Source organism: Typopeltis vanoorti, chromosome 15, assembly GCF_054136105.1.
Source record: "Typopeltis vanoorti isolate ZY-2024b chromosome 15, IOZ_Tvanoo_1.0, whole genome shotgun sequence".
NCBI classification, from domain to species: Eukaryota; Metazoa; Arthropoda; class Arachnida; order Uropygi; family Thelyphonidae; genus Typopeltis; species Typopeltis vanoorti.
Window position 1 is genome coordinate 66,887,664 of NC_143563.1, and position 60,948 is coordinate 66,948,611.

Here is a 60,948-nt window from a genome sequence, read left to right on the forward strand (position 1 = left end):
TTCTCCACTCCATCTCCTGTGAGAAAAATTCATGGATACAACTAACCAATAGATTCTCATAATTGTCATTTTACAACCTCTCTATAGCTTAATTAATCTTCTCTATGTACCCTCGAATATTCTGATCTTCATTGAAAAGTCATGACCTCATTGACTTATTTAGTCATGCTAGTTACAAGTCCATTCCTGGCCTGACTTAGACACTTGTATAAAGGTGTCAATTTCTATTCTCCTGCAACACTGCTTTTAATTAATCGTATAATCTACGGTTTGCCTTTTCTAATTGTTGTACCAATGTGATTCCAGTACTTAAATTTCCCATAAACCAAAATACTCAAATCTTTGTATTTATTAACTTTATATAAAGTTTATCCATTCAACTTATATCCACGTTCACATTAAATTTTAAACCATACTTGCCCATCCACTCTTGTAGTACTTATTCTAAGATCACCATGTAAAGAACGAAGATCATCCTAACAACGGATTACTCTTCCTGATTGTATATCATCACCAGAAGAAAAAAAAGAGAAACTTTCATTTCTTAATATTTAAACCTAAATTATTTGTGAACATATTAAACGGTTCTAAAACCGAACTCTTTGTACTCTACTCCTAACATCCTGGTTTTTTTTTCTCGTCTGTTTCTCAACCAATTTCATGCCCATCTCACTACGTAATAATCAGTTCCTTCTCTCCTCAGTTGATTGGTAGCAATGCTACATTACTAGGGAATAATAATAGAACAAGGCTCTTTCCCGTTGCCTTCCTTGCCCAACAGTAAACATTTATATCTGTAGATATTGTATGTGTTCATGGGCTGGTTTCCAAGATGAAAACCCTGAGTTTCAAGGAGACCTGCTAACGCACCTTTAATTGAAAAGCGCTGATAAAGGTTTCGAGTTTTGCATGGGATTCCCCAGGTCTTTCCAACCAAATGGTTCCGTCGAAGCTAATTGAGCCAAGGAGGACAGTATTCACATATGCACTTGCCAAATACTTACTCAAGTCTTTTGCAGTTACAGATAGATCATTCATGATTGTTCAAGATTAGGGAGCTGGCTACACTTTAATTCTTTTTCTATTACCCTTATACCTCTTTTCACACGCTTTTCGGAATAATTTTAGCATTCCCAGCTAATTGTAATTGAAATTTAGCTTTAATATGCTTAATTAGAAATTTAGTTAACATGATGGTTGTTTACACCTATCCAGTTTAATAATTGCTTTATGAGTTGGATATTCTTTCCGTAGTTTTTTCTTACCGGGTATTTCGTTTCAATTGTTTATAATGGATTAAGTAAGCACATATTTTTAAATTTTATCCCATGACCAGTCAAATTAATATAATTAGATTATTTATTCATCTTATGTCCTTCCGTACCTGTATTATCATTATTATTATTCCGATCTTTCTTATAGCTTAGTGCAAATGTCTCACTGATGCTAATTACCAAAGAGAGACTTATAGCTTCTGTTTTATCGTCGCTACAGGAATGTTTTGTAAGTCCCAATCAAGTGGAAGTTGCTTGTCATATTCTCTTTCTCTCTCCAACATTGTCTACATTGTTGGTAAAAATTAAATTAACTGTCTGTGACTAAGAGTGGAGACCGGTTGCCTACTGATTTCTAAAAGCTGGAGATTAAAGGGTTCCACCCTTTGGCGAATATAAGACATCATAAGGAGTCATTTATTTATTTATGTATTTTCTTTCCACATTTGGGGTCTCATAATCCTGCCGATGTAATGTAATGTAATAAAATGGAGATGTTGTTATCTCTTAGCCACTTGTTTACAGTGACATTTCAATTCCTAATAGCCACCACCTCAATTTGTAGATGCTACGAAACAGTCTGATAATTAATCTTTCCATATGATAGTTGCTTATGAAAAACATTGACATATAAGGTTAGAATGAAGCCGTGACTGAGGAATAATCAGTACCGTTCACAGGGTGTAACATAGAGGCAGCCTGCCTCACGATGCGGTTTAATAAGGGCGCTCGTTCAGCCATATTGCGGTAGGTTCCATCGCTACGCTAACAATTCCTGTTAGCGTAGCAAGTGCGGAAAGACATTTTTCCAAGCATAAACTGATTACAAATTATTTGCGAACAGCAATGACCCAAGAAAGATTGGTTGTTCTAGCAACTATATCGAGAGAGGTGGACATAGCTTATAATTTAAATTTAGAAGAGCTTATAAACAGTTTTATTGTGCGATATCCCCGTAGAGCAAACATTTAATTAATATTATTATGTAATCGTTTTGCATTAATGTTTCTCTTGTAATAAAAACAGAATTGCAATTGGAGATTTTCTTATATTTTTGTGTTATAATCCATCGGGGGCGATATTTAATTTAGTTTAATTTAATTTAGTTTATCTCATGGCACAATCTAATCTGGCGACGGTCCTGCGTACGACATTAATCTGTTAATATGCATCGGTGCCTTTTATAGCCCTATATTATGTTTAGTTCATTTTTAACATAACTATTTTATTTTAACTATGAATAACTTGAATCAATATAAGTAAATCCAAACCAGCCATCAAGGAACCGCTGTGAATTGAAAAAAAAAAAAAAAAATACTAGAGAACAAACTTAACTCCAATGATAACTATCAATGATATTCTAATTAATTTAATTTTTTGTATATCTTCTACGGCGGTACAATTTTTTATATCAATCACACATGCGAAATGTCGCAAAACTCTATAACGCATAGTGTCCTGTATGAAGTAATTAGAGAAAATGAAAGAATCTGTTGATGAGTTTCTTGAAGAGCTCAAGTTGCATTCATCGAGGAAAACGGCTTGAGAGAAGGTTGTTTCGAAGAACCAAGAAAGAAAAGAAAATGATCCAAAAGTAGTGTGACGAGTTTGAATGAACTGTGTGTAGATGTTGACTAACAGATGTTGACATGCTGCTCATATTGGTATATGGTTAGACGAAATGAAGGAATGACAATGGTCAGTTCAATGAAAATATGATGAAAGAAACATATCAAAATACAATGAAAAAAAAAACAGGAGTTTCTGATTCTGAGAAAGCATCTTTTTAATGGAGTTTTTCAGGAAAGGAAGCATTGTCCTTTCTAAATAGCATAACATTCTTCATAACGAATAAAATTTTGATGGTAACTCTTCTGTCACGATGAATTAGACTGAGCTTCCTTATGCATTTGTCGGATCTGCAAAAAGAAATGGTTGAATTAAGGGTGACTATAGAGCATAATACTCCTTATAAAAAACAATATCTCGATATTATAAAATGGCACACTTGAAGCCGATATCAGTACATCATGCTGCTGATTTACGTATTATGGAGTTCTTTCAGCAGGATCAATATGATTACAATTTATAATAATCATTATAGCATTGAAACCTATAATTTAAAAGATAATACAAGGCATGCAACTGTATGAATATGCAAATAAAATCCACTGAAGCCTTTGATTCCCATAGAGCAGTGTTTCCCAACCTTTTTGATGTCGCAGACCCCCTGTAGCGAATGTTAATTCACTGCGGCCCCATAAAATCCAAAATGAAAATTTTTTTATATTTTACATATCATAAAGTTGAAGTAATCAATTACAACTTTACTACACTAAATGTGTTATTTATGACAATGCAATACTGTTATAAATGGATATATTTGGAATAATATGAACATATCAATTAGGCTAGGTTGAACAACAGGCGTGAGCAACATGATAAGATAAAGTTTAATGAAAATAAACTATCCCGCGGACCCCCGTGTGTCCGCGGACCACAGTTTGGGAAACACTGCCATAGAGAATAAGCTAAGTCCTTTTATCCCTCTTTAACTCTTGGAGCCTGAGGGGCAGAAACACCCCGCCGTTACCAATCAGAGATAGCTGGCCCAAGATGATCACTAACATTAAACTATATCCGGTGAAGAGACGGCAGACATGTGTCGCCAGCATTATATATACTACTAATAATAATAATGCAGATTATGCATATAGGAATTTGAAATTGTATTCACTACATTGTTTTAAAATTTTAATTTTGTTATGTGCGATAGTAGTGTACTGAAAGACATCTAAAAAGTTCAAATGAAACAATCATCTCCATCTGTATACAGGTAATAATTTTCGATTCTGGATGACGGAATTTTATTAAAATTTCGTATTTTGAATCATTACAGAGGTTTGTCGATTTATCAAAAAAAGTGGATTAAACGTTTGAAAATTGTTTCAAAGTAATATTTAATATGACTCGATGGAATTTAATAAAAATCTAGTATTTAATCTGTCCGCACAGGCAATTTTAGTTTGAATCTGACAATTTTATTGACAAAATTTGGTACATTTAGAACCGACAGTAATGATTCAAAACTGCTAGGATTTAATGAAATTTGGTATTTAGAATTGCTATTAAAATTTGTCGACTCGTTTGGACCATTTGAAATAGCATAATTATGCAAAACAAAATTATATGGTATATACACCAAACACAGGTCGGCATTTCATAAATCTACTATAACTCGTCGATATCAATAAAAAACTGAAATTTTAAGAGGTTTTCACACCAAATTGTTATGAGTCTTGCCAAAATGCAAAACGGAAGTGTCACTTCATTTTGATATTCATGCCTGCAGGATACTTTTTTCAGCTGAACGCTTCTCCACTTTGTTTCAAGTTCAAATTTTAACATTATTCATATATTCACAAGGCCTGTGTAGCTCAGTGGAAGTGGCGCTTGCGTCCTTTGAACTTAGCCGCTCGAAGTTAGACCTAGGTTCTAGTCTAGTCGCTGACTGAAGGAACTTTTTCTAAGCCTATTTTCGATTGGTTCCCGAGTTAGTCGATCACGGGCAAGCGGGTTTTTCCTCCCGGAAACTCGGGTTTCTCGTCCAGTAAACACAAGAAAATCAACCGTAGTACCCACATTATTTCAGACAGTGACATATCTTGTTAGGGTTAGGTATCAAGAGATGGCAGCACTTATTTGCCAGCCTCTTCATCGGTGGCTGCTATAATTAGTGATAGACATGGGCCAGCTATCTCTGATTGGCTACTGAACTGCCCACTCAATCTCCAAAAAGCTAGATAGGGTATAAAGGCCTCGCCTAGTTCCTATTAGGGAATAAAAGGCGTTAGCTGATAGCTGATTCATATATTCACGCTAGCGGCTCTTGTTCCTGCTTATCGTCTCTGAAGTAAATGCACTTCATTCCAGAAAGAGGAAGCGGTTATACGAGGAACCGGAAGTGCTCACTCTTTCCCAGAAGCAGGGTCAGCAATGTGGTATAAGGAAATAGAACAAGTCGATAAGAAAAACAATCATAAAAAAAATAACCAAAAAATCTTAGCAGGAGAGAATCCAAAGTCGAATGTACCAAAAATCTGATCAAATTTGATTCTTAATCAAAGTCATTAATAAAAGAACAATTCCATGAGCTCCTAAAGAGGATTCGTGTCACTTAAGAAATATTAAATCAACTCATAATTAAATCATTGGAAGCACTCGTCCACTTTCGAAACTTTTCAAGTTTCAAAAAATAAAAGTTGCAAAGCAACAAAAATTGTGTTGAATTTCTTTGCTAAGGCAGTTAGTTCGTTTATGCTCTCATAAATTTATGTATTACGAAATCCGCTGCTATAATTCTGGAAATTATTTATCAAATATGTTTAAGATTTTATGTTAAAAACAAATAAACAAATAAAAACTGAAATTATTATTATTATTATTTGACACCTCCAGGGAGTCCAAAGACTCATCGACTGAGAGTGTGCCAACAGCATGGAACGATTGGTCCCCTTCCAACTATTTTTCAGGATTTCCTTTAAAATAAGTTAAAGAAGAATGTCTCCGACTAACTAAACTTATTTCAGCTTCGCTTTAAAAAATCCTATTGGTCAGAATGTAGCTGATAAACAAAGGTCAGAAAGGTATTGTTTTACTTGGATCATATGTAATTCCTATCTTGATGTCTTTGGACTTTAACACACCACCAAACATCTCATAAACGCGTTTTTACTTCTGGACATTATTAGCCGATTTAATAGATCGTATTGCGTTAACTGAGCAGGGCCTTTGTACTGTTATAGCCGAATCTTGAGTTATACTTCAATCGAACAAACTTCAGACATCACAGGGAGGTGAGAAGTCATTCCAACGTGAAATGAAGTGGCGCATTTGTGCTAAAAATTACTGAAAGGAAGAATTTGAGCCTCCTCAAGTAGTTCGATATAAATATAAATAACATAGTTTATTAGATGGTTTATGTACAAAAATATTCATTGTCATTATACAATAGCGCCTCCGTAGCGCAATTGGAAGAACAACTGTACATTGCGCTCTTCGATTGGAATAGGCCTAAGTTCGATTCTCGTCGCGAGGAATCTTTATCTGGACGATTTCAGTCTAAGGTGATCTCATACGGAGGTAGCAGGTTTTTTTCTCCCGGAAACTCGGGTTTTTCATCCTGCATACAGACAAGTTGGCCCTTCAGAACACACGCAATTTACAGACATAGAATACCAGTTATGGTGGTGGTGGTGGGCGGTAGATGGCGTTGATTCGTAGTAGAGGTTCGCCGTATTGGTTGAGACAGTTGTAGGTATCCTCCCGCGATGAGTCTTCGGACTCCTTGGAGGTGTCAGGAATAATAATAATAATTAATTACGCGAAGCAAATATATTGAATTGTACGTATGAAATATTTTAATCCTAAGCCAATCTCATTTCGTTTAGTTTTTAGAATTTTTAAATTTTTAAATTAACGACATAAAACTTTTCTGATCTATGAAATATAAGCAAGTTTATTTATTTATTTCCGTTACAAATAAATAAATATTTACTTCCGTTATTTATTTGTAACCTCGATTCGAGTTACTTCATGTAGAATGATATGAAACGTAAACGTAACTTAAGCATGTTGTTGTTTTTTTCGTGTAAAACTCACTAGTTTTACACGAAATATCAGTTTCTCATATTTAATAAATCATTAAACTATTCTTCAAAAATTTGTGTGCTCTCATTTGAAGAAATTAAAACTGATAATACATCATACCCAAAAGATGAACCCTTTAGATCTACTTAAGGCTTACCAATTCCAAGGTTAGTTTAGGATAAAAGAGTTTTGTCTGTTCCTTCTGAAAAATAAAAAGGTGTTAGACTTTTTTTTAAATTTATTTTATACAGTGAGAAACCTTTATAAAAGCTTTTCAACACTAAAAGTGAGTAAGCTTATTTCATAGTCATACTGTGTGGCATGGTTTTTGTATGCTTGGAATCTTTGGTTTTTCTGTCTGCAAAAGATAAACCACAAGTTGACAAAGATACACATACCGGCCACTTAATGCAGAAAAAAACTTTATGCAGATATACATAACCATCGCTTACGCAGCGTATATACAAAATACTTGGTCCGCGTGCATCACCACGTGTTCTAGAAAAATCTTTAAGAATGCCGTTGCTCATTAATCGTCATAGTGGTCATCACAATGGGAAAACAAATGATCTTTCGAAGTTCCATAAAGGGCTTATTGTGGATGCCCCTTTGGATGGAGCCATGGTTTTGAAAACAACAGAGTTGTCTGGCTTCTCAAAAGGTGTTTAAAGGATGTTTAATCAGTGGAAAATAACCCATTTTGCTTATCCAAAAAGCGTAACTGTAGTCCTAAGACAGTTTGTGAGGAAAGATCACCGTCGTCTGAGAAGGCGTGTATGGGCGAACAGAACTTCCTGTGTGTGCAGCAACTGACCGAAGCATTTAATGATGGCTGTTCCCGATTCATATCTCACCGAACTATGCACAGGGAATTAAAGAGGATATCAGTATTGACAGTTGTATGCTTATACGCAAAATGTATTTTTAATTTATTTTTAATTTTTTATTCAGCGCCCGGTATGTGTAGAATAAAATAGAATATTGCAAAGAATGGATTAACTACACTATAATTAACAAAAATTAAGTTTATAAGAAATTAAGATTGCATAAGGTCCTTTGGTCTAATATGTAAAAGGCAGATGAAGTAGAATGGACTGTGTTAGACTCACTCGTTATTTTCCAAGTATAGCAAAGTTTTGACATTTTTAAACCAATCATCATCAAAATACATCTTAGAAAGTGGAAGATATCGTTCCCTTATTTACTTTCTTATTTTTTACTTATTTTTTATTTATTTACAATGATTATTCAGATGACATCTGAAGAATCATTATGATGTTCATAAAGGCGATTTTAAGACGAAAAACATTAATCTGGATTGCCAGGTGTTTTGCTTTCCTTATAGTAAATTTACTTTCATCGGTGATTTCCAATGTTCATAACTCTTCCTCTTTTTTTTCTAACCTCACTCACTAAATATGATGGGAAAGATCAAAGCATATTTAACAACCGATTTGCCTAAAGGATATACGTTTTTAAGCTTTGAAGTAAAGTTCCACCGAAGAATATCTTTAATGGTATTGATGTCATTTAGCTATTTACGATTTTTCTAGATGAAGAGATGGTGGGACTCGTTTCTGCTTGATTTGACAACTTTTTTTTAATGTCTGCAGAATATCATATATTCGCATCTTCAAAGAAAACCTTTGTTCTTAACCATCAGCAAGTGTATTGCAAAGAGGATTTGGAAAGAATTATTTTTGCAATATACAAATGAAATATTTGACTTAGGATTCATGACAGTTCATTGTTTGCAACTAAGAGAGCGTTTCAAAAAATAACGTGACAGCAAATCACTGTGAAAATGCATCTTTCGTGGGTGGGTTAAATAGGGTGAGAAGATAGTCTTCATTGTATGTAGCAAGATGACAACTGAAAACTCGTTCAGGCGTATTCGTGCTCAACACGATCTTTCTTAGCATCTATACGAACGACCGAGTTGCCAGTTGTCATATCGTTGTCATGACCTTTCCGGATGTTAAAGGAAACGTCATGTGACGAAAATGGGATTCAGTTTAATGGAATGCCTTTTCTAATGGCTAGACGGATGTTTCACAAGATGGCGAATTTCACCACGAATGGCAACTTGTCGCGCAGACACTTTAATTTCAGAAGACATGCATTAAATTAAGGGAATTTACTAAGAGGTGCATAGCCAATATCGTTTACGAACATCGCGACCACAGAAAAGTTTGTGTAGGGTGAGTGCTAAACGAATCACAAATGTTCGCAAAATAATTTCAATAGGACTCTCTCTCTCTCATGCATCTGATTCATTACGACATTAATGCAGCGCCACATATAGAGTGGTTACAACGCTGCATCTGGGACGTTCTGGTCCACTTGCTGCACAGTCGTGACCACGCAGTCAGTGATTTTCACGACTTTTCATTGGAGAGTGATTTGCAACCAACAGCGACGATTATCACTCTATCATTTCCTAGTTAAAGATTCTGGATACAGATTTCTTCTGCGCAATTTCTTCTGCAGAATTTCTTCTTCGTAAACAACTTTGGCGATTATATAATATTGTACAGTGATATGCACAAAAATGGACTAAAATGTCACAAATGTATTAAATACATATGCCTTTTTAATATTCGATGATAAATCGAAGTCTTCGGCAATATTTGTTTGTTTGGCATATTAGAAGGTTATGTAGAAGACATATATTGACTTACTAGGGGGCACCCCCCCTGACGCCTACAGCCCCAATCCCCCCGAGTTCCAGGCTGGTAGGCTGGTTCTCCTTGAATTCTGATGACACGAATTTTGAAGACTAAAAAGGGGTTCCCCCGGAGCCTACGGCGCCCAACCCCCTCGAGTTCCGGACTAATAGGCCTATTCTCCTTGAATTCTGATGACATGAATTTTGAAGACTAAAAAGGGTGGTTCCTCCCCCGACCCCCCCGAGTTCCGGACTGGTAGGCCGGTTCTCCTTGAATTCTGATGACTCGAATTTTGAAATCTCGACAGGGGGGGGATTCCCGGCGCCTACGGCGCTCAACCCCCCCGAGTTGCGGACTGATAGGCCAGTTCTCCTTGAATTCTGATGACTCGAATTTTCAAAACTCGAAAGGGGGTTCCGTCCCGACCTGGCGCTTACGGCGCTCAAACCCCCGAGTTGCGGACTGGTAGGCCAGTTCTCCTTGAATTCTGATGATTCGAATTTTGCACACTCGACACTCAGGGTAGCCCCTGAGTTTCAAAACGTTTCAAATTACTTGACAAAAAACGTGACACAAAAACGTTACAAAAAAAAAAGGCTTATCATTTTATATTATAGAGTAGATATTAAATGTTAGACTAGATGTTAATAATTATATTATTATGATCTATTGATTCCTCCAAAGCGCCTTCTTGATTTGAAACAGAATACTATACTGTATACAGTATAGTATTCTGTTTTTCTTAGATGCTAAATTTTTTTTTATATAACTGTTTTATATAACATAATGATTGATGACAGAAGCATACATATTTATTAAATAACTTGAATATTTCAATGATTACTGAAATGGCATTCTCGATTCTATGAGGTAAGAATATCTTAAGAAATGAAAATTGAAGGTGATTAATCATATTAACTCGTACAATATATAAGTAAATAAGAAATATGCGAAATAGAGATTTCGTATGGTTGATGAATCATTTTATACAGAAAAACATGACTAATCTACATATGTGCTGCTTCTACTACTACAGCTTTTCAGTTGTACACATACGTGGCGCTTTCATCGTGAAAGCTAAAAACACTTTTATGATGTGAAGTAAATCAAAAACTATTGGCGTTAATCACGCGCAGTATATGTAAAATACTTTGTTTACGATGAAATTTTATTTAAAAAAATGACGTTAACCAATCACGCCCAGATTGGTGAATTTCGATGTTATTTTTTTACGGATCCAAATTTAAAAATAAAAATAATTGGCCACTATTTTTATCATTTAATCATGTCTATGAATTTGTGATTTATCTTAGGCATTTATTAAATCATTGAGCACGAAAAACGTGACTGAATAATTTAGACATTTCTTAATCTCATATTTAGTTATAATTTAGACATCATTTGGATATATGGAATTTACAGCAACTGCCATTTTTCGTATCAAAAGTTTTAAGTATTAACTGTGGCGAATTCTTTCTTATCGCGCGAGTTTAATTAATTTTAGACAATTCTGTGTTTATTCACATGACAAAGAATTAGCATAATATAGTATGAGAAACTTCGTAATGTGCAACGACACTTAGAACTAGTCTCTCGCTTATCTCTGAAAACCAGCCAGCTAACGAAGCCTGCCTTTGTATATTAGTCAAATTACTGTATATCATGTCCATATGCATCGTACTAGTAGTGGTTGGGGATCTGGTTTTAAGTAGATACGTGATATTCTTGATAAGAGAATAAATAGCATGAAAAGAAAACAAAGATGAAACAACAAAAATATATTTAATCGTTTGATTCAGAATAAAGGAATCACTTACGTTAGCACACATTTTAAATGTCATGAAATATTAAGTTGACGATGTTCCGTTGTAAACTTTGAGAATAGATGTAAGTTGTGAGCTATAAGGGGCTCGCGCGAGCCCTTTGTTAAATTTTTCTCAAATTTGCGAACCCCTTGTTCTTCTCGTTTACTGTTCTCTTTCTTAAAAAAAAAAAAATTTTTTTTTTTTTTTTTGAAACATATTAAGCGACACACTAATACGGTAATCTAACAAAAAATGAGTCTATTCGGCAGTATATAGATTATTTGGAATTATTGTTTCGACTCCTCTATAACGAATGCGCCCAAGTTTGAAAATAAAATAAGCGCATGCGCTATCTTTACCTTCTGGTAGCCAATCATATAGTAAAACCAGTAGCCAATCAAATGTTTTATAAAAGATTATAAAAGATTTCATTCTTATTATATTTTGATAGTTAAAAAATATTTTTCTTATGTAAGATAAATTAACACAGTTGATTGTGCGCAAATATTTCATGTTTAGATCATGAAATATTTGTTTAAAAATGATAGCCTTTAGAGGTTGATTGTCCTCTCATAGTTTTTGATTGGAATTTGTACATAAGCTGTATTAATAAGTTTTTGTGTGAAATACGGCTTTTTTTTTTTTTTTTTTTTTTTGCTCGAGGATGCGAGCCCTTTGTTAAAATTTTCATAGCTCCCGGGTGGTAGAGCAGTTGACGTATTGTAAAATTGCTCAGGAAGGAGTTCTGGAATTTTATTTCATTTTATAAAATGGCTTTAATTAACAACTCTCTACAGTGCACACTGGTAGTTAGTTGTATTTCATGAAAGTAAAAGTTCAGAATAATCACATCGTTGTATTTCATATTTTAAGAATGATGTTGATTCTTTGTATAAATAATCTTTAAAGTGAGTCGCGAACCTGTTAAAGGAGTCATCAAATGCTTTTTGTTCAAATGAAAAAAAGCTACTCGTTGAAAACGCTAAGGCAACCCTGAATAAAACACACACACACACACACACGCACGCACGCACGCATAGTTGAAAGACCCATCCTTTAATTTGTCATCCATTCACAGAAAACAGACAGCTAAAAATGTCAAGTTCCTTCCTAAAATCTCCGTTTTTTAATTATTCTGCCACTGATGCCATCTGTTCACCCTCTCTAATCTTTCTGAGGACTCTCATATCTGTGGTCTCTAGCATTTGGTCAAGTGTTTTATTTCTAACCCAGCTCTCAGATCCCTAAGTTAAAATTGGTTTGAACATGTCTGGTATACAGCTAGTATTTACTGTTTTGACTCATTTCGCTCTTATTCCATATAAATGTATTCATTTGACTGCCTATCATACCAGTTGAATTTATTCTGTTTAGATTTAATAGCTAACACCACCAAAATTCTTCATTATACCATGGACACATACAGAATACGGATTTAGGGCAGGGGCGTAGTCCTAAAAGAAATAGTACCTTGGAAACAAACATCCAGAGCATAAAGTGCGGCATTTATTATTATTATTATTATTATTATTATTATTATTATTATTATATTAATTTTAATTATATTATAGTATATTAATTATTATATTATTATATATTTCAATTAATATTATATTATATTATATAATATTATATATTAGATAATATAATAATAGCGGCAAGCTGCTATTTTTGACTGAACGCTGGAACTGCATTATAAGTCTTATTATAATAATTCTTATAATTTATTATAATGAATTAAAAAAGTTTGATAATTTTAAAAAAGTACCGGGGCGTAGCCCTGGTGCGACTACACCCCTGATTTAGGGTACGTACATATGCGGTCAAACTCAGTATTTATAATCTGTTATAATATTTTCACAATTGACAAACTAAGATTCTCAAATACAGGGCAATTATAATTCCAGAAGGAAATATTAAACAAGAGAAATGTAGACAATACACAAGACAGATGACATTCCTAGATGTTTCGGATTTAATTGATTATGTTTCGCTTATAATTTTAGATAGAAGGAAATATAAATTCAAATATGAGTATCAAACACCTGTGTGTGTGTGTGTGTGTGTGTGGTGTTTGGAATATCGTGCATATTTCGACACAGATATCTGTTACTGTCCAAGTAAGGTAATATATTATACCCTTCTTACAATAAATTAATATATTCGAGGCTTCTCTATTCTGCTAACGCCAAACATATATACAGTCTAACTTAATGAATCAGAAGGTGGCGTAGGATAAGACTCAGTGATTAATTACACTTGTCAGTCTTCCATCTACGAGAACTTAAACTCCTTTACTATACACTATATTAGACATACGATTAGCGAAAACTTAACAAATGGAGCTCATCTTTTGTTATAAACTGTTATCTGAGTCTCCGAATTAATCACAACATATATTTTATTCGACCTATATTCCTACCGAATGATAGAAGGATTTAGATAATGCTAGAAACATTTGTTCTCTAATGCATATAGATATTCGATAATACCAGAGAGAAACCAGCGGCACCATTCCCACATTGCACAGTGTCAGAGGCCGATAAGTAGAATAATGGAGATAATGACGCACCCTTGTGAGCAAATTAGAAGTTAATAACAGTGCGATATTGAATTCATTAGTATTATTCACCTGTTATTCAAAGCTATTCATGGTTCCGAAAATCCAATTTTATTCCTGCTTACAAACAACAACAGAGCTGATACAGCAAATGATAAAGCACCTTTCATTCTCGAGCACACGAGAAAGAGAGAAGAGGCTGCAGAAACTGCGTATCGCCAACTACAACATTACTGGACGAGCTAAGTGCACTTATAACTTCAGCGCTTTGACATTTAACAATAGCCTTGGGCTAAACATTGGGCTAGTATACTAGAATATTCGCTGGCTATTGTAGTAATGAATTCATTAAGTGCAACCGGTATTAAACGAAATCACGCTTACCAATGCATTCGTTCAAGTGTTATTCTTCTTCAAAACTTTGTGCGAAAACTTTTGGCAACTCCTTTCAAGTAAATATAAAGGTATTTTGGAATTTTCTAGTTAATGAAATTCTGCAACTAATAAAGCTTCCGCTTATTAAATTCGATTTCTCGATTCTAAAGAAGAAAGACGTATTCGTACGCCATTTATGCAAAGTGAGCTATAAATTATATGAAATTATTTCCTATGGAAGGTCATCAAACGAATTGTATTTTTTTACATGCACTAGGAAGCTTTCCCGGTCATAAACCGTGTGTATTAATAAGTGTTTCTTTTTAATTTGTGCACCGATTATTTATTTGTCTGAGTTATTTTTGGAATTGTTTTAATTTATTTCTGGCAGTACAATCTAAACAGACGACGGTTATTCACCTTTTGTTCATAGAAACAAACATCAAAATAATTGCGACACTTGCTATATGAACTTGAGTGAAGTTCAAGGTTTAAATAAGTTGTTTTATTTCAAATACTGTCATGTTTACTCGCAAAGGGTAAGTGATTTTTTTTGTTTGTTTTTTTGTAGTCTCCTTATGACGTCGCAATATTTGAAGTACTTCCGTGCGTAGATTTTTTTAAAATACGTCATGCATTTTTTTAAATTTTTAAATGTGACTTTCAGAGTAGAATAATAGCGAATTAGATTTTTATTGGTTATTAATTAGATTTTGTTATTAATTATACTAATAATAACGAAATCATAGTGAGTATTACAAATTCTGCCTTCAGTCTCGCTGAATAAGGTCTCAGCCCAACATTGGAAACATTTGAAAATCCTGTAAACAATATTGGTTTTCTGTTATTGGGAATAACATGTTATGATTTAGTTCAATGCTCGTAAATCTTGTGAAATCACAGCAGATGATTGAAATTAATTAATTTGTTTACGTTTAAGTATTTGCTTTTAAAGGATGAATTTTTTCCTCAATCGTATGTAGCCAAACTATGGCACAAAATCGATTTTTCGAAATGCGGTTCCAACAAAGTACAGTAATTGGGTAAAAGTGACAATTCATGTTGGTGTGAATATGCAATGGGGAGTAAAGTTATGCATCACTGACTTGATTCAAAAATGAATAATGAAGAATTATTCAAAAAAAAAGAAAAATCGAAAATCGAAAAAGGACCACATCGCGAGGACTGGTGTGGCTCATCACCGAGCATCTTAGTGACCATACGGCATCTGTCGATGTTCATTGAACAGCTGGATGGATTCTGAAAGTTGGTGTGTGTGTGTGTGTGTGTGTGTGTGTGTGTGTGTGTGTGTGTGTGTGTGTGTGTGTGTGTGTGTGTGTGTGTGTGTGTGTGTGTGTGTGTGTGTGTGTGTGTGTGTGTGTGTGTGTGTGTGTCCGTCCGTTTTAAGGCTATACTTAGCCTATTGTTTAAACTGACTTTAAGAATCCATCCATCTGTTCATTGGACATCAACAGATGCTCGATGGTCACTCAGATGCTCGGTGATGTGCCACACCAATCCTCGCGATGTGGTCCTGTTGTATGCTTTTCTGGAGGCTTCAACTGTCTAAAGATCAGTCATTCAAGAGAGAGACACAATCCATCCATCTCATTGAAGGTCTACCCCTTCCTCTTTTCCAGGAACTTTACCTTCTCTTACTGTTCTGAGAAGTCCTCCTTCCATCCTTTGAATGTGTCCGAAATATTTTCACTTTCTTCTGTCAATATCTTTAAGGAGCCTTAATGTTGTACTTATCCTTGCACCCATCCATTTGTCCGCCTTTCAGTATATGATATCTTCAACATCCTTCTGCAACACCACATCTCAAAAACTTTCAGAATAAAGTTGAATTTCTAAAAAAAAAATATTCTGTCGAATTAACCGGGTTGCGGGTATGAATCCCGCCGTGGGCATGGATGCTTGTGATTGTCTTTAGGTGAGGGAAGATCATTTCTTCGTGCTGTTTAAGACTATTGTTCTTCTTACTGGAGGACTGAATTGGCTCGAAAAAAAAGTTTCATGATTTGCATCAGGAATAATCATTCGTGATTCTGATTTTACTCTAGAGGCAAAAGAACATGAAACTTTGCTTTAAAAAAGCTTTTTATATGAATAAACTTTATGCGGTTAACAGAGAAATTTGTAATAGAAACATGATAAGCAATTGCCATTTTTACTTTCTACTCAAATAAGTTTATAAATGAGAATAAGAATTATGTTCAAATGTATTAGCCTTTGTGAAATATATTATTACGTTGGTTGATATTCCTCAATTAGTATAGGGTTTTAATATAGTTTGAATTTTACAGTATTTTGTTTTTCTGCTTTTCTTCAAAGGTCCTTGTTGAAATCAGACCATAAGTTCGGATGATGGGATTTTTTTCCCTTCATAGTTTGATATAAACACGTTTTTTTTTTTTTTATTTCATTTCAAAACATGCGCCTCCGTAGCGCAATTGGAAGAAAAATTCGAGCATTTATTTATGAGAATCACGCAAGAAATATACGAAACACAAATAAAGCCAGACAGATTCAGCACAGGGTACATCACACTTGTCCCGAAAACTTCAGACAGAGAAATTAAAAGACATAAAGCAATGGAGAGGGATAACCCTTTTAAACACTGATTACAAGATCATCTCAAAAATCCTGTCCAATAGAATACAGAAGTACCTACAGAAATTAATATCTCCGCACAGACTTGTGCAATTAAGGGCAGAAACATAGCAGATACAATTACTCATTTAAGATCAGTATATGAGTACTACAATCTGACCGACAAACCCTGTATCCTACTAGGCTTGGATATAGAAAAGGCATTTGACACCATAAGCCACGTATATATATTCGAAGTCGTAGAAGAAATGGGATTTGGCCCAAAATTTAGGAACTGGCTGCAAACTTTCTACGAAAATGCAGAACGTCAGGTAATCGTGAACAAGAAGCTATCCGCATCTTTTAAAATGAAATGCTCAGTGAGACAAGGAGATCCCCCCCCCCATCTCTATGGCCTTCTTCGTCCTTGCACTAGAACCAGTCATCAGAGCGATCAACTCCAACAAAGAAATCAAGGAAACAAACATTCACGGGGAGAGCCAAGCAAAAATATTGGCATATGCTGACGACATCACATTAACCCTAGACACGAAAACATCCATAGAAGAGTCAATGAAATTACTAGACGCTTTTGCAAGAGCTTCTGTCCTGAAAGTAAGCCTGAATAAATCTCATTGCATGCTAATAGGAAAATGGGAAAAGAACCCTGCGATTCCTCAAGGTATAAGAACTCAGGAATACTTACGGGTTCTGGGAGTTAAAATAGGCGGCCCAGAAACGTATGAAGAACAGTGGAAAGAACTCCACGCAGCTATTGCGTGGAAAATAAATATATGCACCCAAGACAACTATCTGTAAGAGGAAAAGCGCGAATTTGCAATATATATTTATCCTCTCGCATCTGGTACAAAGTGAACAACATCCCGTACCATGGGCAATGGGCAGACAAGATCCACAGGCTGTGCGCCACCTACATCTGGGGCTCTCGGTACGAACCGATGAGGAGAACAACGCTCTTTCACGAATTAGAAGCCGGAAGTCTAGGTCTACTTAATATCCACTTAAAAACAGTTATCAACAGAGCGAAAACTGCAGAAACAGCAAACAATAAGTCATACCACGGACATGCAATAGCATTCCTACAGAAATGCCTTCCACACAGAATAATCAGCACAATGCCAGAGATTCACGGAAGAGTTCCCAGAATGTTTACAGAGATGGCAGAGGGATACGTATTTGTGACAGAGCGCATCAACACTGGAACCTTAATAAGTCAAAAAACAAAAGGAACATACTACAAACTAAGCAGAACAACCTTTCCCATACCACAACATAGAGAATTAAGAAGAGGACAAATCACACTCAGTCCGGTATTAAACAATATCTTCAACTCCCAATACATCCAAGGTATAAAACCTTCTTCTTTAAAGTGCACCATGCCTGCCTACGAACCAAGATGTGGATAGTGGCTAAGGTATACCCCTTGAAGGGCATGCAACATGTCAGTTTTGCCAGGAACCGGAAACACTATACCATCTAATGTTATATTGCAAGGAAGCAGAAGTAACATGGAAAGCCGTTAAAAGATGGCTTCCCGAAATCAAATTAATCAGCGAAGAAATATTATTCTGGCTAAAAGGAAAACATAAACAGGGTGCAAACAATTGTTCTAATCCTAACGATGTACGCAATTTGGGGTATGGAAGGGAATGGAAGGGAAGACAGTCCCGGAACAATATCGAAATTACATCACTATATCCAGGAGGAGATATAGTGATGTAAACTAGAAGAAGTCATTCTTCTAGTCCAGTCTAGAAGAATGACTACAGAAGAATGGGCACACTTAACTTCCAACCTTACATCAGACGAACCCTCCAACCAACAAAAGAACGACACCTTCATCACTCCTAGTGGACATGGGGCTAATCGGAAGTAAAAATCGGAAGGATATTAGCTCTCGGCCTCCATCAGAGAAACAGCGCCTGAGTCACTTGGAACAGATCTCCTACCGCAGGAAAAAAGAGTGCTCTCTCTCTTACTTCAATGCAAACAGTGAACTCAGTGTTACAAGTTAAAAAAAAAAACTATCAGGAAAATGACAAGACGCCGAATTTTATGTAACATACGTGAAAGTTTTGTATGTGATTATAACTGCCACTTGTAATATAATAGAAGAAATTCTGTAGATGATTGCATAAGAATGTTATTTCGCTATACAGATTATATATGATTTATCTTGTAGAATATATAGATTGTTAAATATATAATAAGTGTGATATATAATTATATATATGGTATGTAAATATAATTAACTGTATATTCTTTATTAAAACAAAAAAAAAACAAAGCTGAAATATACCTTAATTCATGTAATAGAAAGTAATGTGTATGTAACTACCAGTTATGAAATTCCCTGTTTATAAGTAAAGGAAGTCAAGGCATTTTAAGAGAACAGTAACATGAAAATTCGATTGAAATAATGGTATAACAATTGTATATATTGTATATATAATTCATTATATATACAATATACAATGAAAAAAAGTTGATAATAAAGTTGTTCATAAAAAAATTAAAAAAAAAGTAGTGCAATTGGAAGAACGACGGTACGTTGCGCCCTTCGATTGGAAATGGCCTAAGTTCGATTCTCGTCGTGGCGGGAGGATATTTATATGGATTTTTTCAATCGAAGATGAGTTAGCCGATCTCATACGGAGGTAGTAGGGTTTTTTCTTCCGGATACTCAGGTTTTTCATCCGCATACAGACAAATCGGCCCTTCAGAACACACGCAATTTACAGACACAAAACGCTAGTTGTGGTGGTGGGCAGTAGATGGCGTTGATGTAGATGATTGGTAGTAGAGGTTCGGTGTTGTGGTGGAGACAGAGAGTTGTACAGTAGGTATCCTCCCGCAATGAGTGTACGGACTCCTTGGACAAGTCACGAATAATATTAATAATAATAATATTATTATTATTTTAATAGGTTTCGTTTCATGTGCATTTTAAATTATTTTAAAACCAATAATTATTTAGCAGCTGTTGTTATCTGCAGTACCATTTTTGTCATTCAACAACAACAAAATAATAATGTTTATTTAGCCTCTATTTCCTTGCATTCATCTAGTTATGTACGATAATGTCTCACATATGTTTAAATTATCTGAGATATTTTTATTTTATTTATTTTTTGTATGTATGAAAGAATAATGGTTTTCTTACTAATCTGGCTGAATTGTTTTTTTGTTAATTATGAGGAAACCTGCTGTAGGCTTTCCCTAGAATGTTCCGCATTTCTGCTTTTTTTTTTTTTTGGTGTTTTTATAATTGCCGTTAATCATCTTTCAAAAAAAAAAAAAAATCCATTTAAACGATTAGAATTATGCAAGAGTAGAATACTAAAGCATAAATTTGTTTTCTGCTTATTTTCCTGAGAAAAATAAGCAGAAAAACAAATTTCCTGCTTCAAAAAATGTTTTTTTTCTCTCGAATTCACGCCTTTTGAATAACCTTTTTTTTTTTTTTTTTAAGTTAAGGGATATTGCATCCTATATAGGAGCCTTTGGCTCTTCATATAATTAGTAACTTTTTTTTTTTTTTTTTGTCTAGATAATGGCAATAGCTATTATATTATGATGATTTGCTTAAGAAATCCACTTATTTATCTTCCGTTCTAGGAACACCCTTTCCTTTTTTTTTTGTTTAGCAGGTAATAATGAATACGTTTTGCAGGGTTTTTTATTTTTTTATTTTTTATAATCATGTTTAGGCAACATATTATATTTGAACATTTCATTTATTACTTGAACAAATTTTTTGACTATTTCTGAATCTTTTTTTTTTTTCATTATCTCCCGATAATGAAAGGTTATTAATTTATAGTATATTAGTCCGTGAGTGCGTTATGGTTTTTATTTTATTTTATTGTATTTTTATTTGATTTTTACATAATCTGTAAACACTGCTCCAGAGATCAAACACGGAACTTTTTTCAAGTCACTTCAGCGGGGACGGTGGTCTAACACCAGACCATGAAATTCATCTTTCACCTAACGACAATCAGAAACATCCATCCTTACGGTGGGATTCTAACCTGCTCTCCAACCAACTCTAAGTTACTAACAAAAGTCTCTTTAAAAGGTGTTCTTCCACAAATTTAAATCTCTTCTGCGTAATAAAATTGTTTTAAGTTCCGTCTCATTTATAAATAGCGTATAACTTTCAAACACGAAAGTCAGTTATGATTTGTAAGTTACTTTGTGTACATTAATTTTCGGCGTGACTGCTTTAACCTGAGTGCGTTCAGAACATCATCAGTAATAAAAAAAAAAAAAAAAAATCAGCTAACGCCTTTTTATTCCCGTATATACGGGAGTAGGCGAGGCCATTTAGCCCTATCTAACTTTTGGAGACTGAGTGGGCAGTTCAATCTCCACTGGTACCCAACCAGAGACAGATGGCCCAAGGCTATCACTAATTAAGCAGTACGCAGTGAAGAGAGACGGCTCAAATGTGCCGCCATCTCGTGGTCTCTAACCCTAACACAATATATTTAATGTCTGAAATAATGTGGGTTCTACGGTCGATTTTCTTGAGTTTACAGGACGAAAAACCCGAGTTTCCGGGAGGAAAAACCTGCTTGCCCGTGCCAGAGATCGACTAACTCGGGAACCGGTCGAAAAAAGGTTTAGAAAAATTTCCTCTAGTCGCCGACTAGACTCGAAACCAAGACTTCCTTCGTGCGGCCTAGCGCGATGGTGTGCAAACGCCACATCCACTGAGCTACACAGGCTCTCATCAGTAATAATTATATTATTATTATTATCATTACACGATTCACCGTCTACACTGCACAACCCACTGTCTCCACTTACCGATTTATCTGTTTTGCAGGTAAAAAAAAAAAAAAAGTTTCTGCCAGAAAAAATCTGCTGTTTTCCTATAAGACCTATTGTTTTTGGTTCATTACATATTATTGAGTGAGCCTATTGAAATTCTAGACTAGGGCGGTTGCCCAATAGTCTTCGAATTCTGAATAGATATTTTTAGACATGTTACTTATCAATATCACACATTATTATTATTATTTTATCGATTCATGCACGTGTTTTCTTCCATCCAGAAATATTTTCTAACTGTAATTTACTGATAATACTCGACCCTGATAACAATAACTTTACTCGTGAAAATGTTTACATTGAACTATGGGAATATCCCAAGTGAATAATTAAATAAATATCAGCAGAGAATGACTCGATCGCAAACCAATGTTGATTAATACCTTATCGGAATTCCTAGACGTATGTAATAACTATCAAATATAACTCAGTCTTTCTTGTGTAACGAGACCTGTGGAATCCATAACTATAAAATAATACGTATACTACAGTTGTTTATAAAACTAGACTATTGAATGACACAAATGTACAATGGCTATATGAACAAAGAATTAACCAGTATCTAGATAAAATAAAACAAAATGAAGAAATAGAAATAGAATGGCTTAATATAAAAACGATACTAAATGCAGCAGCAAATGAAAGCTTAGGAAAGACCAAAAAATTCAATAAAAGAAAAAAACTGAAGATCTGGGATGATGCAATCAAAGAAATAATCAAAAAGAAAAAAGAAGCCTATCACAAATGGTTAAGCAGTAAAAGATTAGAAGATGAAATAGAATATAAAAGAATAAGAGCCATAGCTAAAAGAGAAGTCAGAAAAAGACATAGAGAATCATGGAATAAATTTGTTTCTAATTTAGAACATGATTTATATAAAATAAGACCCAATGTATATAAGATTTTGAAACACCTAAATGCAGATACCAAAGAAAACATAAAATTAAACACTGAATTGAAATTAGAAGAATTTCTAAATTACGACACAGAACTGTGGACAGACAAATATTTTAAAAAAGACAACTGGCAAACAATTAATGAAAATGAAAAGGAAATAACTGAAGAAGAATTAGAAATCAGCCTGAAAGAAACAAGAAACGGAAAATCACCTGGAGAAGATAAGCTAGGTTCAGAACTATATAAATACGCAGGAACAAGATTCAAAGGAAGACTCTTATTATTTTTAAATAAAATTTACTCAACTGGTATCCCCCCAATAGAATGGAAAAAAGCAATTGTGATTCCTATCTTTAAGAAAGGTAATAGAGATGACCCTAAAAACTATAGAGGTATCAGTATACTAAATTCATGTTACAAAATATACAGCAGAATCTTAAATAACAAACTAATGAAATATTCTGAAAACTTTATTCTAGAGGTACAAAATGGATTTAGAAAAGGACGATCATGTATAGACCCAGCCTTCTGCCTAAAATTAATAATAGAGAAAAGAAGAGAATATAATTTAGAAACACATATTGCATTTATTGACTTTGAAAAAGCATTTGACAAAGTTAAAAGAAACATATTATTTAACATATTAAAAGAAAGACAAATACCAAATAATATCCTAAAAGCTGTCACAAGTATATATGAAAATAATCAAATACAAATAAGATTAAATCATGAGCTATCATATACAAGAGAGATAAACCAAGGGGTCCGACAGGGATGTCCCCTCTCAGCAACTCTTTTTAATATCTACTTAAATGAAATAATAATAAAATGGAGTAAAAATTTACATCAAGGAATTAAACTTTCACCTACAGTTAACTTAAACACTCTCCTCTTTGCAGACGACCAAATAATAATTACAAATTCTGAAGATAACTTACAGAAAGCTATTTTAAATCTAAATGAGATATCCAAAGATTATGGTATGATAATATCAACGGAAAAATCAAAAACTATGGCCTTTAAAGGACAAGATCCAGCAAGAACTAAAATAGTATTAGATAACAAGATCTTAGAACAGGTGAATTCATTTAACTACCTATGATGTATGATCACTTATAAAAATGAAAAAGATATAAACATTAAAATTGCAAAATATTTAAAAATAACAGGAGTAATTAACTCTATATTTAAACCAAACCTAGTTCAAAAACAAACCAGGTTAAAAGTATACACTACATTAGCCCTACCGGTCTTAATGTATGGAAGCGAAATCTGGACAATAAAACAAAAAGACAAACAAAGATTAACAACAGCAGAAATGAAGTTTATGAGAAAAACTGCAAAGTATACCCTATTTGATCACAAAAGAAACGAAGATATTATGAAAGAATTAAACCAAGAACCAGTAATTGAAAAATTAAAAAATATAAACATAGATGGATGGAACACGTTCAAAGAATGAAAACAGAAAGATTACCAAAACAAGCCTTAAAGTACAAGCCATTAGGAAAAAGAAAACCAGGACGTCCTCTTAAACGATTCAACGATGACTTCTAAGGCCGGAATAGGCCATGCTAGGCCTAAATCCTTGATACGTATGATGATGATGTATACTACAGTAAAAATAAATTAATTCTGTAAATACTTATTTAAATGTTTATTTTTGCTGTGGCGTACGTGTTATTCTATAGTTATAACTCAGTCTGTGGGACCAAGATTTATAATTTTAATTATTTATGCTGTGTTAAAATATAATTTTACATACTATAATTTATACTATGCCAAATTATAATAGTCTGGCCTGTGTAATCCCGCGAAATCGCGTTTGCATTCATAGCGCTACGTCGAGCGAAGAAAGACCGTTCTAATTCATCATTACCACTAGTTCTACTTATCAAATCATATCTAAATAACAGACAATTTAAATCCAGACTGACAAAAAAAAAATGACAAAATTTTAATTTAAATATATATATATGTGATATAAGAATGTGGAAAGTTTTTACCTTGGGTGAAAAGCTTTCATCTTTCTTGACATCTTTCTTTCATCCAGAGATTTTTATTAAGAAGGTCAAGCACCTTTTGTCTACTTGTATAAATTGGCTTCTGCATTACTTCAACCTTGGTATCGGGAATACTTGGTTGGTGGAATACCCTTGGAGGGTAATGAATGGCAGTGCTGTAGCCAATGAAGTCCTAACTGATGCTCGGCTATTGCTGTTACCTTCCTGTCATGATCAGAGCTTTAATAGCTCAATAACACCTTATCTCTACACTGTCCTCTACAGATAATGGAGAAGATGAAAAGCATTCTTGCTTCGCCCCTTTAAGCCAGTCCTTCCTTATAAGGAACCTTGGTATAGCCATCCTCCGGCTAAATTATTTCCCAAAGCGATGGAAAATTGCCGACGTTTTCGTAATTCCCAAACCTGGAAAAAATACACAGTTTCCTGAAAATTACAGACCAATCAGCCTTCTTTCATGCATAGGTAAAATAGCCGAACGTGCTATTCTCACACGGGTTCAAGAGGCAACAGATATCAACCATCTCATTCAAGATGAACAATTCGGCTTTAAGAAATATCATTCCACAACGCTGCTACAGATTTATAGAGTTATCGAGCATATAACCCAAGGGTATGAATGGCACCAATACTCTGGCGCAGTTTTCCTGGACATCACTCAGGCATTTGATAGAGTGTGGCATCACGGACTAAGTTTTAAACTACACGAAGTTGGTATTCCATTACCACTAGTTCTACTTATCAAATCATATCTAAATAACAGAAAATTTAAAATAAAACTCAACGGTATCAGATCCACAGAGAGGAGAATCACGGCCGGAGTCCCTGAAGGCTCTCTGCTATCTCCCCTACTCTTCTCCATATACATGGCAGATCTCCCCAAACTGTCCCCAGCTATCACCGCTCTATATGTCAATGACACAATCGTTATAGCCAGATCCCTCCGTCCACACCTGGCCACAATCAAACTGCAGAGAGGAGTCAATGAATTGGAGGATTGGTACACCAAGTGACGTATCGCAATTAATCCAAACAAAAGCTCTGCAGTACTTTTCACCAGACGTAAAGCAGAACCGAATACAAGCATACAAATGTTTGGTAAAATCATCCCTTGGCGCATTTCTACCAAATATCTGGGAGTTCATCTTGATGGACGTCTAAACTTCAAGTCATATATGGATAGTGTCGCCACTAAGGCAAGTCAGACCATAGCACAGCTATATCCACTTTTGAATAGGAACAGCTTTCTAAGCATAAGCAACAAAATCCTCCTTTTCAAATCGGTAATCAGACCGCAACTAACTTACGCCTTTCCAACCTGAGGTCACACGACTAAAAGCAACATCAACAGACTTCAGATAATACAGAATAAATGCCTAAGAATTTGCATTTAATGCCCCATGGTTCGTCAGAAACATCCAGTTACATCAAGAAGCCAATCTTTCAGATATTAAGACCTACATGACAGGCATTGCGGAGAAATTCTTCACAATCACGGATAATCACCCAAATCAGCTAGTTCGACAGGCAGCGGACTACAAACCCTCAGATCCTTTCAGACATAAAAAACCGAAATCCTCCATCGCAAGAGAAAGCTGATACAGCCTCAATGTTCACAATGAGCGGGTAAATTACCCACAATAACCTCATCACCCACAATCTGAAATCCAGATGAAGGGATAAAGAGTCAAGGACTCAGTTCATCAACCAATTAAGTTCAAAGTTTAAACCTTGGTATCAGATTTTTAGGAAGGATTTTAATATGAACGGAAGTATTATTTTAGACTGAGCCTGATTAGTTTGTTTACAAGGTTTTTTTCACGAAACGCGCAATGGACTGGTGCACACACTGTTTGTTTCCTACTCTGCACGAAACATGCAGGAGGTTTAATGGCCGGCAGGCCCCACCCGCAATGAGGACCAGTGGTGGATTTATGGTATTATTTAGGGAGGTAGGATTTCAATCTGTGGCCAAGTGATTTCGTGATACTCCTTTTCCCTATCATAGGACAGCTAGTTGTATTTTATTGCTGGTAGACACCTAAGAGTGTCTACGGGATTTGCTAGTGGACCCTCAAAAGTCCACAGGATTATATGTAACCTGCTCGGGACACCTGAGCAATCTCTACTCTTCTCCATTTGTGTCTTAACACATTTCTAAATTATTGTCATGGCAAAACTTCTGAATGAGGCCAAATTCGAGGAAGTTTATAAGGAATTCCTTAGACTAGGAATGCTGCTGAGTGATAATTGGCCAGGAAAAGTCAAGCTCTTTGACACATCCCCCCCCACAGCACTCACAGAGGACAATATGGATGACATAAGTGAAGAGCCCATAACTCTGACGCAATAAGATTTTGCACACTCCCCAAGTATAGAAGATGCTACATCCAAAGACAGCAGTTATCAGACCTTGGAAACAGATAGAGAATTCCAAATGGTCAAAAAGAAGAGGAAAACTCCACCTAAGTGGAAGAACCCAAAACAACAGGGATAGAAGCACTCAATGGTCCTAAAGAAAAGATACCACCAGTCATATTAAGGGATAAGGAAAAATGTATCCCTGTCTCGTCAGCCCTCAGAGAACAAAACATCTCATTCTCATGGGCCAAAAACACAGATGAGGGAGTTAAAATACAACCCACTACTGTCATGGATTGCAGACAGATGACCAGATTTATGGACAATGCTAATGTCCCATATCACACCTTCACTTTACCTAGCGAAAAGAACCTGAAAGTAGTTCTATGTGGGATAGCTGAAGGTATCACTCCTGAAGATGTAAGCACTGATCTCTCCAGACAGGGCCTGTCCCCAGTAAAAGTGAGCAGGATGCTCAATCTGATAAAAGACCAATGCCTTTGGTGCTGGCAGAAATAAGCAACACACAAAAGCAGATCTATGAACTGACAGTAGTATGCGGACTCAAGATTTCAACTGAGCCTCTTAGGAAAAGAGCATCTGCAGGTCAGTGTCATAGATGCCAAAGGTTTGGACATGCCCAAAAATTATGTAAGGCAGCCTTCAGGTGTTTGAAGTGCGACACCAGACCATCACATGCACCAAGCCATGCACAACTCCAGCCTGCTGTGCAAATTGCAGAGGACCTCACCCTGCAAACTACAAGGGATGCTTTTCCAATCCAAAAAATCGAGGATCAACAAAAGTCAATCTTGCTCCTCCACGTAACAACGTTTTAACCAACCAAAACAGATCGTCCTCCAGTTCGAAACACCTCGCCTTCAACCTCACAGGAAGGAACAACCATAACCAAAACATATGCTGAGGCTGCAAGAACTAAGCCTCCTACATCTCTCGAGCTAGAATGCTCCAACATAACATCAGTTTTAATCGCCTCACTTGCCACCATGCTGCAGGAATTCAGCAAGACATGCCCCTCACCATCTCCCAGAAAGAGATTCCTGCAAGGCACTCAAAATGTTATAACAGCCATCTGTCATGAGTAATAAATTCAAACCAAAAGCTCTTGAGATAATGGCATGGAATGCAAATGGATTGATGAACAAGGTTTTGACCCTTCAAGAATTTGCAACTCGTCTCAGTACTGATATCATCTTGATTGGTGAAACACACCTAAGACCAGTTAATAACCCAAAAATCCGTGGATACAATATGTACAGAAACGACAGAATTGGCACAAGAGGTGGAGGCACAGCGATATATATTAAGAGTTATTTGAATCATAATACAATACACAAGACCCAAACAATAAACTTGAAGGTGACCGGTGTGGAGGTACATACCTGCAATGCTGGGAGTCTCAAGATCTATTCTGCTTATAATCCTCCGAGCATTCCTCTGCTGACAACAGATCTGGACTCCATACTTGGTCCAAATGACTCCATAATAACAGCAGGAGATCTCAACTCAAAACACATAGCTTGGTACAGCTTATCAACTAACACCAAAGGATACACACTTTTCAACTTTGCAATGCTCAACTCTGTTGTTGTGGCCGGCCCCACCGAGCCCACCCACTTCAGCGCTTCAGGTAGCTCGGATGTACTAGACATTGTCATCTTTAAAAATATAAGATACCAATTCAAATTGGAATCAGTTAACAAATTATCTTCTGACCACAGTCCCATAGTGCTTAATCTAGGTTCATCAGATCAATTCTCTCCTCTGCACACATTCATACCATGGGACAAGTTAGCCAAGGTTCTTCCCGATCATATTGGTCCGGTGCCCAATATCAGTAAAAAGGAAGAGATTGACACAGCAGTAAATAACTTAACCATACAAATTCAGAAAGCAATAGAATCAGTCAGACAATCCACTGTCTTCCACCCAACCAACCGTATCCCTGAAGAAATCATGGAGCTAATCAGAGCAAAAAATAGAGCCAGAAAGAGATACCACAATACCAGAGCCCCACAAGACACAACAGTATTGAATAATCTAAACAGGCACGTCCGGAAAGCTCTTCAAAAACACAGAAACCATCAATGGAAAACCAAATTGGCTAACATCAATACTGAAGATCATTCTGTATGGAAATTCTTAAAAGCAATCCACACCAAAAAGCAACTCATACCCCCCCCCCTTATACAAACCAAGAAAGGGACAGTTCACAAAGCCAGAGCACTAGTAGATAACCTAGAATCTCAGTGCAATCCATCTTATACAAATCTAAATATCAACCTTATGTACAAGATTCATCGTCATGTTAGGACAACCTTAAGATAGAACACTGTTAACTCCGAACATATCACTCCTACAAATCCGACAGAAATGATAAATATCATCTCCCATCTAAATAGTAAAAAAGCTCCAGGACCGGATGGCATAACTAACAGAATAGTAAAACTACTCCCAAGAAAGGCCATAGTCCATCTCGTCAACATTACAAATGCCATCTTTAGATTCCAACATTTCCCTACTACATGGAAAACAGTCACCATCATGCCATTGAAGAAGCCAGGAAAAAATCCTCACCTTCCCAAAAGCTACAGACCCATAAGCCTATTGTCCTGCCTCGGAAAGGTGACAGAGAAAGTGATCCTCTCAAGATTCCAAGCAGAAACAGATAAGTTAGGAATTTTACCTAATGAACAGTTCTGCTTCCGTAAGGCTCATAGTACAGCTCAACAAGTGCACCGGCTGGTAGAAATCATTACTAAAGGTTATAATTGGAAACTCAATACAGCTGCCATCTTCATCGACGCAGAGAAGGCGTTTGACAAAGTATGGCATCAAGGCCTTCTCTACAAACTGATAAAATTTAACTTGCCAATCAAGTTAATAAAAATAATACATTCTTACCTGAAAGACAGATATATGCAGGTCAGGGTCGGCGAAACGCTTTCGACCAGACACAGGATCTCGGCAGGCGTACCTCAGGGATCTCTTCTGGCACCTCTCCTGTTTTCAATCTATGTAGCGGACATCCCTCTGAACCCAAGAACAACATTCACTGCATTATATGCAGATGATATTGCACTGATAGCAAGATTACTGAGCCCAAAACTGGCAACTAAAGGACTCCAAACCAGCATACACATTTTAGAAAAATGGATGGCAGACTGGAGGATCCAAGTTAATCCCCAGAAAAGCTCAGCTATATTGTTTACTAGAAAGAAAATCCATACCATGGAGGACATTTATTTATTGGGAGTAAAGATTCCATGGCAGACTGAAGTTAAATATCTTGGAGTGATTCTTGATAGTAAACTCCTATTCAGCAAACATATAAGTTACATTACCCCCAAAGACATCCAAAGTCTTAGCACAGCTCTACCCTATGATCAACAGACAAAGTAAACTGGACACGCAAACAAAATTAACAATTTACAAGATGGTAATTCGACCGGTCATCATTACGCATCCCCAGCGTGTGGAGCCACACCGCGAATTCAAACATTCTAAAACTTCGGAGATTACAGAATAAGTGCCTGAGGATGATTCTGGATGCCCTTTGGTTTATAAGAAACACCCAGATCCATAGAGAAGTTAATGTCCCTTATATCTCTTCCCTTCTCCTAAATCTAGCTGAGAAGTTCTTTACCAAGACAAGCTTTCATCCTAACCCGTTAATCAAAGAAGCCTCGGAATATAATGAAGCAGAAAGTTACAAATATAAAAGACAAAAGTCTATCTTAAGTTCAGCTGAACACAGCTAACTTCACTGTCCTCAATGGGCGAGCATATAGCTCACAAACACTCCATTCAAAGTTCTTTCATTACAAGATAAAGGGGAATATGAAAAGCAATTTTGCTTCACCCATCTAGCCAGAAATGTTAATGTTAATGTAACCTTGGTATCTCTCCCGGGTCTGGCTCCCACTGAAGAGACCCAAACCGGTCTGGGTAGTGGCTCTTCCCATTATGCATTGCATTATACACGTCTGAAAGGGGTTGTGCTTTGCATTATGGGATACATACTAAGGCGAGTGATATGACGTCATTGGCCTCTATATACAAGTAGCTCAGACGTGAATATATTTCACGCGAAACTTTGTTTTGCTTACTTGGGAAAATGATTAAAACCAAGTATAAAATTTCTTGGTATCTTTAACGTATTTTACATCCAAGGTAAAATTTTTTCTACATATATATAACTCCGAAAAACTCTTTTATTATCTTTCGGAAAAGTACTCGGTAATTTCTAAATTAAAATTTTTTCTTTATTTCTGACATTTGATGCTCGCATTTTCAGCTATTTAGTAAATGCCAATTTATCACACAACTGCACTGGTGGATTTTTACAATGGAATAGTCAAAATCAGTGGAATAAACTAACTGAACATATGTTTTTAACCCTAATTTATGGTTTCATTTGCATTCATTCATGTTTAAAATGGCGCGCTTTTCTACACGCCACACCACCAGAAATGCAACTTTGAACATTGGTATTTCTTATCTCAGTCCGCCCCCCCCCAAATATAGCGAGCGCGATAGTTGGGTAATCTAACAAGTGGTCAATATCACCCGCGAAAGATGGATTGCGTAGTAATGTATAACATGAATACAGTTTGATCGAAAAATGCTTTTATCGATGCACTCACAACTGGTAGATGTTTTATTGCAATCAAGCAACTACCCCAGATAACGCTGGTGTTGATACATGGATAGAACATCTTACTTCAACTTTCTCTTCGATTGCATCAGAATATAGCATACGAAATATAATAATTTGGTGAGAATTTTTCCATGGTTAGTGTTCATATTAGGGTCGTTTAATCAACCCATATATTAGACTTGGAAAAGTGCCGCCTTAATCTTAGACATGCCAGTCATTGGACCACAAACAGCATCCAGTTGTGTTGGGGCAATCATTATAGAATGATCTAAGATGTTTTTGATTTTGAGATATGATTTGCTGAGTCACTCTATTTCAGTAAACATTTTTTTTTAAGTAAAAAATACAGCATTGGAAGCAAATAAAATAATAAACATGTACTGATAACATTCTCAAGATTAGCTATTCTAGATAATATGTAGAATTTCAGTAAAATTTTATTAAAATTTTTTTGTTTGGTTTTGTCAGCACGTTAATTTTGTTTATCTTAAGAGCGTGGAAATAACGTAGAAGTTTCGAATTTTCACACTGTATGGCGCTTTAGCTCTTTCACAGCTGATTTAATATTAAAAACATAAATTAGGACCTTTCCTTAAAAAAAAAAAAAAAAAAAGGCAGTACAACTACAAAAAAAAAATAATAAAATAAAATAAATAAATAAATAAAATAAAATAAATAAATAAAATAGTACTTATTAATAAATAAATAAACTTGAATATAATAACCGAAGCTTTAGTAATTGTCTGCTTAACGCTGTCCACAATTCTTAAATTGCATTACCTCCTAAAACCTCATAAACAGGCCACGTAGCAACTCCTGAAACTAAAATCAACCATACGACGTTACAGACTAATGTAGTGAAATGTTAATGAGAATTGCTTAATATGTTTCATCGTATTTCCTAAGATGTATTGAGATGGTTTCAGAAGAAAGAGAATTGAAGACAGGAAAATTGGTATACACTTTATAAAGTTTGTATGAATTATGAACATTGCAGTTACACTTTGAACACTTCTTATAGTTTTTATTATTATTTTTTTTTTTATCACGATTTATTCCAAATAAGTCTAAGCGAGAAGGTACAGAGTTTGAAAGGAAACCCACAGAATTCCAAAAAATAGTTATTTATCAAAATAATTAACTATTTTGATAAATTCGAAGCTGTAATAATTTTTGTTTTGTATTTCGTGAAGTTTACGATAAAAGACATTCATCTTTTAATTAACTGTGCAAACTAGTTAGATAGGGCTAAACAGCCTCGTCTACTCCCATTGGTATTTTATTTATATTTTTTAAACTATTATATTTGAAAATTTTAAATCCGTGTTCTTCTTTACTTATCACTGATATTCATGTTTTCAATATTTCGATGCTGCTTTTGATGATAGGGATGTCGCCGTTGTTTGGAATTACTGCTGAAGCTGCTATTGCTATAAGACTAGCATACTCGTTAATTGGTGGAAAATTCCGTCTTTTCCACCAATTCGAAATTTTCCACCTCCGTCTCGCGGAGGTGGAAAATTTTCCTCCCTGAAACTCGGATTTTTTATTCCACAAAACGGATAAACCGGCAAGAATGTATGCAATTAACAAATATAATTCGACCGTAATCTAAAACATTCCAATCCATTGTATAGTTACAACAAGGTGGCGAATCGCACCTTAACGCTATTGTATTTTCCGACTCACTGCTAGGAAGGTCTTTCTGAGTTTTATACTCTTGATTTCATTCTAATCGTGTAGCCGCTTTTCTCAGAAATTAGAGTATTCCTTTCCGCAGAAGGTTAATCTACCGAGTTTATCTGTTTTATGTATCACATACACATATTTGACTCAATTAATGAACTTTGCACAATGCACATTACCTTAGCTGTCATTATGTAATCGAATTCGAAAACAAATATTAAAACTATTGTCGTAACTACTGGTCAGGAAAATAAATGAAACACAATTCACGGGAAAAAAAAAAAACTTAAAGAACTCAAGTGATTTTTTGTTCTTTATGTAACCGACTACGTGCCCTTAACTAAATGTATCCCATCTGCAATAAAGGGCAACGTAACTCATTTCCTAAATTATACTTTGATGTCTAAAGAGTAACTCTCTAACAAACATCTCTAAAAAAAAAATTCTATTCAATCGAGCCGCATTCATCTTTTTCTTCCCCCTCTCCTTTTTTTTTTTTTTTTTTTTTGCTCACATAGTTACTGTCGTTGTTGTTGGAACATTTCTCCCCCTCATTTACTAATATAATAATTATGCTTTATTTAGACATGATAATCAGTAAATGTTATTACTTATAATAATTATTGTAATACTACTTATAGATTTACAGGTGACTACAATTTAAAATGATTAAAATATTATTATCATTATCATTGAAATAAAATGGTGCAGACTGAAATGGATCCCGGAACAAACAAGGGGGAAAAAAAAGAAAAGCCTAAACTGAACTTGGCCAAAAGTGACAGGAAAAAAAAAAAGAAATAAAGAAAGATGGCGAGTTGGGAGAAGTGGAAAGAGAGAGAGAGAGAGAGAGAGAGAGAGAGAGAGAGAGAGAGAGAGAGAGAGAGAGAGAGAGAGAGAGAGAGAGAAGTAGTTGCAGAATATATAGGTAACTGGAGAAGATGGAGCTCGGCCTTGTATCCACTATTGTTCGAATTCCATAGCTGGATGTTTTGTGGATGCTTTTGGGTGTTAGATTTTCGTCTCCCAATATGAAACTGCCATCTTTATTGAAAGCCTGAAATGGCGAAAAAGCTTCATGTTTGTTCTCTAAAGTAGGGAACTCCCGGAATGGTCTATTCCTATCACAATAGGTAACCTGGATTCTCTATGGTGTGATAGGTTTATAACTTTTTCTGGATAGGATTGGCATAATTTTAATTGTACTAAATTGCTATAAATATTTAAGTAGCTAGTCCTGTAGCAATAGGTCTTGCTTACATTGCACTAAACTGTTCGAAGAAAGACCGTTCTAGGTTCGATTCTAGTCGCTGACAAGAGAAAATCTTTTAAGATTTAGAGCCACGAGTTGACTGCAGAGAGCTTCTGTAGCTCAGTCACGTATATACGAAGCCCTTTGGTCGGAAAGACCTGGGTTCGATTCCCGTCAGTGACGAGGAACCTTTATCTGGTCTCTTTCGACGAAAGGTAAGTTAGCCGGTCTCATACGGAGGTAGGGTTTTTTTTTTCTCCCGGAAACTCGGACTCTTCGTCCTCCCCCACAACATGCAAACCGGTCCCGTTAACACATATGGATTACAGCCATGAATACATCCCAGCCATATGCCGGTCCTGAGCACGGATAAAATTGGGAGGGTTGGGGAAAGCAATGGTGAACTACCCTGTAAAAATGTCACCAGGAATACTTTCTGGGCAATGTCTACAAAGTCACCTACTGTCGGAAATGACTGAAAGGGAATATCAGATGACTGTCTAGCAGAAACTCAAGCTCAGCTACCATTGAAGGCTGAAAGGTTGGTGACTGTTTGCGGATCTCTCTTCAAAAAGCGATTTACGACTGAAAGATTCCTTCTTCTTTTGGAAAGGCATTGAAGCTTTTATTATTTGCTTCTGTTGCCTATCGAAATAGCATACTGTTCTGGAGATGATTTTGTTTTTTGATAGACCTGCTTTAATAAGTTGTCGTTTTTTTTTGTTTTTTTTTTCAGAGACAAAGACATTCTTGTCGTTGTTTGATGATCATATGTCTTCCTTATTATTATACAAACACCTCCAGAAATTCAAGACTATAAAAAATGAAATCGTAATGTGCACTAATGGAAGAATATCTAGGTTTATTAAGCCGTGCCAAGATAAGTGCATTCATGTGATTGAACCCTCCCGAAAGTCCTTTTACTGGAGGTTGTTAATATATTATATATTTACTAAGTCAACTTTTCCACAAAGAGGAATCAGATAAACATCTGTAGTCATCATTTTGAACTGCTGTGCAGGCGTCTGTTCTCACGCACTTTCGTAAATATTTATCCAACTACTACAAATAGTGATATACCGAACTCCAGTAATAACCTTGAATGCCGAAACGCATTATCCATATTCAAAAGCTTTGTAAAAGAACCGTGTGTGTGTGTGTGTGTGTGTGTGTGTGTGTGTGTGTGTGTGTGTGTGTGTGTGTGTGTGTGTGTGTGTGTGTGTGCATAATGATAATCTTAATAAAAAGTGGCTGTTTTGCCACTGTTTTTACGAATAACTGTTTACCTCATCAACGAAGCTAGAATATTTACCTATTCTAGGTTCGTTGGCTATATAGTATTAGCCAGTCAACAGCAAGCATCTTTCTGCTTTTGCAATAGAGAATAGGATAATGGTAAACATTGATTATTGTTTGATCTGTTTTGCAATTTGGTAGAATCGCCGACTTAGTTAGTAATGACATATTAACTGCCGTGAATTAATCAAATAGACTGTGCACACACATACACTAGGGAGAGAGAAAGAGCGAGAAAGAGAGAGAGAGAGAGAGAGAGAGAGAGAGCAAAACTCGACATATGTGGTTAACTTACACTACGCTATCAAAAGTAACTGCTGTTGTAGAGGAAGATCAGCTTGTTGTAAATAAAACGTAATGCTTCCAGCGCCATCTACATAAACCAAGACGTATTAAATTCATTCCTACGTTCATAATAATAATACACAATCATTACTCGACATTATTTTGCGTAATCTGAAAGTGTCAAGTATCATGTTCTAAACATAAAAATGATAGCATTAGGAGGTTACAAATCAGTTTTTTTTTTCGCCTTAATTTCAGCGCAGTCCTCCCATGAGAACACGAGATCAGAGTGACCGATCGCTGCACCTCTACACTATGGACTTTAGATTGATTCCTGACGCAGGTCTTTCTCTATCACCGTGTGTTCACTAGTGCTTCACCAAATCCCACGCTAAGATATCGGTTATTGAAATAAGTTATATCTTAAAGATGAAATACAAACCTATTATGCATTAGGATCGAAAAATTAAAAGCAGTTAAACCAAGTTAAATAGTTAAGGAAAATTCAATGTAATTGATTCAATTTTTTTTTTTTTTTTTTTGAAAATTATATCAGTTTTCCATAATTTGAAACCTTTGTCTTCTGATCTTGACTATTCTTGTCTTTGATAACATAACATAAATGAACAAATGGTATTAATTTAACTTTAGTTTATCATCCGAAATCCGACGACTTTCCCCCCACCCCTCTAGTTTGAGATTAGTGACATCTGTTTTCCAGCTAGTACTGCTGAAACACAGTCTTACTGTCTGACACCTTTCACCAATGACAGTACGTAAACAATTTGTTGAAGTGGAGAATATACATCTGTATTATAACAGTCATGTTTTCGAGTAATGGCGCCAGCATAATTTTTGTATTTTTATTTTTAATGGTTGATGGCATCAGAGACATAACCGTAAAGACTAGAAGCAGTGAGAGGATAGTGAGTGTTGGATCTTATTTGAGATTCCTAGCAGGCCTACCAAAAAGAAAAATAGCTTACAGAGCAAAGATTAGTTGTGATATTAATCATTAAAATAATTATGAGTTTGCAATTATATTATTTAAATATTTTAAATTATAATTACATTTAAAATATGATAATTTAAAACTTTTTTTTATTTTAGTTTGATAAATTTCATCTAAGACATAATCCATTTTATTCTTGTCAAGTTCTTATCAAAGCTAACAATAATTTATGGGAGATGTATTTTTTACTTTTATTTTTTATTTATCTATTTATTTTTATTTTTATTTGTGTATATATATATATATATATATATATATTTCATTTTTATTTATTTATTTCATTTTTATTATTTATTTTATTTTATTTTTACAACTGGTGATTTGCATGACTTACAAAACTAAACTAAACTAAGCGCCTCCGTAGCGCAATTGGAAGAACGACGGTACATTGCGCCCTTCGATTGGAATAGGCCTAAGTTCGATTCTCGTCGCGACGGGAGGAATCTTTATCTGGTCGATTTCAATCGATGGTGAGTTAGCCGATCTCATACGGAGGTAGCAGGGTTTTTTCTCCCGGAAACTCGGGTTTTTCATCCCGCATACATACAAATCGGCCCTTCAGAACACACGCAATTTACAGACAAAAATTACTAGTTGTGGTGGTGTTGGAGGTGGGCGGTAGATGGCGTTGATTCGTAGTAGAGGTAAGGTGTAGAGACAGTTGAAAGATGTCCTCCCGCGATGAGTCTTCGGACTCCTTGGAGGTATCAGGAATAATAATAATAATAATAATAATAATAATAATAATAATAAACTATGCCTAAGTAGCCTGCTGATTCGCTAACGCTATATCTCTATACGAAAGACTATAGCTCGATTCCAGTTACCTACTATAGGTTTTCTGCATTTTTTTTTTTTTTTCAAATGATTCACAGTTAATCTATCTTTGACTCAGGGAAGTAGATTTTTCCTCCTCTCTTTTAAGAAGATACACGATTTTTTAATTCTGCAACTAGGCAAAAACGCACACGCATATGTATCTCTCAAATGTATCTCTCAAAATCGGCGATTTTGAGAGATACATTCGCTTCCTATCGATTTCCGAACCGTTGGACTAAAAGAATGCCTTCCCAGGGAAATAAAAAGACATTGGAGAATTATTTTCATTCTATAAATTACAATCAGAAATCATTATATTCAGTTTGCCGCACTATTCAACTCTTGCTCTATCGGTATGGAAGGTTTTAATGACTGGGGGGGGGGGGATGTCCCAGACCATCGCTCTATTGCATTGCTTTATGTTGTTTGTTGTTGTCGTCACGGCAACTTTACTCTTCCGTCAGCACGAAATAACAAGAACGGGATTCACCGCTCTCCTTTAGTGACCAATGCCAGTATTCTTTCTTATAACTAAGCCATAGCCGCTTGTTTTTTCTGAATAAACGAAGACAGCTCAATGAATGTCTGCTGTTATGCCCTACGCCAGAGACAGAATCCGAAGCGTAATGTATTTAAATACATTCCTTCGCTTGTTTGGTTGCAGCGTGCAGTCATTCAACTAACTGTGGCACGTCTATTGGACTTTGTGATCTAATCCTTCATATGCCTCTAACATCGACCAGCTGTTTCCGGCCATATGGTCAACGTTGACTTCATGTTTTCTGTTAATCAAACCACTCTCGGTATGTCCGAGACGTTGCTTCAGTGCAATCCTTTTAGAGAAACGGTTTTGTAGATAATACAGTATGGCGAGAAAAATAATAAATAAATAAAACTACTGAATGTTGGCAAAAGCCAGCCTTGGTAGTACTGTATTTTGCAAAATATCGACTTCAGTCTCATCTCATCTTCCTTTTACCCTCTTTTACCTTGCGGTGTCGAGGGTTTATTAATCATCGGACCTCAAACCGTTCATAGGATAAGGTGATCAGCCCTACGTCCCGGTGTATCCTATGCCCGTAGTGTTAAGTTCTCAAGGCCAGTTGACATGAGGAGCTGAAGTTTACCTGAAGGGTAAACTTCAGCTCCTCATGTCACCGACGGGAATCGAACCTAGGACACTCCTTCCCCAGGAATATGGTTGCGAAGCGCACTAGGTTAACCGTGCGGATTCGACTTCAGTTATAGTGTTAATAATCTGTAACAGCTCAGAAGAGAACCTGAAATCCAATAGCATATCAATATAAAGATATGCATAACTGTGTGCATATCCTCTGCGATATTTCACAATTTTGGTTTCCCTTTATATATATATATCAATATCAATATATATATATATATATATATATATATTATCTATATAATTGATAGCAGTAATTTTTACTGTCCTTCCCTCTCCCTGAGAGTTTTTTTTTTTTAAACCAGATTAAGCTCAGATTAGTGGCATATGAGTTCTCTGCAGGTGATGCTATGGATAATATACATAGCATCACCTGCTATTTATTATATATGCATGGCGGATAGATCTATCAGGACGACGATTGACAATGATGTTTCTATTCGTAAATCCCACAAAAGCATTGCTTGCAATAATAACCCAATTTAAAAGTCCCTCAGACTGGGAAATAAGGCACAGATAATTTATTTCGATACAAAGCGACGTAAATATTGTTGTTGTTGTTGTTGTATTTTGCTGTTGTGTTGGCATCGTTGTCTTTATTATTATTATGTTGTTGTTGTTGTATTTTGCTGTTGTGTTGGCATCGTTGTCTTTATTATGTTGTTGTTGTTGTATTTTGCTGTTGTGTTGGCATCGTTGTCTTTATTATGTTGTTGTTGTTGCTGTTTTTGCTGTGTTGTTGTTGTCTTTTGTTATTGTTGTTTATTTTGCTGACACACTTTCTATCGCATTTTTCTTTAAATTCATTCGCCGCCAATGCACTCATCCACTTCTTTTGGCAACATTTCATTCATTTACTAGGGAAAGAACTCTTATTTCTTTATTCCCATGCCATATATTATAAAATGCCACCTTGAATTACATCCCCCTCTATCCTGTCTATTATATTTGTGAATGAATGGGTGGCAATGGAGTTAATCGCCCTGCGTGTAAACATCAGTCCGCTTATTGGAAGCCTGAAGTGCCTGGAAGGGTTTCTAGCGCAAGGTTTTTCTGGAGTATTTAATCGTTAGATTTTATTGACAGATTTTTCAACCTTTTGTAGTTGAGATGCGTATGATAATAATAATAAAAGCCTTTGTTGGTTTCAAAGTCGTGTTAAAGGACAAGATCAAGTGTGTCCGTTTAAATTTTAATAAATTTAAAAGTTTATTATTATAAACTTTTAAAGTTTATAATAATAAACTTTAAAAGGAAATCTTGCTGAATTATTAAAAATCGACTTTCTTTAAATGGAATTCTGTTAGCATTTTATAAATAAAAAATATACAGCAAATGATAGACAATAACAACTTATGAACAATAGAACCAGGAAATAGTTTAAATAACTGGTTTATTTTGCTAAAATATTACTGTAATACCCTTCCCCCCGCCTACGGCTGTTAGACCTTGACCGATGGAAAAAGGTGACACCACCATTCTGTGATATAATACTTATGTAATCGCTCTTAACTAGAGGGGCGGGCGGAGAACTGAAAGATGAGATGTAAGTAGAAGGGTAAACTTACACAAGTCGTTTATTGATTGAGGTGTGTTTATCTTTTTGGAGATCTGTATCGTCAATGGATACCTGACAGTGTGCAGGATTTTATTAATGGTGTATATATACTCGCATACAAATACAAACAGAGCAATGCTGATAGTGTAAGATACAAAACTTTCTTCTGCTATTCACAATAATAATGTCTTACTGTTGATTGTGATAACCCATAAGTTTATCAACAAGTCACAATTTGAGTTACGCCTCCCCATTTAAAAAAAAAAAAGAAGGTAAAAAACGTTGTAATCACATTACTGTGATTACAATGTGATTCAGTGTGATTACAACGTTTTTTGTAATCACATTACTGTGATACCAAGTTATATCAAAGAATAATTTGATTTATTACTAATCTTAACAGTTTCATTTTTTCTCCCTTTTTTTTTTATTTATTTATTCCGGAGCATATCGAACGAATTGCTTATCGGTTGTATTAGAATTACTAAAACATTTATTGCAAATTGTCATTCCGTTTTCGTTACTTTTGCTTTGTGCTAATAATAATAATAATAATAATAATAATAATAATAATAATAATAATAAATATTTTTTAAGAATTTGATTTTTATGTGAATAAATTAAACATCTAAAACAAATTTTTTTCACATTTATATTTTTACTTTCAAGACTTGTTTATTAATTAACTTCATGAATTTTGTTATTAATATAGCATTTTATTTTGTAAGGAATGAATAAAAACTAGCCCAGTCTCAGTGCCGGTCCCAGTCCGGATAAATGGGGAGGATTGGCGTTAGGAAGGGCATCCGGCCGTAAAAACATGCCAAAACCAGGGATGAAATGTCGAATAACAGAGAAAGGACAATGGCTAGGGCGTCCTCGTAAGCGACGCGCCGTTCTGTCGCCCGAGGACTGTGAGAAGTGGGCTTGGGCTACCGAACCAAGAACTGGTTCGGCTAAAGAAGCGAGTTCAACAGAAAGAGCGTGTGTAAAGTAAGAATCGGGTCGCTGAATGTGGGTACAATGAATGAGAAGAGTAGGGAGATAGTAGACATGATGAGAAGAAGGAAGCTGAAGATCTTGTGCGTGCAGGAGACAAGGTGGAAGGGCAATAAAGCAAAGGAGCTGGCGGAAGGATATAAACGGTTTTACAGCGGGGTGAATGAGAATGGAAGAAACGGAGTTGGAATCATCATCGACAAGGAGCTGAAGTGTGGAGTCTGCGAGGTGTGCCGGAAGAACTATCGGATTATGAGTGTTAAACTTGAGATTGGAGGAAGCGTGGCTGTGATAGTGTGTGGATACGCTCCACAAGTAGGTTGTGATGAGGAGGAGAAAGAGGCATTCTGGAGAGAACTAGACCAGGTAGTAATGGGAATCTCTGATAGTGAGAGAGTGATCGTCGGAGCAGACCTGAATGGGCATGTAGGAAGGCGACGAAGTGGTGAAGAAAGGTGCACGGGGGGGTTGGAGTAGTGGTGAAAGAAATGAAGAAGGTAAAAGAATCGTAGAGCATGCTCTGGCCTTCGACCTGACTATGGCTAACACGTGGTTCAAGAAGAGAGTTGGACACCTGATAACTTATAAGAGCGGGGACAGGATGAGTCAGATTGACTATATTATGCGTAGAAGGAAACATCTGAAGGAGGTGAAAAACTGTAAAGTGATTAACGGAGAAAGTGTAGCGGCACAGCACAGCTTGGTTGTGGTAGACTGTGATATAAAAGAGGAAAAGAAGAATAGACGGAAGTGGCGGAAAGATAGGAAAATAAAGTGGTGGAAATTGGAAGAGGAAGGTCCAAGGAATGAGTTTAGAGAAAAGGTATTGGAAGGAATGAAGTTACCAGAGGATATGGAAGAATGGTGGGACGTAAATAGTCGGATTATTAGAAAAATTAGAGAAGAGGTGCTCGGTATAACATCAGGAAAGGGGCCGCCCGAAGATAAGGAGGCATGGTGATGGAATGAGGAGATGCAGTTGGAGATCAGGGAAAAGAAAGAGGCAAAGAAAAAATGGGACAGGACTGGAACTAGAGCCGACAAGGAGGCATATAGATTAGCGAAGAAAAGTGCAAAGAGAGCTGTGGCAAGGGCGAAGGCGAGGGCAGTTGAAGAGGTTTATGAAGAACTGGAGAGAAACGGTGGTGAAGCTAAGTTGTTGAGAATAGCGAAAGCTAGAGATAAGGCCTCGAAAAACATAACATTAGTTATGCAGATAAAGGACGCCACAGGAGTAGTACTACAAGAGGAGGACAAAATCAGAGGAAGATGGGAAGAATATTTTAGTAATCTACTAAATGAGGAGAATCCAAGAGAGAGATGTGAGGATGGAGAGGCAAATGAAGGATCGGTGCAGGACATAAGCAGAGAGGAAGTGTATTGGGCAGTGAGAAAAACGAAGAATGGAAAGGCTGTGGGGCAGACCAGATATCTGGAGAAGTGTTGAGAAGCTTGGGCAGCGAGGGCGTAGACATGTTATGGGATCTCATGAGGAAAATAGCCCAGCAGGAAAAGATACCAGAGGAATGGAGGAAAAGCATTCTTGTCCCAATCTACAAGGGAAAAGGAGATGTTCAAGATTGTGGCAACTATAGAGGAATCGATGATGTCACACACTTTGAAGATATGGAAAAGAGTAAATGAAGGAAGGGTATGGCGGGAAACAATGGTGAGGAGCAGTTTGGATTTATGCCAGGAAGAGAAACAACGGATGCAATATTTGCGCTAAGGCGATTGATGGAGAAATATAGGGAGATGCAAGCGGAGCTACATATTGTGTTTATAGACCTGGAAAAGGTGTACAATAGAGTGGCCAGACAGGCGGTATGGAGGTGTACGAGGAAGAAGGGGGGGTTCCGGAAAAATACGTGAGGTTGGTGAAGGAGATGTATGAGGGAGCGAAAACTCAGGTCAGGTCTAGTGTCGGCATGACATAGGGGTTCCCCATTGTCGTAGGGCTCCATCAGGGATCAACTCTGAGCCTACCTCTTTGATCTGGTCATGGATGTACTAGTGGAGGACGTCAAGAAGTAGTCGCCAAGGAGCATGATGCTTGCTGATTATATTGTTCTTTTGCGAATCATCCCGAGAGAAGCTTGAAAAGACCCATGTAAGAGTGGAGAAAGGTATTGGAGGAGAGAGGCAAGTAGTATACCAGGCACTCTGAACAAGATCAAGATAAGATAAGGAATCGTGACTTGACGGTTGTTCATTTGATGACGTCATGAGTTTGTAATGTTTGGAATTTCCCTGGAGGCATATGTGTCAGTCAAGTCAGTTCTTGTGTTTTGGTTCATGGATAAGATAAGGAATCGTGACGTGATTGGTTGTTCATTTGATGACGTCATGAGTTTGGAATGTTTGGAATTTCCCTGGGGAATATGTGTATGTGGCGTCACGTTTGTTTTGTTTGCATATGGAATTATGGGTGATGATTAGAGATAAGGATTCATGTCATGATTGGTGGTGCACATCTGACAAGACCAAGATAAGATAAGGAATCGTGACGTGAATGTGTGTTGTTATCAGATGAAAATAAGTGACGTCATTTGTTAGTTGTAAATAAGTGATGTTATTGACTTGAATGGAAATGAAGATATATTAGGATAAGGAATCGTGTCATGATTGGTGGGACACTTCTGGCAAAATCAAGATAAGATAAGGAATCGTGACGTGGATGTGTGTTATTATAGATTTTGGAATGTTTGGAATTTCGCTGGGGCCCTCGTCTGTCAGGGACATCAATAAGTGAACCAAACAGGGACGTGGTGTGTTGGGTTTGCGTAATACATTGTGGGTGATATTTAGAGATAAGTAATCGTAACATTATGTGTTTGGAAATTTCTGGGGAACATATGTCTCTCTGTGATATCACATAGTGTTTTGGTTTGTGGGCAATGTTTTTGAGATAAGATATCTTGGAATTTTCTCACAGTGACACACGTCCGCCATTGTCGTCATGTTTTGTGTTTGGTTGTCTATAGATGGGTGTACTAATTTTCCAATGCATGTTGGGTGGGAATTCTTATCCCACCCATGTTAATGAATCCATGTTAATACTCTAATATGTATCCTATGATTATTCTTATGATAAAAAAAACTATTCAGTATTAGAATTACGCTTACCAAAACATACGAGAGGTGATTATTGAAATTACAATTAACAATTGTTATGTTTAAGTTAAAAAAAAATTCCAATACAATTTGGGGTATTTCTTTACTGTTAAAGGGTGAGAATTCTTAGAGTAGATTCGTGATGGCTGCTGTGTTTAGGCTTTTCTGAATAATTTAATTATATGCTGGTGTCCCTCAAACATTCACTTTTTTTTGCTTCGATGTTATCACTATCAGTTGGAGGTGACATCACTAAAAGATTGTTGGCAAATGACAACCTCTTTTTCGAATTTACGTTATCTTGTTTACAAATGTTTGGGTATTGGTGTTTTTTTTAGTTTATTGTGAAGAGAAAAACCAAACGGAATTTAAAAAAATAATTTAAAAATAAACAAGAGACTACATTCTAGACTACATACAATAACTTTTTTGTATGTAGTCTAGAAATTCTAATGATAATTTAAATTTACTTACAGACTTTCCAGAATGATTCTTCTTAATGCAAATAGATATTTCAAAATAGTTGAATTTTTATCCACACCACAACACACAAACACACAATCTTGAAAGAATTTCTGTAATAACCTGAAAAGCTATTTGACTTTTGTTCCTTAGATTTTCTGTCCGTTTGGTACACTGTTAATTCCTTAGCATTCTGTCATACTATGTCTTTATTCCCAAGGTGGTAAGTAACCTCAAACTGTCTTTTGCTGACTAATATATCCGCCAGCGATCGGTAATTGTTGTGTCTGCTTGTGAACTTTTCTGACTGGGAGAGATTGGAATTGTCCTAATCTTCCTTGAGGGTTTCATAATACTTCCCACACGACAATACTAATATTATAATACTTCCCACACGACAATCACCTTTTTCATGACTCATATTCTCCCTTTGATGTTTTGCGCGGTATTATCAGTTCGTGGAAAGTACGACTGTTTTTCTAGTGTAAAATTCTTATGACACACATCCTAATATTATTCATTCCTGATTAAGGATTTTATACACTTATTGTTTTCAAGTAGATGGGCTGTTTGTTTGTTTGTTTACATTTTGTGTAGCTAGGAAACTGGAATTTTCAAATGAATATTAACTCTGTAATATATATACTTTGTTAATTTCTATGTTATCTTTTATTTGACTGTAATATTATTAACAAATTGTATTTACTGAATCTAACATACAGAAATTAAATAAAGCGAAAAAGACAGTTTTTTTTTCTTATTATTCTTCTGATTTCACATTTGTGCTGATGTTCATAGTGTATGATTTCCCACTGGTGCTTACGTATAATTCACGTGATTTGTCTCCATGTGACATTTCAAAACAAGTTGAATTATGGTTTTTACATAGTTTAATTATGTAAAACTCATTTCCGTTAGTACCAATTGACTCTTGTCCTCTCAGCTAGACATTTATTTCACAGTAGGGATATTTATATATATATTTTAACACAATTATTATATTTGATATTCTTTCCAATACAAATAAATAACTATTTATTCTTATTTCAAATGAAAATTAGCTCAGAAAGAAAGAAAGAAAAAAAAAGTTTACCCTCAAATAAATATTTATGATCACAGCAAACAAGAAATTCATCAGCTTTTTCAAAGTTTTGAAATTCATGCAAATATTGTTTTCATATCTTGTTCAGAGTGCCTGGTATACTACTGAGGCATGAAAATTAACCGGGTCAAGACCGAATATATGTCAACGGGAGTGACGAGGATATGATCATACTCCAGGGTGAAAGCTTAACTTCAGGGAAGAAATTCAAGTACCTTGGGGCGGTCTTCGAGAGGATTGGTGACCTGGATGAGGTAATACAGCACCGAATAACATGCGGCTGGATGAACTGGAGAAAGATGAGCGGGGTCTTGTTCGATAAGAGAGTGAGTTGTAAGATGAAAGGAAAGCTGTATAAGATGGTGGTGAGGCCGGCGATGCTGCATGGCGCGGAGACGTGGCCTATAACAAAGGCACAGGAGAGGAAGATGGCGGTGGCGGAGATGCGAATGTTGAGATGGATGAGTGGTGTGACAAAGGACAGGATAAGGAATGACTACATCAGAGGGACGATCAAGGTGGGACCGATCATAAGAAGGTACAAGAAAGCAGGTGGAGGTGGTTCGGTCATGTAGAGATAAGGAGTGAGGAGTATGTTGGTAAACGAGTGGAGCGTATGGAGGTGGAGGGTGGCCCAAACTCAGATGGAGGGATAAGGTGCAGAGGATCTTACGGAGAAAGGATGATGTCGGGAAGATGCCCTAGACCGGAGAATCTGGAAGAAGAAGATTAAAGATGTGAACTACGACCCCGTTTAACACGGGATAAGGCATAGCGAAAGAAGAAGAAGAATAAAAAAAAAAGAAGGAATGATGTGGAAATACGAAGCAAAAATAGAAGGAATGATGCTCAATTTATACCGCTTATTTCCTGAAAGTCAAAGTAACGATTTCTGCATCTTTCTACGCAACTCGATGTACTGCGCAACTCCCGAGTAGGAAGATTAGTAGTCGTTAGTGCATTTGTCTTCGTTATGAAGTGTCATAAATTATTTTATTCTGACAAGAAGAAAGGAGATTGATTATTTCGAATTTTTTATTAAATTAAAATATGTTAAAGGAGCAAATAACTTGACCTGAATTCTTTTGCATAGCAAAAGTATTCAGTATTGGCCTGTAAACAAAAACTGCATAAACTATATAAAATCAATGCAATCACGCACATCAATGGAGTGCTTCCCCCCCCTTCCCCCATTTCTTCTTCATTCCACTTCATATGGACTGAGTCCCAAGTTAGGGGCTTGTTTATTTAATGCAGTCAGTCTACCACTTATCTGCTGAAGTATTTCAAGACTGGTATATTACGCCTGCAGATATCACAGGATCGGTTAGTCTGCTTGCTAAAGGAAAACCTAAAGACAAACTTTAGTAGTTCAAGTCTAGTCGCCGACTGGAGGAACTTTTTCTAAGCCTTTCTTCGACCGGTTCCCGAGTTAGTCGATCTCAGACACGGACAAGTGTTTTTTTTTTCTCCTGGAAACTCGGGTTTTTCGTCCCGTGAACTCGTAGAACCCACAATAACATATCCTATTAGGGTTAGGCACGAAGAGATGGCGGCACTTGTTTGCCGGTCTCTTCATCCGCGGCCGTCTATAATTAGTGATAGACATGTGCCAGCTATCTCTGATTGGCTACTGGAGAAGATTGAACTGCCTGCTCAGTCTCCGAAAACTAGATATGTTTAAAGGCCTTGCCTACTCCCTATAAGGGAATAAAAGGCGTTAACTTATTGTTTTTATTTATTTGCAAACAAATAAATAAAGTTTAAAAGCAAACTTTAGTTTTTTTTTTTCAACCACAGATCATTGCTACCGACTACACTACGGAAGAGTTTAATAACTTTGGGATATGGTAATCTTAAGAGCACCGCTAGAGATATTAGTGATTAGTGATCCCACTTAAACTTCGGGGATCAGTGGTCAATAATACTTCTTGGTTTCTTTCGTAGCAAGTGGTTATAGTTTAAAAGCCCTTGGCATCTCGTTAGATAAATGAATAGGAAATCTCTCTCTCTCTCTCTCTCTCTCTCTCTCTTGCATGCGAATCTGAGCACCAGTAGGTTGCCTTACGGTTTGCTTAATGCCTACCTCTTTTGATATTATGCAAATATGTAAAAGTTTAAGAATTTTCGTGTTTCTGTGAAATTAATCGTTTTATCATTAGTCGGCATAAAATTTTCATTAACCCTAATTAATGATAGTTTTATGCTTATTTCCTAAACACTATTCGATTATGACACACACCGTATAGTAATCTGATAGACGTTAAGAAATAAATCTTAAAAAGAAAAAAATATTTTTATCAGTTTTAAAGTGAGGAAACTTTTTCCAAGAAGAGTGTCTTCATTTTACTTTACAGGAAAGATAGTTTGTTGATATTTCATTTGCAGTTCAGTTCCACTGATTATCGCAATATATATTTTTTTTCATGTTGTTTATAGATTGGAGCGTTAACTCGACCGACCCTACTTGATATTTCATATCAGATCCAAAGTTGTTTTGTTTCTTTTTCTTCCACAGCCCCCCCCCCCTTAGTGAAATCACAGAGCATTCCATCCTGCCTCTTTGAAGTTGATTCTGTAATGAAAATAATTTAAACGGATTACTCAGAAATTCAGTATTTCGTTTAATGTGAGAGATGTTTCTGTAAAAGTAATTTAAAACGTTTTCTTTTGAAATCCCCCCCTCCTTTTATCACGGAAATATTGTGACAAAAACAATTTAAATTTGGATGATGAAAAAAATGCATTAAACAATATTTAAAGGGAAATATCTTCAAGTAGAGAAAAAGAAAATAAAAATAAATAAATAAATTAATTAATTTAATAATAATAATAATAATAATAATAATAATAATAATAATAATAATAATAATAATGCACAATATAAGTAGGGGTCATATATTAAAAAAAAAAAAAATACAGGACACTTTCGGTTTCAATAAACCAACAAAATTTTTTTTGCTTTTCTTACTTACGAACATTATCAAAAGGGAAAGGAATTTAATTAATTATAGCAATCTTAAAATTGAACTTTAAACAATACTAAATCATTGATCTTTGCTTGTGATATACTTCTCAGATTACTGTATTTTCTCAAGTAAAGAATGATTATGTTTTGCCAAGTTATGAAATTCCACACAGTCGTTATTGAAAAACACTTTAACAATGAGCATAGCTTTCACAGTTTCTACAGATAACCTATTCTTTTCGTTTATCCATAAGGAGTTCATCCGGGAAAACAGTCTTTCAATACTAGCATTTGTGCCAGGAATGCAGCAGAACTCAACAATCTTCTTCAAATTTATTAATTCATTTACTCTAACACTGTTGAATAATTCATACCAAATTTTGCTTTAATTGCTTTTTTACAAGATCATCACCTCATTAAACAGTTCAGTTTCATTGATTTTTGTGTGTGGGCAGACCTCTTCAATAGTTGTTACACTTTTCTGCACACTTTTCCAACTGAGATTGGCTTCTGGATTCTTCAATAAAATCCAAGACAAACTTTCAAAAGTAAGAGTGTCAGAAGACCATTTTTGGATGTATTCTATACAGGTGTTATAAAATTCATTTTTATAATTACCATAATTCTTCTCAGTGATGAGTCCATCTTCAATTAATGCCTTCAGTAAGGACTGTTCTTTCCTTGTTGCAAAATCATTATCTCGTCTCTGCTGAAGTTTCTTTAAGAGGATTTCAATAATGGATTTTGCTTCAGCAAGAGTGACTTTCTCACCTTCAATTGCACAAACTGTTGCATGAAACATTTCAGATCGGCATTCTAGAAATGTGGCTATTAGCTCTGAAACTGGATTACTAAAGAAATGTTTTAGAAGCAATGGTGGTTTATCAAGTGAAAGAACATATGATTTGAGAACTTCGTACATCTCATTCATCCTTTTGAGAGCAGGGTACAGAGACAACCATCGCGTTTTTGAGCGTCCTAACACTGTCTTGTACTCAATATTTAAAAAGTCACAAAAACCTTTGAGTGTATGCACTCTAACAGTATAGATATAAAAATGCTGATATAATTTTTCAATGACAGCTTGAAATGGGTAATGTATCAGCTGCACATTGTATAGCATTATTTACGATATGGGATGAACAACCAACTCCTATCAATGTACAATTCAATTTTGATTTCAATTTAAGAAAAACCTTATTTTTTCCTCTTCTGGAACTTCCACCAGAATTTGTATTAGTATTATCTGCTGACAAGGCAACAACTTTCTTTTCAATATTTCACTTTGTCACTAGTTGCCATACATATTCCGTAAGTTGGTCTGCAGTTTCACACGGTAAACTCTAGAACCATAGTTTTGATGGCCTCTTCTGGTATGAAGTATCGAACTAGAACTGGAACTATTTTCAAAGCATCGTGGTTAGAACTGTCTGTCCTTATTGACACATAATGATAGACAGTTGTATAAGGTGCTAATGCACTCACAATTATAGCATGAGTCTTCTTTTGACCGCAAGTGAACTTTTTTGTGATATAGTTTCCGGATTATTTTTGACGTGCAGTCCATCGAACTGAAACCCTGGTTGTGCATGCATACATGATATGCAAATATAGCTTCGTCAGCTGCAAGATTTCTTTCCATTTCACCCATTGTTTTTTTTTTTTAGAAAAATAATCTGACACTTTACTACTTACACTGGCATTTTCTGCTAATTTGTGTCTCTTCGTAGCGATGTGCTGCATGATATCTGACCGACCGCCGTGTTGTATGCTGAATATTGCAATTACATTGTGTACATTTCACTTTCTCGTCTACTTTGCCATCACAATTACATGGTATAATACAAGGGTATTCAGTCCTTAGCTTTTCTGTGAGAACTCACTTTCTCTTCGGCATTTTAAAGGCATATAAAATAATAAAACTAATTACGTTTCATAACAGATCTGTGTCATATCAAATAGTTATTACAACGTCCTAGTTGCACTATTCTCGCAACATGTCAGTATTGTCAATTGATAAAACAATTTTATGATCAATAACTAATATCGATTTCTTGGTAATTACATGTTTTATGTTTAAGAATGGGAATGTTAAACACAAATCCACGAATTACGGGACAATTCTGCGTCCCAAAGAGTTTTATCGGGACTCCAGGACACAAACTCGTAATAAGAGACAATCCCGTAAAATACGGGACGTATACGAACCCTAAATATAAGGCATTTCCAGCTTTGTTTCTATTCTTCGTTTGTTTAATATAAATAATTAATATTTAATATTTAATTCTGTGAAAATATTGGAAATATATTGGTTTTGTTTGCCCGTTAGAGGGCCAGACGGATGGTTGTGTTTTCAGAGAGCTCCCAAAAGCTAAGTACAATTTTGAGTAAAAATTAGAATATAGGTTAAAATCGTAACGTAATATTGCTTAATTTTGGTAACTTGTTGTGTCTGTGGGATTTTGGTGTGAATTACGTTATTTAATTTAGTATATAACGTTACGTTTCATAGATTTGAATATGGCGCCAATGCGACGTAAGATAATGGCGTCCAAAAATACGATGCCATTGTTCAAAAACTATAATGTGAGAGAGTTTGTCCAATGTGATGTGTGTACGATGTATGCATTCCCGAATGAGGCAGGAATTTGGATTGAAAGTGATAGTGGTGGGAGAATGTGCAGAAAGTGTAAGCAAAGTGAGGAGTTGAAGTATGTGTCAGGTAGTGAGATAGTTATGGTTGAAGAAAGCCAGAATTGCCAGAATGTGAGTGAAAATAGTGGCTTGATAGAGAATTGCGATGTACAAGATGGCAATGAGAGCGGTGATCTAAGAAAGAGTGAAAGCAACCATACTGAGAGAGAAAATGGTTTAAATGATAAAAATAATGAGGAATTATTTGTAGGAAGTGAGATCGCTAGGTTGCGCGCAGTGATACAAAATGCGCAGCGGCAATTAGAGTACCTGCAAAACTCTTTCCAGAGTGATTCGGCTAACGTAAAAAAGCAGTGCAAGAATGAGAGAGTTTCTGAAATGAAGGAAAGAGTGTTGTATGGTGACTCGTTATTAAGAGGGGTGATAGATGGCAGTGTAACTAAATCGTACTTACCGGGTGCGAAATTTAAGGATGTAAGTGAGAGTATTAGAGTGCAAAAACAGAGGGTGAAAGAATTAATAATTGTGGCGGGTACGAATGAATTGAAAGGTGATAAATTTTTTATGAGAGAGGACTTGAAAGTATTGTTAAAGGTAGCGAAAGAAAAGAGTGACAGAGTTAGAATGGTTAGTCTGTTGCCGCGGTATGACAGAGAGGAGTTTAGTAGGAGGGCCATAATCGCAAATGACATTATGCGTAGGTTATGCAGACGGTGTGGTGTGGAATGAGTTTGAAGGGCGAAAGGACTTATTATTATTATTATTATTATTATTCCTGATACCTTATACAAGATGGATGGCCTGCATTTGAATGGACTTGGTGTGTGGAGACTGGAAAGAGTGTTGCTGAATGAAGTGAAAATGGATGTGCAAAACCAGGGAAACTAGAACTACCAAGGAGGGGGGGGGATGGATATGCAGACATCAGTGAGACAGATGAGTGTAAGAATGTATATAATGTACCCGAGCCAGCACTAAGGACAAAAAATGGGAATGGGTCATTTAGAATAACGCATCAATATAGGGATGGGACTAAGGGATCACTGCATTTCATGTATACTAATGCCAGGAGTATTAGGAACAAGAAGGAAGAATTTTTGGCCTTGATTGGCTCTTCCTGGCCACAGGTTATTGGCATTAGTGAAACATGGCTGACGGAAGAAGATATAGTTAGTGGGATAGAATGTGTAGGTCATAGTGTGTTTAGGAGGGACAGAGAGAATAAAATGGGGGGAGGGGTATTATTGATGATAGCTGATGAACTGCAGCCAAGGAGAATTGAAGTTGTATTGCAGGATAGTGAAAGGAGCTCATTTGAGGCTATTTGGTGTGAGATTGAGACTGGCAGAATAAAATATACAGTTGGGTGCTGCTATAGACCAGGTGATGGAATAGATGGTGGAGATAGTATGCATAGGGAAATTGATGAAATGAGTGGAAGGAGGGTAATTATTATGGGGAATTTCAACTATGGTAACATTGATTGGAAGGAGGAGAGGACACATGTGAGGAAGGAAAAGGGTTTTATTCAATTATTAAGGGATAACTATCTGAGACAGCATGTAATTGAAAATACTAGGGGTGTGAGAGTGCTTGACCTGGTAATAGCATCTGAGAATTTGACTGTAATGAATATGACCATGTTGCCACCTATTGGTGAGAGTGATCATAAGGTCTTGACCTGGGAAATGGCTAAAGGTGTGGAATTTTCGATTAAGACAGGGTATATGTGGAATTACCGTGCTGGCAAGTATGACAAGCTTAGGAGATTGCTTGGATCAGTGCCATGGCATGTACAACTGCAAGGGCTGGACGTCGATAGAGCATGGGAAGTGGTCAAGGAGCATTTACAGGAGGTAATGGCTGATTGTATACCTAGGGTCCGAATAGTAAAACAAGTAGGGGTTAAATGGATGAATAACACCATTAAGCTTGAGCTGCAAAAAAAGAAACAACTGTGGAGGGAATTTAAAGAAAGGGGTGACCTGCAGGCACACGAACGGTATAAAGTGCAGGCCAGAAAGGTAACGAGTGTGGTAAAAAAAGCAAAAGCGGATTATGAAAGGAAACTAGCTTTGCAAGCAAAAGAGAATCCCAAACAGTTCTTTCAATATGCTGCAAGCAAGGAAAAAAAACTGTACACGGCAAAATGATTTTAAGGAATGACGATGGTAAGGAGGTCACTGAATCAGTCGATATAGTGGAGTTACTGAGCGCGCACTTTGCAAAAGCATATCATCCAGGTGGTGACATTGAAAAAATGAAGGAACCATTAGTTTATACGGGAATAGTGATGAATGAAGTGGAGGTGACTAGTCTATTACAGAACCTTAATGTAAACACATCTGTGGGATTGGATGGTATACCGGCACGGGTCTTGCGTGAAGCGACTAAAGAATTATCAGTGCCCTTGACCATGTTGTTTAATCTGAGTCTCAGGTCTGGTTTAGTCCCGAAGATGTGGAAAGAGGGGAATATAGTTTCACTGCATAAAGGAGGATCCAAGACTACGGTTGCAAATTACCGACTGATCAGCATATCAGGAGTCGTTGTCAAGTTCTTAGAGAAAGTAGTCAAGGGAAAAATACAGGAATGGATTGATGAAAACGAGATACTGTACAGGGGACAGCATGGCTTTGTGAAGGGTAGATCATGCTTCAGTAACTTGCTCAAGTTTTATAACAAGGTGACGGCTGAACTGGATAAGGGAAATGGGTTTACAGTGATACTGCTGGACCTGGCAAAGGCGTTTGACAGGATACCACATGGAATACTAATCCGTAAACTACAACATATGGGAATGGATATAAGATTGGTGAGATGGATAGGTGGTTGGTTGATGGAGAGATATCAAAGAGTAGTTTATTCAGGAGTAGAGTCCAAAAGACGGCTTGTGACTAGTGGTGTGCCGCAGGGTTCTGTTCTTGGACCACTGCTGTTTAATTTGTTCATTAACGATATAGGGAAGGATCTAAGTGGAACAATTCATTTGTTCGCTGATGATGCAAAGTTGGGTAGGGTAATAGTGAATGCAGAAGATGTCAAAGTCTTGCAGGATGACTTAGATAGATTGGAGTTCTGGGCTAAGGAGAATGGATGTCAATTTAATGTGACAAAATGTAAGGTTATGCATTTTGGGGTGAAAAGATTAGCAGCAGTATACCAGATTGGTGGAACTGTACTCCAAGAGATTGATGAGGCTAGGGACTTGGGAGTATTGGTGGATAGGGAGATGAAGTTTAGGGGGCACATTGCAAAAGTAGCTAAATCAGCTCTTCAACTCACTTGGTTGTTGAAAAATACCTTGACGAGCAGAGACAAGCAAGTTATTGTACCTCTGTACCGAGCCTTGATAAGACCTCATCTCGACTACTGTGCCCAGATTTGGTCACCTCGGTTCCTTCTTGATGGGGAGGAGGCGGAGAGGATCCAGATGTGAGTGACTAAGATGATAACAGATCTATGGAATGAACCATATGAGAACAGGTTGAAGATTTGTGGGTTGCAGAAACTAGTTGATAGGCGGAGGTGGGGAGATATGATTGAGACATTCAAATTGCTAAAGTGATTCTATAGGATTAATTCAGAGGATTATTTTTGAGATCAGGACTGGTGATGGGAGAACTAGGGGACACCTATGGAAGCTGGGCAAGAGTGTGGTTAGCAGGGGTGTTAGAGCTGGGTTCTTTACTTTTAGAGTGGTAAATGAGTGGAATAAGCTGCCAGAGTCTGTTGTGTGTGCTATGACGGTGAACGAGTTCAAGACACGGTATGATAGATACTGTGAGAATGTAATCGCATAGTTGTGTGGACATGATGTTTAGGGCCTCCCTCGATGAGTCTAAAGATTCCTGGAGTCTCCCGAAATAATAATAATAATAAAGTAATAATATTCATAACTAATTATCTTTAAAGTAAATGTTTATTTAAAAAATTTCTCTTTCGATCGCTACAAAGTATGAAAATTATCTTAAAAATGCATATAATTATTAGTACACCCAGTAATTAATTAGTAATCCGTTCTTGCGATTATTAAGTGATTTGATTAAAAATATCAGGAATGATCTGTCACTTGCCAAAACGTCTGAATAGGTTACCGCTTGCATACACATGGACATGATGATCATATCATTTCAGTTATTTGTGTTCACAGTATTAGCATGTTGTATCATGCTATGTTACATTTTATCGTCTGAAGATCACGAATAACACCTGTTATATGGAAACCAATAAAAATAAAGGAAAAAATAGCAGACGACGGGAGGCAAAACAACGTCAGTTTTTTCAGCTATTTTAAATATTTGTTCAAAGTGCTGAATGTTTTTTTTCTATTTTTTATAATAAAAGTTTGTTCATTATGGATAGGATGACCAAGGAATAATTTCTTAATTTTTTCTGTGTAACGAAAAATCGGAATTTCCTGAGGGAAACCATGATATCTGTGTATGAAATAGGCTCACTCATTTTCGAACCACAGTCGTTTGCAATCAAAGGACAATCGTTAACCCGTCTAAACTGTGAGTTGTGCTATTGGATTCGGGAAACATACGGGTATCAAGTATTGTCATTTTAAATGTACAACTAGTATGAAAGAATTAAGTTATGGAATATTTCATTTTACAGATTTGTTGACTGTTTCTATGCCACAAATAGGAAAGATGTGTTTATTATGACCACCACAGCCCAGTCTATTAGTTATTAAATAATATAAAATAAATAAAGTCACTTCTTCTATTATTATTTTTTTTTTTTTACGCGATGATCGTAATTAAAAAAAAAAAATGGACGACCGTATATCACAAAAACTTCCTCCGGAATTTGTACCGTACTCTATTTTTACGAGAATAACAAAACATATCCACTTCAAAACTTGTTATAGACAGACTTGAAATAGCATTTCTATAAATGGAATGTAAAGAATTGTGAGATATCGCCTTAGTTGACCGAGGAATTTTTCCATTGAGCTTATCTTGTTTTGCAATACAGGAAACCAAGTTTTCCATTGAACACAAAAGACTTTCCTTGTTTATATGCAGGAGAGAAGCACTCTTTTAAAAATGCTGCCGATTTTGTTTATTTCGAAGGCCTCTGGTTTTTTCCGTTCTTGTGCGAGTAAATATTGTATACTGACTGAATAAAAGCAAGTGTCAAAGCACTCTTTACGATAAGTTGTTATTTATTTAGAACTTTTGTTTGTGTGTATTCAGATAGGCGAATGCAGAAGCATTATTTGTATTATATGGGCGCAGTAATTTCTAAATTATGTATAACTAAAATTCAAAAGAGCCCCCGTAATAACTCAGCCGCAAGTACTCTCCTCCCCCGATGTTTTCCCCCTCAGCGAGAAAGACATGCATTCGAATCGTGTTAATGAAGCGAGGAATTTTATGGAAGCTTTTTGAACTAAAAGTAAGTTAGCTGATCTCATTAATAGGATTCTTTATCAATCTTTAAAAAATATTAACAAGCATGATGTTCTTAATATTAAAAATAATGTCTGTTTATCCTGAAAAACTGTAAAAAATAAAACATTATAAATTATTGAACAAAAATTTTTTTTCTAGAAATAGCTTTGAGAATTAATTCCTGGATTAAAACTCTAAGCCTTTTATATAAAATAAAATAGTCTGGTTTGTTCGTTCAAGACAGTGTATTGTTATGTTTCTATGGCAACTGTGAATTGTATTTGTGCACACTAGTCAGTGCATATTTTTGCTGGCACACGACGATATTTTCAACAGAAATTATCTTCTGTTGAAAATATCGTCGTGAAAAAAAAAAAAAAAAAAAAAAAAATATATATATATATATAATAAGATATTCAAATAAGATAATGAAATTAAATGCTTTTTTCCTTCTCTCTATTATTATTAGTCGTCTTTATTTTTCCATGGATGATTTTTGATTGTACCTGCTAAGATCATATTTTTGTTTCACAGAATGTTTAAACATCTATTATGAAATAATCTATTCAATCTTGTAATAGAGCTACTTTCCTAGTCTCGCAATTTCATTTGGGTTTAAATTTAACCACAGTTAGGATCTGTGCACTTTTTTTAAATGCTTCTGTGATTACGTCACTATAACTCCATACTTTTAATTTATTGTACACATGTAATATGTTGTCCCATGATCTAGCGATATTCCCATCCTCCTTGACGTATTTAGTCCAACTGGCCAAGTAACAACTTCTTATTAACCTAATCATGTTAATGATGAGATAGTTAATCTTATGTCCATGATGTGATTTGCCTGTCAATGCATGTGTTTTTTTCTGATGTGTTTGTTTGTTTTGCAGGAGAAAAAACCACAAATTTTTGATTGGATAATACCCTGCCACCTTCGTGTGAAACTGGATAACTCACCTTTAATTGAAAAGCCTGGTAAATTCCTCGAACAGGATTCGAATCCAAGTATCTTCAGCCAAAGAGCGCGTCAATGCTATCGACTACGCTACAGAGTTGCTTATCTAATAATATGCTTTTGTTTTTTCCTATATACCATTGTGTCAGCATTCGTCGATTATCTCTTATACAACATGTCTCAACAGACATCGATGACTACATTTTGTTATGGAGTCTTCAACCACATTCTTTCTCTCCCTCGTGATAATAAGACGCTACAAAAGTCCAGTCCTTGAGTCTATATCTCGCATCGATAAGATAGGGCTGCTGCTATGACGGCTGACTGTTGTTAGTAATGCCTAACCAGGGAGATAGGTATCTACAATATCCAGGGATGCCTCACTTAGGGGGGGGACAGAAACCCTGACATCTCCTGACAATCAATTGCCCTTCAGAAAGAGCGGTAAAGTCCATCTTCCACACACACACACACACACACACACACACACACACACACACACACACACACACACACACACACACACACACACACACACACACACACACACAGTGGCATCTTCTTTTTAGGCCTAATGACAAGTTGAAAGATGATACGATTAGTATGTACCCAGGAGACAGTCTATTTTGGTTGGATCCTGAAATATTCGAATTATTAAAAATTCGAAAATTATGGGAAAGCTACAAGATCATGGCCAAAATCGTATAGTCTGTTGTTGCCTTTTTAACGGGAAATACATCTATCTCGAATGCATGTATTTCGGTTACGTTTATAGGAAAATACGTTTTAAAACCCAAGTCGAAGCATAATTTATAATAAGGACCACAATAGTGTCCTTGTTTCTGATACTCGAATCACGTTTCAACTGGATTATTCTGCTACTAGTAACCATAATGAAAAAAAGGAGGTTTGTTGTGTAAAGCACTAGTGTAAAAATGAATGGTTATTATTTACAAAAAAAAAAAAAAAAAAAAAAAAATTAACATGACATTTTGGGTGAAGCTGAAGAAATGTTTAAATGTAGTACTTGAAGCATCTTTAACAAGCCTATGAGGCCCAAATGATATTATAAGGAAATTTTATAAGTTCAAAGGTTAGAGAGAGCAATAACAATGTCGAAAGAATAAGCACCGCCAGCTCTTGACACAAATAACTGAAGTCCCAAACACAACATAAAAAAATTAAATTAAAAGAATGAGCTAATTAATAACCATTTGATTTTAAAAGGTCGGCTGCTTTTTTTCCCTCTTTTTTTTCCCCTCCTCACAAGCAAAGTTTCGAGTTGCATCTGAATGTAGGCTTAATTACAGATTTAATCGGAGAATCAGATCAAATTTACATTTGAAAAAAAGTGCTGCTACTGTTCCAGTACATTGTCAATGAGTCAGTTTTTTGTATCCATCGATATCATTTTTTTTTTTTTTTTTTTTGCAAGAACCAATTTGTATTCCTCTTTATTCTCCAGATATGGGTTGATTTAAAATTTATTGCATGTATCTATTTTTTTTTTTTTGTTTTATATGATTAAACATTGGATTAATCTCAGTGATCAGTGCTACTCTGTAGCAAGATAGTCTATTTTTCCAAATAATCAGAAAGAAAAAGAAAAAGAAAGACGAAAAAAAAACCCTCCTGCGTCATATTACATTCTTGGCACCATGAATCTTTAACTCTCTTAACGCTCATAAATGAAAAATCAGGAAAAAAAAAACAATTGTTTCGTGGAGCAATAAACACATTAAAGTGTTTGCATTTACAGTAATACACTTAGACACACTGATTTTTCTACTAATATTCGTTGTATAATGTCTGTTTATATAATATAATATATAAATTTTATATAATATATAATTATATAAATATTATATAATATATAATATATATGTATAATATATTATATATAATATATATATGTATAATATATTATATATAATATATATATGTATAATATATAACATTTGAAATATTTTTGGGGGTACTGTTTTAGATGTAAGTTTAACCGAACTGGTGTGACTCATGAACTTTGGGGTATATGTGATAAATGATGAATCATGGATGAATCATATCAATCCCTTCTATTCTAATTGTAACATTCTACAGCACGTACACTGCCATGCTATAACTGAAATTTCATAATTGCATTGTTATATGTATAAAAATGCAAGCGTTTTTCAATAAAGAATTGTGTATTTAAAAGTAGTATTATATATATTTTAAACTGCTTATATTTTAAACTATACACATGTAATATCATCGAAAGATAAACTATTGTTGATTGGTTTAAAATAAATAATATTAATTGTAGAATACTGTAAAATTAAAGTTAAAAAAAAATTGACTGTAAAATGAAAACTATCTTAAAAGCACAAAGAATGGATAGTATTGAAGTCTTCAATAGAAGGCGCTGAAAGCAGTCATTGACGAGTTAACAGATGTTTGGAACAATG

General features: G+C 35.7%; 1 long non-coding RNA gene across 2 annotated transcripts; it reads left to right on the forward strand.

Moving 5' to 3' along the window:
* The first annotated feature begins 14,165 nt into the window (after positions 1-14,165).
* On the forward strand, positions 14,166-60,710 carry LOC150098840 (uncharacterized). 2 transcript variants are annotated; one of them, XR_016549498.1, is made up of 2 exons: positions 14,166-14,421; positions 58,437-60,710. It is a non-coding gene; the product is annotated as an uncharacterized LOC150098840 (long non-coding RNA). The 2 variants fall into 2 exon arrangements; XR_016549499.1 differs by lacking the exon at positions 14,166-14,421 and adding an exon at positions 57,279-57,547.
* The last annotated feature ends 238 nt before the right edge of the window (positions 60,711-60,948 follow it).